Source organism: Tamandua tetradactyla, chromosome 16 (assembly GCF_023851605.1).
Source record: "Tamandua tetradactyla isolate mTamTet1 chromosome 16, mTamTet1.pri, whole genome shotgun sequence".
NCBI classification, from domain to species: Eukaryota; Metazoa; Chordata; class Mammalia; order Pilosa; family Myrmecophagidae; genus Tamandua; species Tamandua tetradactyla.
In genome coordinates this window covers 48,378,605-48,450,693 of record NC_135342.1, presented here as the reverse complement: position 1 = coordinate 48,450,693, position 72,089 = coordinate 48,378,605, and positions in this window count along the sequence as shown.

Sequence of the window (72,089 nt, the reverse complement as noted above, 5' to 3'; positions counted from 1 at the left end):
AAGCAAGAGTAATTAATAACTCAGTGTTTGCTTTGGGACTTAGTGTGGAAGACTCAGACACTCGAGTTATTTCTTTTTCATAAGAAGACTTGCCAAATACTGAGGATCTGGTTTCTAAGGTTGCCTATGAGCCAGGAGTCTTGGTGTGAAGCAGATGAAGACTTGGGTACAGAGAGTAGGTCAGACATTTCCAGGGTGGACACACACTGGGAGGGTTGCCCAGTTCCCAGCGACTCCCTCCATGGCTAGACTGGCGCTGCCCAGGCTCCCTTCCAGCTCCCTCTTTTTGGTGCCCCCCTCTCTGCCTCATTGATTGCTTGAAGAGTGATTGCCTCACCCACGCTAAGCCAATTATTCTCCACCTACTCCAGTCCAAGGTTGGCCAGGGACCTTCAGTCAGGCCAATCAAGGCCCTTCCCAGAGGGGTTTCTAACTGTAACTAGAGGGAGAAACTGTTGCTCTTTCTGGTCACAAAGCTGCAGGGATGTGAAACCAGGAACAGCCAGCAACCGTGATCCCAGGTGAATGAATGTAGAGATAAGAGGAAGTGATGGATGTAGAAAGAAAAAAAGAAAATGTCCATGTCCTGGTACCACCTCCACTCCCTTCCTTCCCACAGCCTAAATTCTCCTTTTTTTTTTTTTTGCCTAAATTAGCTCAGCAGAGCTTTTATCAACCAAAAGCACCCTGGCAGATATACTTTTTAATTTAAACAATTTATTATAAAATAAACACATACATTTGGTTTAAAGATTCCAACACTCCAGGAGAGTTTAAAAATAAAAAGTAAATAAAAAGTCGTCTCCTTCCCTCTCCCCCAGTCCCCCCACCCCCACTTTACCCCTACTCCCTCGTTTCATTCCCTAGAGGTAACCAGCAACCACTTGTTACACGTATTATCCTTCTTACTGTCATTCGACTGACTTCTGGCAAGCATTTTTGAAAAGCAGCAGAAAATCCTCTGTAATTTTGATTTATCTGATTGTAATATATATTACTCTTGTAGATTTTCAAACAATGGGCTATTCAACCATTTATTTCAGTCAGCTTTGTCTGCATTAGTAAATGTTTTGACATTAGCCATTTATTTCAGAGATGAATGATTCATTTGGGTATTTCTCAACAACATAAAATAATACTCTGGATGTGGGTATTACTGACTTCTTGGCAGGGACGAAGTTATTCATTTTTGCATTCTTTATACGGCTCCGTGTGCTTAGCACAGAGTAGCGTTCAGTACGTGTCGGAATGGAAGAAGAATTTGGTGAAAAGAGGCCTGGCACAAAAAAAAAACCAAAAAACAAAAAACGTGGGCTTGGCATGTTATCTTCTTTAGTCATTGCTGTAACTGAGCAGCTCTGGTTCTTGTCCTTTCTCAAGCTGGTTCTTCGGCTTTTTGTTTCATTATTTGGCTGCCCCAGGTCTTTCAACAAATTAATTTTTTTAGGTTAGCCAGTGTTGGTTTCTATTGCTTGCAGCTCAACAACCCTAAGAAATCAGTGCATCAAAATTGGGGTGAAGGAACAGGGCAGGAAATAAAAGTCATATTTGACCCACCTGATTACAAATGAGGAAAACGATGGCACAGACTAGTTAAGTACTTTGCTTCAGGCCACATAGCTAGGGAGTAGCCAAACAGGAATTAATTCAGGTCTGGCCAAGTACAAAAGTTTGGCCCCCTCCATCATTCTGCAGCCAGGTGCCAAGACTCTGGCATGGGACCAAATTATTTCCAGAGGCCAAAGAAAGCATGACTGAACTTGCATGTTCTCACCAAGAAGTTGGTCTGCATGGGTTTTGCAGAAGATGGCCTCTTCCAGAAGTTTATAAGTTTTAGCCTTGGTGAATTTTCTAGATCCTTGTTGATGCAAAGTCATATCTACGACACCAAAGAAAAAATGTTTAGAAGAGACAAACCTTGAAAAAACCCCAAACATTATTCTCCCATTCGTCTTTCATATCTCTAAAATTTCATCTATGTCCCATTCTTTTTCTGTTGTCTTTGTCACACAGGAAAGAAAAAGATGGAACTACCTTCTATGTTGAAGTTTGATCATTTGTTCATTTGGGGTAGGGTTCTTTATCTTACCCAATTTCGCTTAAGCAGGAGCACTAGAACTAGATTTCCTGGTTTTGAATCCCAGCTCTGCAGTGTCTTGTACGTTACTTACCTTCTCTGTGCCTCTGTTTCTTCATCTATAAAATGGGCATAATAATAAGATCTCCTTCCTCCTTAGATTCTTATAAAGACTAAGAAGTTTTCAGACATAGAGCACATAGAATAGGATCTGGCACATAGGACGTGCTTTTAGCGTTTACTATTAATATTACTTTTTAATGTTTATTTTAAAAAGAAGTGCTCATTGGGGACCTGAGAAAATGAGATGAGTTTTGATTTCTGCAAGTATGTGTGTGCATGAATTTTGCAGTTCTGAGCGGCGGGTCAGAGTCTGTGATTAAGGCATAGGTCTGGAAGTAACAAATGACTGGTAGCAATAGGAGTACAAATAGAATCCTGCTTCGTGGATATTCTAATTATTCTTTCCTTTTTGACATGATTCCGTGTTTAGCTGCATAGCATTAAGCAATACTTATGCAGTTCGGGAAAGGGCAATTTAAAAGGATCAGACCCAATGATCTTAAAGCCGTGATGTATGGTTCAGTGAAAGTCTAAGTAGGTCAAATACCTCTAACAGAATTAGCTGAAATTATGCAAGCTATTATATTGGATATTACCGTTTGAACATTTTGTATAAACTGCTATAATACACATTCGTCTTTATGGGAGGGATCGAGACTTAAAACTGATTCTGGCGAATTAAGGATTGTATTTTCCAGGAATTAACTACCACCATTTGACTGCAGCTGTAAAAATTTTATTAGGCAATACATCTGACCTCAAATTGGAAATTTGTGTTGGAACCAGTTTAGGAAATAATTATTGCTCTGTTGTTAATTTTATATTTGCCTAATAAAACACAGCAGGGACAACAGGGTTGGGTGACTGTAACAAAAGAAAGCTTTTGGACATGCTTTAAATGAGTGTCTTCAACCTAGCTGGGGCACCGACAAGGAATTTGTATATCTCTGATGAACACTGTCGCTGCTGCCATTGTGGAATTAATAGTTCATGGTTATCAGACTGTGAAAGAGAAACGTGCGGATGTTTTTGTATCCTTCTCACCAGCCGGTAAGAGTGTCATCAGTATGCATCTCCTAAGCCATTTGCTTTGGTAAAGTTTAACTTACGCACTTACAATCTCACAGGAACACACACCTACACACACACAGATCCCAGCATTCTTGGGCCCACCCACTCGTTCCTGTTTGTACTGATTGCTTTGGAATGATTTTCAGCAGAGAAAGATCAACTTCTCTTGGAAGCAAAAATCATTCGCTTTTTGTTGGTGGCGTCATTGTCATCGTTGAGAGGGAGCTCATTGTTTCGTAATGGCGTGGCTAGATGTTAGGCTTCCTTCTTTTCTTTTCCAGCATGAAGATATAATCGGAGGCTCTACACCGAGTCAGTAGTAACTCACTACTAGCTGCTGTGGGGCAGGCCCTGGTAACCAAATCTGCCACCCAAACCACCTTTTGGATGGTGTAGCAAATAATACACATCCACAATGTGAGAATATCCTCTGACGATCCTCTTAGTTTTATCAGCCAGGATATGGCCGGTTTGGTGACACTATGTCTTTAATACTCTTTAAACTCCTGTTCATTGTTATTTTTACTAGAGAGTGGACCAGACCGGGTTCCAAGCCTGGAAGGCAACCCCAGGGAGCTAGGGGTTAATGATACTGAATTGCTTGTCCTGCATTTGCTTTACGGTTGTATTCAATTCAGGGTAAGTACTGTGGTTTTTCATTTGTGATAGGAAGTGAATGTCCACTTTAAAAATAAGGTTTTAACATAAAATAAGTGAACTGATTTAAAGAAAAAAAATGCTGGGTGAATAATTATGTAAGTACTATTTGTGCAGGTCACTGTGACCCACAGAGCTCTGGGACAGGTGGCATGCTCCGAAAAGTTCCTGAAAGGACCAGTTACAGTGCCTTGGGCAGGGCGGAGGGTGCCAAGGTGGGTTGGTGGCATGGGGACTGCCCGCCGCTGGAAGCCGTTAGCCCCTAGGGCTGAATGGTGAGTTAGGGAAAGCTTTCCCACAGCCAGTGGGAGCTGGAGCTTCAGAGGAGGGGCCTGCCAGTAGGGAGCAAGGAAGGAGAGGGAAATAAACACCCCGATCTCTCTCCCCACCCCACACCCCCACCTCCAGCCTCCGGCCGGTGCCTCCATCAGCCCCACCAGCCCAGAATCCCCAGTGGAGGGAGTCTGGGTGACACGGTCCTCAGAGGTCAGCCTCCTGAGACGCACGGCGGGACAAAGGAGGCTGGAGTAGACCAGGGATGGGGGCTGGCAGATGGAAAGATCCAGAACCATGGTGCTTAAGTGACTGAAGTTTGGGAGCTTCTTCTGAGGCATATACATATAGAAGGCAGAAATGAAGATTTGGAAAATATCCGTATTTGTCATGGATATTCTCTCTTTACGCATTTATTTATTTCATTAGTGGACAGAGAAGACGACTTCTCTTCTGAAGTCCTTCCATCTCTATAGTATAAAGCCAAATGACAAGTTCTTAGCAGAGGAAGGCTTACTTTAAAACACTGCCATGGGCATCCCAGCTCACCCAGAGGCTCTGGAAAGCCGAGCAGCGGTGCTGGAGCCCAGCAGGTGGGGGTTGCAGCCCCAGCTTCGTCAAGTATAGCTGCCATATTGGCCAAGTCACTTAATGTTCCTGTACCTTATTCTGCTCATCTGTGAAATGCCCCCTCATCACCTCTCCACTATTCTTCACCTCACCATTTCTTTTCTCCGCATTCCCTTATCTGTTCTCTTTCTCTTTCTCTCTCTCCTTGACTTCCACCTGACTGAAGATGGCCACAAGCCCACCCCACCATATTGCACAACCTTTCCATGCCGGCACCACCCTAACTACCTCAACCTCTTGTCCATATTCCCAGGAGAGGACTGAGTGACCTCCTCGCCTCAGTTTAGTCAGGGCTCTTGGCAACACGTGGTGCTACAGAACTGTTGAGAGACCTGCTGCCTTGAGGTCAGCACCATGTGATCCAATTAGCTGTGGCTGGATAGGGAGGCTTACATGGTCTGTGTCCACTCATTTGGGCTCTCCACCTTAAGGCTCAAATCCCCAAAGGCTCCAGGATGCCACACAAGTGTAAGCTGTTGGAGAAATCCAGGAGAGGTGGTTGGTAGTTTGAATAAAAAACCAGCCCCTCAAGCTGACAACACAGTGTCCTAGAAAAACCACCCCTCTAATCCAATCCAATCCAACCCAAGTGTGATGACCTAAGAGCCACTTGCTTGATTGACATTCCCAGCCAGAGCCACTTGTTCCGGACCTACACTTTTCATTTCATTTGGGACCCCAAAGAAATAAATAATTCAATTAGGCATTTTTCTGCTCTACCTAAGGAGAGAACTAAGTGATAGAAATCTTTCCATCAAGTTGTCAGTTTTATCTTAAGGGCTCAGGGACAGAAAATCGCGGCAAATAACAATTTGTGATGTAGAGAAGGTATAAAGCGCAACCCTTCAGTCAGAATGTTAATTCTTAGAATTTTGTATTTATCTTGATAGTTATGCTTCCTTCATTTTATTAAAATTTGAGGATTTCTCAGATCAAAAGTACACTAATATGCCAAGGAAAAATCCTCCACCAAAATAATAGCATATTGAAATTTATTTCCCAGGAGAGAAAATAAATTTCCATGGAACGAAAGAAAGGACTAATAGAGACTATTTTCTGAAAGGCCATGATTTTTTTTTTCCTGCAAAGAATGTGCTTTCAGGCAAATACATTTGCAGGCCTCTTGAGGTATGTGATGTTTGCAGCTGTAAGACAATAGTCATTAAAAAATTAAACAATTAAAAAAGGAAAAAGTTTGTCATCAATTTTAATTTTACGTTATGTGAATTAATATTTCTTTTTATAATGCAATATTCTGCAATTTATCATGCAGCCACAGTCCTTGCTTCTGCAGTGTAGATAATTAGTTTACATTACTCTACAGAAATGAATTGTCACCCATGATCTCCAGTGCCTGCTAACAAATCACTTCTGTTGGGGATTCATTGAGCTCCCACTCAGGCCTTAGCTATAACATTATATGGCATTGCCCTTAAAAGTTAAATATCAGGCTAATTTAAACATCGACCACAACAACAAAAAAAACCCACCTAGATTCCTAGTCTAAGAAGACTAGAAAGCAAAGCTATCCTCGTGACAAATCGACATTGTTCTCTTAATTCACAGAAAGAATTTATGTTCTCAAGTGTAGTCTCCATTACCAATATTTCTTGGCCGTTCTCTCCCCCACCCCCAACCTCACCCCATTAAACAAACCAGGAAGGAGAGTGAAGAGAGGCTTGGGCTTTCTGCAGGCTCTTAATGATATGAAATTACTCATGAGTCTTTGTGCACTTTCTCCTCTGAAACGTGATCTCCCCGTAAACTACTCTGAAAAATTGACCTCCAGATCTAATTCAGAATTCCAGTATTTGTCATCATGAGTGTGAGAACCGTATTAAGGATCAATTTCATCATTGGGGGCAAAATTGAATTATTTGAACCTGTCTCGGTGGGGTCGGCACTGTAGGGCTGCTCTGCCACACTGCAGTCCTAAAGGGAAGCCCAGACGACACCATCCTGGGCACACTGGGGACAGGGCAGGAACCAACAGAGATGCTGCCTTCAAAAGTATCTTCTCTGGGGTTTTTGGAAAGAAGTAAATAATCTCTGAGAATCGGATTCACTGTCATCCAGAGATTCTTGATAATATGGTAGGACTCCAGATTTAGGAAACGCCAGGAAAAATCTGCCCTGACTGCAGGGTTCCAGATGCAACCAGATTTGACCAGGGCAATAAGCATTTATTGAGTGACCCCCTCCCCCATGGTGACAGATTCTTGGATGGAACTATTGAGAAGTTCAAAGCTAGCCTTTGCATTTAAGGGATTTACAGGCTATTGAGAGAGAAGATGACATAGGACAAGATAAAATGAAATATAAGGGCATATACTTATTATTGAATGGTTTAGTGCTTCCCAAAATTCTGGTGACACTCAAGTGATTTTAGGTGGTACATGGGCATGGCATTCATTAATGAATTAATGAAAAACTAAATTCTTTCCAGTCCCTTCTCAACCACTCTCATAATGACAAGAGGAAGTTTCAGTTCAGCACTAATATGCCTTTAATGCCTGGCTGTCTCTTGCCAGGATCCATTTTAACAAACAAAAGGCAGGTTGCAGGGCACAGACTGAGGCATAAACTTAGCTAGAATTTAATAATACAATTCTACTGTGTGTTTTTATTTACATTCTGTTTATGCCCAGTGACACTGGTTTTCAATTCACAATTCTGGTATAAAGTTTCCTTTGAAAATAAGCTATTTAAATAAAAGTAGTGAGTCTAGTTAAAGAAACATGTTAAGTCACTAGTAGCTTGATGATAGGTGGTTATAACAAATAAAATGTGAGGATGATCTGTGCATGACTCAAGTTCTGGAAACTCAGGATTACTAGAATGAACCATTCAACCCAGAGGGCAGGTGACCATCAGGGACAGATGGGGAAGTTCTTTCCAGACAAGATGACAGTTAAAGGAGATGACGAATTTAGCCTGGGAGAGAAGGAAGGAGCCCTAGACAACACGGCACCCTTTAACCTGGTGGCTTGTGGTAGGAAAGGCAGAATCCTGGGCAATAAGTCTGAAGTCACATGGACAGCCCAACTGAGACACTTAGTACCCCCCACATAACACGCACTCACTCCTCCACCTGTCTTTCCCCATCCCCCACAGGTAAAAGTGAGGCCTATAATATTTACAGCATCCTTTTAGCTAGAGCTTGGAGAAGAGAACACACGTCTTTCTGAGTTCCGTCAAGAACCCTGAGATGCATCTGAGAGGCTACCACAGTAGCCAGGATATAAACTGTTTTGATTGGCCAACTTGAGTCACATGCCCACCCTCCAGGTCTGGGAGATGTGGTCATGTCGTCAGTGTGTGTGTGTGTGTGTGTGTGTGTGTGCACATTCTTGAAGAAGCTGGCCTAAAAGTAACAGACATCTGCCCAAAATGAGTAAGATTTCAAGAGACAGGGACAGAAAGAAAAGTCAACAAAGTCTTCTTTCAATGCTTGCCCTTGTCTTCTCTCACAGCACGGGTTCCACTCCCTACCTTCCTCTCAGAGCCTCTTGCACCCCAAGGCCCCTGGAAGTCTTCCCACTAGACCTGCACCTACAGCATTTTAGGTTTATCCAAACAGCCAGGAACTACCTGTTGGTGGTAGTTTGTCCTGGTGGGACTTCCTGGAGTCATCAGCAGTTGTCCTGCCATGTGATTGAGTCTGTTTCAAGTCCCAAAATATAAGGCTGATGTTATGTATCTAAAATAGGGAGAATTGTTTTCCAACGAGGGCAAATCTTGCTAAATAGAAGGTTCTTAGGTTCTGCTGAAACACCTTGATAGCTACTGATGGGCGAGCACTTTGACCTCAATGTGAGGGTGGGAGTTGGTGAGAACTGAATTCACCCATTTCTGGGCCAACATGGAGGAGAGAGCAAATGGCTGGATACTAGCTCTGTGGAGTGACTCAGCCATAGGGATTTGAAGGCATGAAGGATCCGTGGAATAAGGAAGGAATAAGGAAGGCTATTAAGAAAGTGATTATACTGCCACCATTCCTCCTTTCCTGTCACCCCACACCTTCAGCAAAGATCTACTCTACTGGGTACAGAAAGGCTGGAAACCACAGTGGGGAAGAATGCCACCCCTGGGTTGGGGTAGTGTGGGGCACAAGGATGATAGGCACCATGCCAGGCAGTGGAGTGATCTGTGGAAATGTGTGCTTGGTGCCAGGGGCAATGGTGAAGAGTCAGCCCGTGGGAGGGACATGTTCTTTGCAGAGGGTGTGACCTATATGAGGGATACAATCATCTAATCTTATGCTTCAAGGGTGGGGAGCCCCAAGCCAGCATCCACCTGGCTTTCTAGAAAGAGATGAAGGTTAGCACAAAGGTCAAGTTTCAACTGTCCTCAGACAAGGAATTGGGTTTTCAAGCACTCAAAGTCTACAGCTCACCTAACAAACAACCAAGAGATGGCAAGGTTCAAGCAATTGTGGACCTGGAAATTACACACCCTAATTGCATTCTGGATACAGGACACCTTAGCATATACTCTTGGCAATGGTTTTCAGCTCACATGCACAAGATATGTGTGTATTATCCCAGCATTGCTTATTGGTACTACAAACCTTTTTGTGCTGTAATGTGTAAAGCTGTGAAGAAAAACTAAATGGGTTTTCCCTGAAATGCAAAGTGGCCTGATTTTAGTGTTTGGAGGTATGAACCCTAAATCACATCTTTAGCATCTTAGAGGGCCTTTGAGAGATATGGCAGAAGGAAAAAACTTTTTTGTTGCTGTTTTACCAGTTTTCCTGTTCAATAGAAGAAAGCCCTATATGATCAAGAAAGATGTGGTCATAGGCTTGTTCCAAGGAGAGAAGAGTAGGGGAATAGCTCTTTTCCTATGTGTTCTCTGAGCTCGTAAACTCACCTCCTTGGGGAATCAGCTCAAATACCACCTGCTCAGGGAGATCTGTCTGGCCATCCTTCTGAAACACTCCAACTCACTTCCCTGGGCTTGATTTCCCCATAGGATTTATCACTGTCTATATTCCATGTATTTCACCGATTCATCTTATTGTATTGTCTGGCTTCCCCATTAAAGCGTCTGCTCTATGCCATGAGAACAGGGTTTCTGTCTGTTTTGTTTACTTCTGTACCCCTGCCTCTAGAACAGTGCCTGACTCCCTCTAGGTGACCCATAAATATTTGTTATTGAAAGATTTTCATCATCACAACCTGGGGGACCAAAGACTCAACTGGAAAGTCCAGGTATTAACTAGACAGGTGACCCCTGGGTCCTTCCAAAAAAGATCAGGAATACCCAGAGATCCAGGCAGGGACAAAGTGTCATCACTAGGGTTTGATTCCCTGCAGCTCATCATCCCATTAACCCCTGAAACTTCAATTCCTGATGTCAACTCTCCCATCACAAATTCTGCCTTTTGGAGACTCCATTTGCACTTTGGGCGCTGCCACAGTGGTTGGTTCTGGGTGAGGTCAATTCCTTCTTATGACAAGAGCCCGAGGTCAGTTATGCCTACTCAGCATATCCCATAGTTTAAAAATGTGATGAGTCACATAGACATTTGGGGATTTGCTTGGGGCACCCACCACCGGACTTTGTGCTGGGAAAGAAGTCTGATCGCCCAGCTCCCTCATTGCAGTCCATTGGTAGGGTGGAATGTGGGAGCTGCCAGGCATCAGGATGCACCCGTTGGAAAGTGTTTCTCTCTCACCCAGCTGTTAAAAGGCTAATCTCTTTGCCTCACATGAGTTAAAAGTGCAAAGTTGAATCCAAAAAGGGCTCAATTCCATCTCATTTCCTCCTCTCTTTGATCTCTTCATTTCCTATTTCACTTCCTCTGACAATTTCCTCCTTCCATTCCCAGAACAAACAACTCTCACTGTGGCACTTGGCCATTTTCAATCATTTTCCCAGACGTTGATCTTCGCATTTGGCCGCCATTCACAATTGCTACCAATGGCCGTTCCAATAAGTATCAGGCACGGGCTGTAAAAGGCAGGGTCGGGGGCACCTCACTTTGTACCCTGTGGATCCTCATGCCTGGAAACTTGGGTGTAGCCAGAGATATCAGACTATGAGGTCCTGGGGTCCCCCAAAAGGGAGGTAGCACAATTAGTAAGCACAAAGCAGGGCGTTTCTGTGAAAAAAAGCAGATTTCCACCCATGGATCCCTCAGAGCTGCTGAAGTCATGGTTTCAACAATTTGTTTTTCTTTCCTTACTGAGCTCATAGGTGAGATCCAACTATTCCATGCTAAAATAAAAAAAAAAGAAATCAAGAAACAAAATGTTCTAGAAACTTCTCTGTTCTATTTTGATGTCTATGCCTCAATGTGAAACAGTTATCAAACTAATCGTATTAGTAGAACTGGCAAGATTAAAAGAGCCATAAACACACACTCAGTGTTTCAACATCCATTAAAATGTATACCAAGCCTCCCAGAATATTTAATAGGTTTATATGATGACTGAATGTGAATTCATTCATCTCAGTCAAGTTGGGTTATTAAGATACACACGCTAAGTGATTTGTCCTGTGTTTACTCTATGCTGGGAAAATGGTATCTGATTTTGAAAAAAAAAAGCAGAGCTGTTCTTTGTTGGAAGAAATGGTCTTCAGGACCCCAGCCCACCCCGGTTTCCATGCTAGCTCTATCACAAGCAAACTGCTTAATCCCTCTGGGACTCAGTTGTCCATTTGAGAAATTAACAGGGTGGCCTAAATGATCCCTAACGTTTCTTCCAGCCCTGAGCTCTTTAAATGTGGCAGGTGGTTAATAGGTGGGCTTTGCATCAGGCTGCCAGGGTTCAAATCCAAGCACTACCGCTAAGTAGATGTGTAATAATGATTGAGCCTCAGTTTCCCCATCTGTAGAAAGTTACAAGGTGAAAGAGAGGTAATCAGTGCAAATCATTGCTCCTAGTGAGTGCTTTATAAATGTTGGCTTATTTTGCAACTGTCGTGCAGAGCTAATATAACATGCACATGGGCATTTTGGTGCATAGACTTCATTCTGGAAGCTAAGACTATCCAAATTGACCAATTTATTGACTACATCCCATATACACACACCCTCCAAGTTACTTAAGATACACTATTTAACTTAATCCTCACCACAATTTTACAAAGGACATCCAGCCAGAATTTGCAGATGAGAAAACTGAGACCCAGAGAGATTAGCTAACTTGCCCCCAGAGAGATTAGCTAACTTGCCCAAAGTGACAGCCATTAAGAGGCAGGGACAGAAATTAAACTCAGCTCCAACTGGTGCTACCCGCGGCTCCTCTCCCACTCAATCTATTTACCTACCACTCTGGTTAATTTCTAGCATATTCAGCATCTCTTGGATTCCAAGGACAGCTGCAAAATGTTCAGCCTCTGGTTTTTAGCATCTCCACTTTGGGAAGATACAAAGAGTTGGACAATTTTCTGATTGTTGCTGGTTTCTCTGGAGTTCAGGGCAAGGAAATCCAAGTAGGGCCTTCAGTACCCGTTTTCTCTCCTTTCTGATTAAAGCTTAGGCAACCAAAGGCAGCTTTTGGCTCATCATCATTGTTATTTTTTAATATGTTAATACGTGAGACTCAGACTCAACAGCATCATCTCTCTAGATGCAATGCATATCCCGGCCAAATTGAGCCAAAAGGAAACCCAATATTGTGCCTGTGTCTAAATCAGGGTTTCCCAATCTCAGCACTATTGACCTTTGAGATTGGATAATTCTTTTTGTAGGTGGTTGTTCTAAACATCTTGTAGAATGTTGAACAGCATCCCTGGTATCTACCCACTCAATGCCCAGTAGCACCCAGGTGTGACAAGGAAAAAAATCTCTAGATATTGCCAAATGTCTCCTGCAGGGCAAAATCACCCTGGTTGAGAACCACTGTGCTAGCTGAAAGATGAAAGACTTGAACACTCAAGTGTTCTTTTCATTCAGCATTGCCTACCTCCACGCATGGTTTTCAGAGTTATTTTAGCCCTAATAAGTAAATTGTTTTATCTGGCAACATCCAAGCAGGCGAGACATTTGCCACGTTGAGAGGCTTTTGGTCTGTAGACAAATTTACCCAGATGGAAATAAATGTTTTTGTCTTAGTGGCTAGCATGAGTGTTTTCTTTGGGACAGTTAAGGCAGCCATTTTCAAAATGGTTTCTTCAACTCTCAATGGGGCCAGTGCCCTCTGCTGGAACATTTGTTGGCATTTGCTCAGAGTAGATTGGGGCAAATGGTTCAAAAACAAATTTAAAAATCCAGTTAGTAGGAATCTTTTGCAATGGCTTCCTTTGTACTTAGTAATTGTTTCCACAAACTTTCTGATCACTCAGCAGTGCCTGTATGTATGCATGTGTGTATCTGTGTATACGTGTGTCTATGTATACATATATATATCGAAATGTTCTTTTCATTCTTCCATTCATCCCTTCTTCTATCTATACATCCATCCAGTCATTTGTTGATAATTGTAATAATTTAGTCAACAAAACCTTACTAACATTTGCTGAAAGTTTACCATGGTTTAGGCTCTTTGTCTTATACAGCACCCCCTTATCCTTCTCATTAGCCCTATGACACAGGTCCTATTGTTACTGCTTATTATTCATCAACAAGGAAACTGACACTTGAAGAGGTTAAGTGAGCTGACCAAGATCACACATCTCCTAATGATGGAGAAAGGTTTCAGAGCCATAGCCCATGCAGCTAATCCTAGGCTATAGGCTGCATTCACATATTCATCTTTTCTTTCCTTCAATCGCAAACTTTCCTACTTAAATGTGACTCATTATTGATCTAAAGAGGCAGTGTACAGATGTCTGGTGTCATTCTGAATTCATTCCCATTTCTTTAAAGCACATTTTAAACCTAATTAGCATTTCTGAAACATAAGGAAGATAAGCTGCTATTCTCCAAATGTGGACTCTGCCTCTAGGGGCCAAATCCAAGGAGAAGCCTAGATCCTTAGACGTTCACACGCTCCTGCACCTCCCTAAAAATATTAAATATGAATAACATCCATGTGCATCAGAACATGTCAGCATATATCCAGGACATTGTAATTTATGGCCTCTCTTATTACTTGAAAAGCCTGGGATTCTTGTAGAATATGGCTTTGTGGGTCAAACATTCCCTTTCTTATCCATCAGGCTTTTGATCTCACGTTGGTCTTGGACGTTGGCACGCCTGGCCCTCAACCGCGTGCCGGGAGGCCCCCTTCCATTTTAAGAACTGCTGGGCATGCTGGACGCTCCATCCCCGTCCGGGTAAGCAGAGGAGGTATTGAGTTCCCCTGGTCCTCACTGCCCCTTTGTCTATTATTATTTTATAGTTTTGTTCTGCATTCCTTCCACTCAACCTCCAGTCCATAGAAGCCTGTTTCTTTATTAGTTACATATGTCTGCACCCTTTTACCTCAGCAGGGAAAGACAAAATATTCTGGAGGGGCTGGAGGCCTAGGATGGGCAGCTAATCCATCCCCACCTTGAACTAATCGGCGGGCTCATGCGCTATTGTGCAGGGCTGTGCTTCGAGCAGCTGAGCGGTGGGGTTTCAATTTGTAGGAGCATAAACAGATACTAAAGTTGGGAGAACAGCTCGGTCATTTGTTAGCAGAGTTCAGATCAAATTATCACAGCAGTCCCTGCTGACAGCCCTAACAATTACCTCCTTTTTTCTTGATCTTTAAATGTTTTCTGTTTCACTTAAGCCTCAGTAAATAGTTTACTTCTCGTGGGCTTCATTTATTGACAAGGAAAGGCTTGATTTATTTAATTTTGTTGCGTTGCCGCCTTCCCAGAAAGGAGTCGTTAATGTTTTGCTGAAATCTCGCCCCAGATGATAAGTTTATCATGGTTGGCTCAGGAAGCGGTTTAATGATGTGACTATAAATTATCTGACTTTTTAATGAGTTTAGATGCCCAAATTCGAAAGCTGCCGTTTCAAGCTTTAAACCAGAAACCAGCATTTGTTGCTTGAAGAGTTTGAAATCCAGGGTCAGGAACTGGTATAAGGAGAAATCACTCAGGCTTTTGGGGGATCTGAATCCATAATTGGATTATTCAAAACTCAGGCATTTGATTATCCGTTTGAAGAAAACGGAGTATGTTGTGTCCGTTGTGTTTGTCCCATCTCAGCTTGGATTCATCGATGTTCTGCGTGAGTTCACCGGAATCAACTCCAACATTTGTTTTCACTCTTTTCCCCCTTCCCCCAGTTTCAACCCTTGACTTTCACTCTTCCATGGTTACATTTGTCTGCTTCTTACAGTCCTACTGGGACGGATTTATCATCATTTGCTAACATATCTGTCTCAAAATCTCAGCTTTGATCAGCTTGTATTTTATAACTTACATCTGTTCTACATTTAACCTTTTGTAATGCTGTTTTTCAGAAATATTACCTGATCTAACAAAAGAATTGTACCAGAGCAAGTGCTCCAGAAGTGTAGATTAAAAAAAAAAAAAAAAGAGATCAAAATAACCAAAACCACCGAACATACCTGCCTACTTGATTATATTTTTATTACTCTTCCAGAGTCTCCTTTTCATTAAATATATAAATCCATCATTTCCCTCACCTCGTGACAGGACCTCTGCTGATCCAGGCCTTGTGTACTTGCCTCCTGCCCTTGAACCATCATCCTGGGCCTTTCTTTTCCTGGAATTCAGGTCAGAATTGGCGAGCGTGTCAGTCCACAAGAGGTGAGCAGAGCTGCCCCTGGCTGGAGCTGGAACCAGCCTTCCTGTCCTGCTGCCTGTCCTGGGGGGGAGGGGAAATGGGGGGACCAGAGGGCCAGGTTGGCCTCAGTGGATGACCACTGCAGCTCCGGAGCCTTCCCTTTTCCAGCACGTCCTGGCTTCCAAGAGGTACTTCATGTATTAATTTATAATAGTTCATTTATTTTTAATAATGAGTTAGGAAATTTTCAAGACATCTGAAAAGGTATTAAACTCATACGCAGTCAAATACCCACCACTCAGCTTAAGAAATAAAATATTATAAATCCAGTCGAAGGCCACCGTGTACTTCTTCCAAATTCCATTTCTCCACCTCTTTCCCAGAGACAAGAGTCACCCTGAACTGGGTGCTGCCCTTTCCCAGGTATTTCGTTATACTTCAGCTACTCATCTGTTTTCCCTACATAAAGTTATTTATAGTCTTCTACCACTTGCTTTCTTCGTCCATTTGATAGGTATAGTGCTAAGCAGTCTTTTACATTGCCATAGAACATTCCGTTTTATGATGAACATTTATATTATTTTTCGAATTTTGCTATCATGAGCAATGCTTTATGAAAATTCTAGAACACATTTCCTGGGACACATGTGTGAGAGTTTCTCTAGTGTACGTAACTGAAAGTGGAATGGCTGACGCACAGGGCTCTTATTTCTCTATTTTACTATTGTCAAACTCTTCCCCCAAGTGATTGTCCAGTTTTTTGTGGTTGTGGTTGTGGTTGTGGTTTTGTATGCTGATGGCGGGGTCACCTTTCATTCTTTTTCCTTGTGAGTATCCAGTTATTGCACACCATTTGTTGAATATTTTGTTTGTTTGGGTTTTTTGGTTGTTGTTCATTTTTGTTTTTGTTTTTGTTTGGGAAGCGCATGTGCCCGGAATCGAACCCAGGTATCCCGAATGGCAGGCGAGAATTCTACCACTGAACTTCCCTCGCATCCCTATTGTCCAATTTTATACGCTTGCCAGTGCTTGGCATTTTCAATCTGATGGCAACATAATGATGCATCATAGCAGTTTTAATTTGCATTTCTTTTATTACTGATGAAGTTAAAATGAAATAATGCAAGGTAATATTGCTTATCACAGCCTTGCACATAGTAAGTACTCCATTAATGTTAATTGTTATTGTTATTTCATACAACAACCCTATAAGATAGATAAAAGAGTGGTTCTTGCCATGTAACAGATGAAAGGATAGGATATGGAAACATTCTAGCTATGCTGGTTCAAAAGTGTTGTATACCCCAGGAAAAAACATGTCCTTTAATCCTGATTCAATATTGTAAGGTGGAAAACTTTGATTAGATTGTTTCCATGGAGAATGGTCCAATCAACTTTGGGTGTGGCTGTTTGATTAGATTACCTCCATGGAGATGTGTCGCGCCCAAATTATGGGTGTGGCCTTTTGATTAGATGGAGATGTGACTCTGCCCATTCAAAGTGGATCTTGATTAGTTTACTGGAGTCCTTTAAAAAGGGAAATATTTTGGAAGAAATGTTTCAGAGCCAACAGAGGCACAGACATTTAGAGATGCTTGGAGTGCCAACAAAGAGAGCAGACATCTAGACACGGACATTTGGAGATGCAGAACCCAGCAGACATCACCATGTGCCTTCCCATGAGATGTTAAGCAAGTCAGAACCTAGAGTTGTGTCCCAGAAGAGCTAAGTGAAAACCCACAGACACTTAGAGAGGAAACCACTGGCATCAGAAACTGGAAGCAATGGAACTACCAATGAAGGCCAGCCTTGTGCCTTCCCAGATTGGCCTTTCTTTATTTTTAAAACTTTATTGTGAAATATAGCATATATACAAAGAAAAGAAAGAATAACAATAATTTTCAGAATACACTCCAACAAGTATTTACTGAACAGATTTCAAAATTCAACATGGGTTACCATTCAACTATTTCAGCCTTTTCTTTCTAGCTGCTCCAAAACACTGGAGGCTAGAAGAGATATCAACATAGTCATTCAGCAGTCATGCGCATTTATTAAATCTTATTTTCTCTGTTATAACTCCTTCTTCTCCTTTTTTCAAAAAATATTTTATTGAGATATCTTCACGCATCATTTGTCCATCCAAAGTATGCAACCAATGGCTTACAAAGTACTCATCATCATGATCATTTTTAGAACATTTGTATCACCCCAGAAATGAAATAAAAAGATGAAAGAAAAACATATACATCCCATATCCCCTTACTCCTCCCTCTCATTGGCCACTAATATTTCTATCTATCCAATTTTTTAACCCCTTATCTTCCCTTATTATTTATTTACTTTTTTTTTATCCTTTTTTTTTTTTAACTCAACTGTCCATACCCTGGATAAAGGGAGTATCAGCTGCAAGGTTTTCACAATTATATGATCACACTGTAAAATCTATATAGCTGTACAATCATCTTCAAGATTCAAGGCTATTGGAATACAGTGCAACAGTTTCAAGTACTTCCTTCTATCTAGTCCAACACACCATAAACTAATAAAAAATATCTATATGCTGCACAAGAATAGCCTACAGGACAACCTCTTGACTCTGTTTGAAATCTCTCAGCCTCTAAGCCTTTATTTTGACTCATTTCTCTCTTCTCCTTTTTGGTCAAGAAGGCTTTCTCTAGCCCATGATGCCAGGTCCCAACTCATCCCCTGGAGTCATTTCCCCCAGATCAGCCTTTCTCGGGTCAACGTATCTTTCTCTGAATGCCTTAGTTTGGACATTTTATGGCTTTAGAACTGCAAACGTATATAACTTTATAAATTCTCTTTTTAAAAGCCATTCCATTTCTGCCTATATTGCATTCTGGCAGCATTTAACAAATCAAAACCCTAGCTCTTAGGACGCTGGATCTGGAGTAGCATAAGCAGTGGAGATGCTGGTGATGGGCAGCAGCCTGATTCATAGCTGACTTCTTGGCATCATCGCTACCCAGAAAACTGGCAGCTGGGTTGGGGTTGCCCTCTTGAAATTGGCTTCCTACTTTTCCTAATTGCTTTTAGACCTGCTCTGGACCTATTCCAATGCAGAAAGTGGAAGTCAAGATTTGGGCTCCTACTGGAGAGACGTAGCAGGTTGAATAATAGCCTTACTCCCCGCAGGAAAAAAAAAAAAAAAAAAAAAAAGACATAACTACTCAATACCTGAAAATGTAAGCTCATTTGTGAAAATGTTCTTTACTGATGTTATTAATGTTCTTTACTGATATTCTTAACTGACGAATTTAAGAGTATTGAGACGACATCATACTGAATTTGGAGTGAGCCCTAAATCCAATGACAAGTGTCCTTATAAGAAGAGGGGAAGTCACAGAAATAAGACCACGTGAGTGGAGGTAGAGATTGGAACTATGCATCCCCAAGCTAAGGAACCTCAAGGGTTGCCAGCAGCCAGCAGAAGCTAGGAAAGCGGTATGGTATAGATTTTCTCTACTAGCATGTTGGTTTGGGACTTTTGATCCCCAGAACTGTGAGAGAATTTCTATTGTTCCAAGACAACAAATTCGTGGTAATTTGTTATAGTTCTTCTCAGAAACTAACATGGGAGAGGAGCTCTGATCTGGGGAACTATGATCTCAATGCCTCCCTGGGGTGAAAGAAGTTCCATCCAGGCAGCCAGGACCCCATAGGACCAACTGGAGACAAACCTTTGGACTTCCTGCTCCACCTCCAGCTTCCTCCTACAAAGCCCATCTAGGAGACCATGGAGATAATGGCCTTCTTGACAAACCTTGAAAGGCTAGAATTGAGTCCCTCTTCATGCCACCAAGCTTGAAGAGAAAATTCTAGGGGGCAAATATGAGTCATCCTAATGACTGATGCTAATGGTGCTGATGATAAAGACAGCGATGATGATGATGGCAAGGAGGAAGAGAAAGAGGAGAAAAGATGCCAGAAACCATTTATTTTCCTCCTTCTATCTGCCAAGCACTATGTGGGTATCTTACACCCATTCCCTGTTGTACTCAGAACTCATGATAATGCTGTTAAGGAGAGAATGTTATCTCCATTTTGCAGATGAGCAACAGAGGCTCCAAGAGGCTAAATAAGTTTTCGAAGGTTGCACCACTACAGATGTGAGAGTCAGATGTTGAACCCAGGGCAACAAAATCTGAGAGGAATGAAGGGAGTCTGAGGTTCATTCATAAATCGTGGGGCCCACACCCACAATCTCTCATTGGCACCAGGGACAACATACTCTTAAGCTAGGAGACCAATTACCCCTGTCCTAAGTAGATCCCTGTGTTCAAGCCCTGCCAGAGGTTGAGTTGAGTGACTCAGTCTATGTCACAGCATATGCTTTTATAGGCTCTCACCCCAAGCCATGGTCTAGGTCCATAAATTAATGCAGACTCTCTATGGAGTCTCTACAAATTAAAAACATCTCATCAACAAAAGTTCTTAATACTCAAAGTTTACATTTTGGGGTGGAGGTGGTGCATAGCCCGGGACTGAACCCAGGTCTCCTGCATGGAAGGCGAGCATTCTACCACCATACCACCAGGGCACCCCCAAAGCTTACACTTTTATAAAGAGCTTTCTCAGTCATCTGATTGTCACCATTCAGATGTGAGCAAGAAAGAGATCTTTTACCTCCATTTTACAGACGAGGAAACTGAGGGTCAAAGTTCCCATAGTAGTTGTAGAATTGAACCTAAACCCAAGTCTTCAGACTCTCAATGCAATGTTCTTTCTTGTGACACCTTGGTGAATGGCCATGTTCTCAAAGGTGATTCATCCAACTGCTTAGTTGATTACAAACTCCACTTACATCTCTAGTATTTTCCACAAGCGTTGCAATCTCTTCTTTCTCCCATATCTACCAATACCCTGGAAAAAGGAAAACCTGGTTTGGAGAAGATAGGGAACAAGATATTCTATTTTTACTTAAGTATTTTGGTGTACCAAATTCTCTCTTTTCCTTAAATTACCAGTGTAATTCTCTTCTGCACAGTCATCTGGAGATGGCAAAACAGTCCCAGTTGGCTTCAAACACTCTGGGCCCCCAGGATGCATAAAAGCTCCATGCCTGGACCCCCAATCTCCTCCAAGGCTGCCCTCCAGTTACGCTCCGAGAGGCAGGCGCTGGCTTCAGCTGTGTGTCCCTGCACTTCGGATTGAAGAAAGGAAGTGAACTGCTAGCGCTTTGAACCGTGGCTCAGAGGCTGAGAGCGAAGCTTACACCTTTTTTCCTTTTCATTTCCAGGACGCCTGGGAAAGGCTAAGGCTACCAAACATACCTCCCTCGGTAGTGGAGAAATACCTTTGTTTGGTTTGGTTTTGTAGTGCCAAATCCTCCCCTTTGAAAAATGCAGGAGCCCATTAAAGATTAAGACTACAAACAAGCTTAAAACAATCTCGACGGCACGCACAAAGTTCGCAGGTGTAGGCAGGTCAAAGTGATATCTTGTTCTCCTAAATATTTCAACAGATAAACAAACTTTTGATTGTGCTATCTGTTCAAAAAAAAAAAGAAGTCTTTGAACTTTCCGCCAGTGCCGCCCACTTGGACTTTCTCAAGCCGGCAGAGGGCCAGCGGGCCGCAGATAAGGGGACTGAGTGGTCCCGGCTGGCTCAGGGCCTTTCATCTCCCCTCGCTGTGTACACGGGCCGTTTGCTTAGCTTGGCTCTGCTATTCTGAGGACCTTTTTAAAATCCTCCCATTTATTAGGATCTCACACCCAATCTGTAAATAAGCCAGGAGAAATTTTAGACTTCAGCAGCTGCCCAAGAGCAATTCCATTTTAGGCCGACTAGCTTCTCTCATTCTCTCTCTCTCCCTTTCTGGAATCTCCTCTTCCCTCTTCTACCCTCCTCTCCACACCCCCCCCCCCTTTTTTTTTACTCTCTCCTTCCCTCTCCTGCCCCCTTGCCTTTCCTTCAGCCGCTTGCAGATAACAAAAATAAAATAGATGGGCTGTTTTCGGCATAGAAGTCTTAAGTTCATTTATCAGGAAATAGGACAGCCTGGTGGTTAAGAACTAGACCAGCTGGGTTCGAATTCTTGTTGTGCGGGTCCTGGCTTTGTGACCTAAGGCAGTTTATATGCGGTCTCTGGGCCTCGCTTTTCTTGCCAGTAAAATAAGGATGAGAAGAGTATCTGCCTCACGGAGGTTATGAGGATTGAATGAGTTCATGTAGGGAAGGCACATAGGGCAGTGCTGGGCACGTAGCTCATGCCAAGGCTTGACCAGTACTGTCTCGCAGATCCATTAGTATGAAGAGGCGGGAAGCTCTGAGGGCTGTTTTTCTAGACTTGATACTGGCATCCGAGGGCGCAGCACCCCACTGTGTGGCCTAGCACACACCCCTCCAGGAAAAGGGGTGGGCCCGTGATAGTCCAGATTCCCCACATCTGTGCCTGGTACCCTTCATTCCCTCCAGGAGGAAGGGCAGATGCAGGGGATGCTGCACCCCCACAACCCCCGGAGGTCTGCAGTGCTGCCCAACCCTGCCTCTCCCTCCACACTCTCATCCCCCGGCATTCAAAGGATGGCAGTGCCCATCTGGTGGCAATATTTCAAACGTGGGAGATGCTGTGATTAAGCTGATCTAAGTGAGCCCTGTTGAGCAGGCTCTCAGTTTGGAGCTCTTGGTTGTCAGAGGCAAATCACTGGGAGTGAACCAGCTGCCTCTGGGCCCTGCCACATCCCTGTTGAGAGAGCACCCTAACCCACCCAGGTACTTCTGGACTACTCAGGTGGGATGGCAAGAAGGAAGTTCCCTGACAGCCCCAGCATCAGTGCTGATGGTGCTGTTTCTCTTACTTGGTGGGTTGAGGGGCTCAGCCCCATGTGATTAGAAGAAAGCCCTGTGTTCCTTTCTGAGAGAGCTGGAGCCAGTAGAGATGCCCAACCCCGGCTGCCAGCAGGCATGTTCTCCAGACTCCTGAGAGCCTTTTCTGCAGTGGAATAGCCGCCCTGGAGCATAGAAACTTAATTTGAAAGTAGAACCCTCACAGGTTGCACACAAAGAGTTTCAGTTTCATTTTTCTTTCTAAATGCTCAAGGGGAGCTGGTTTTTTGAAGTCACCTATAACAAGATGAGAATTCTTTTAGAATGAAAGTAATTCATCAGCTCAGTGTATCAGAATCAAAAGGGTGTCTTCAATGAGAGCCTCATTGCTACACTAGACTCACCCACAACATCCAAATGCTCCAGAGGCCTCCAAATGGGTTTTCTGAGCCCAACCTGGAACATGATTTGAGTGGACCGCATATATCACTGAGGAATTCCCTTACTTTTGGCTAAGGTTTGTGGTAGAGACTGCACATGGTCCATACAAAATACATTCTCTCTTTTGACTTGCTGCCCTCCACCCTAACAGCAACAGCCACCAATCCCCAGCCGACACGTGTCCCTGCATGCTCCCAGCTTATATAAGCCTGTGCACTTCCTCAATAAAGCAGATGCCTTCCACTCACCCCTGAGGGTTGTCTCCTGAGTCGTTTCTTCGTGACTGTGTGCTGTGTGCTGTGTGCTTGACTCAGTACGGCCGCTTACCCCCAGCCATCAGCTACCCAACATTGACTCAGCTAAATTATATCACCCAGTGATTGAATCATGCCCCCACAGAAGGCATGCTCAGGTCCCAACCCCTGGTCCTGTGGGAGTGAACCTATATGTACAAAGGACCTTTGAAGATGTTATTAGTTAAGGTTTGCCCAAAGCAATGAGGGTCATCCTTAATCCATCATGGCTGAAGTCCAGAAAGAGAAGCCTTGGGGAGCAATGAGAAGATGGAAGTCAATGGAACCCAAAAGAGAAAGAAGCCACACCATGTGCATTGCCATGAGACAGAAAAGTCAAGGTCCAAGGACCACCAGCACCCCACCATGGAATGCCACAATTTTGGGGATAAAACATCACCTGTTGACATCACAATTTGGTCTACCCTGGGCCTCAAAACCATGAGCTAATAAATTCCTATTGTTAAGCCAAGCTATTGTATGGTTGTTATTTTAGTAGCCAAGAAATAAAAACTCCCAGCCTCCCTTGCAGTTGATCATGGCCATGTGACTAAATTTTTGCCAATAAAGTGTGAGCCAAGTGATGCACACCACTTGCAGTTCTGGGATTTAAGATGTTGGGTCTGTCCCCTACATGCTCTCTTGTCCCTTCCTGGGGGATGGGATCCAGATTAGCCAAGCCCAGCAGACAGTGACAATGCCCCTCCATCGGGCCAGCAAATTACACTCCCAAATCTTGTCCAGAGCTGGCCAAATCTAGCCATGCCCACTGGTTTACATTCTCTCTGTGGCTGCTTTTGCATTACAATAGTAGAGTTGAGTAGTTGCATCAAAAGACCTTATGACTGCACAGCCAAAAATGTTTATCTGCCCTTTACAGAGAAAGTTTACTGAACCCTAGGGAATGACAAAGCAAGATGAAAGGAACCTGGGTCCCTGAATGATCACATGGAGCAGAGCTGGACTGAACACTCAGGAATATTATGAGATATATATATTTTTAATATTCTTTTCTGTTCACTAAAAATTTTCATTTTCAAGCTCTTTGTTACAAAGCATTGCTCCAATAAAGCCCTGGTAATCTTCTCCAGAAATTGCCCCATAGAGAAAGTAAGTACTGGCTACTGTCCTCACTTTTGTCTTAGTTTCCTGTCTGCTATGACAAGCATCACAGAAGGGGCTGGCTGAAATAACAGGCATTCATTGTCTCAGTTTTGGAGGCTGGAAGGCTTGCTTCCTCCCAGAATCTGTAGCATACTGGCTGGCTGGCAATGTCTGCGTTCCTTGGCCGTCCTGCCCACATGACAAAGTTCTCTCTTTTTTCTTCTGGCTTCTGTTGACTTCCAGCTTTTCTCCCTTCATGTAGCTTTCTCGTCATAAAACCTCCAGTAATAGGATTAAGGGCCAGCCTCATTCAGTTGGGCCATGCCTTAACTAAAAAATAACATATTCTAAAGATCTTATTCATAATAGGTTCACACCCACAGGAATGGATTATGGCAAAAAGAAAACATGCTTTGTTTTGTTTTTTTCCCTCTTCACTATATAATTCAGCCCAGCGTCCCTTCTCTAAGGCCCCAAAGTCCATTTGCCACTGTTTCTGGAAATCATATGTGGAGACCGTAGAGAGGAGTCTGGTACATAATAAGCACTCCATAAAAATTTGTTGAATGAATGAATGAGCAGATCAAGAGAGTCAAAGAAGAAAGTCAAGAAAGAAAGACCAGGGTGCATTTTCAAATGTAGAACAGCAGCTATGACATGAGTTTAGGTGTAGTGAAACCATGCTCTGAGGTCTACTAGCTGTGTACTCTTTAGCAGGTTACTTAACATCTCTAAGTCTTAGTTTCTTCACCTGTAAAAAGGGGGTGAAAATACTTACCATACACTGTTGTGATCAGGATTAGAGATAACAAAAGTAGAAGACCTAATGTAGTCTCTCAGTAAATGGTCTCCCATATTTACTGTTGCTGATGTGGTTGGTTTCCTGCCATCTGGCATGATGGGGAGTGAAAGAAGCAGATCTCTCTGATTCCTTCCGCATTTAAGGCCCACTAAATGGAAGATAAACTTATAAGGGTTTATCTTCCTCAGGTCACCAGACTGTCCCCCAAATTAATTGGTACCTTTGGGCCCCAAATTATGTGCAGGACAGTTCAGCTTGATTATGGGGCAGCCATATTAACTTGGGGTGAAAAGGGTGGGGCAGCAGCAACAGTTTTGGTTCCCACTTAAGAATGTGATTGGCTCTGAGCACCATGAATGCAGTCCGAAATGCTATGATTCCTAGAACTGTTGGGTTCCTAGTTTGCCTCACCAATTGGAGAAGATTACTAGGTGTCGTAACAGCCAGTTCAAAGTGAGCTGTATGTAAATGCTGAGAAGAGAGGGCATTGGGGAGCAGGCAGAGGGAAGGTTTGTTAAACTCTGCGTACTTGGTGCAATGCAATAATCCTGCCACTGGTTGCCCTTTATTGAATACTTCCTAGGTGCCAAGCACTGTGGCAGTTACCCTGTATTTTTAGCCTCTTTATAAAGGTAAGAATGAAAGTATAGATGAAGTGCTCACCTTGACAGATAAAGCAGTTATCTGACCCCAAGAAGTTAAGTAACTCTATTTGGAGCATGCAGCTAGTAAACAGTGGAGCCAAGAATCAAACCCAAAGCCTTGTCTAAACATGGAGTCTGCTGAGGGCCCACACTTTTCTATGGACTGAAGCCACACATTGTAGGCAATGGTGGATATACTCATAATAAAATTCCTCATTGGTTGTCTACATTTAAAAATTGGGAATTTTCATGTTGATTCTAGAGTTGGGATTTTACGGCAAATCAGAAGATCTGGTAACATAGCATATGAATTCTCCCCCCTACCCCCGCCAGAAGTAATTGCCGGGAGCCAGGAGGAAACTGTCCCCATTAGGAAGGGCAAGAAAGTTCCAGTTGTTCACAGGCCCCACCATTCCCTATTGTCCATTCTCTGCCAGCATCACTCTCTGTGGATCCGAGTCCTAGCCTCTTTGATGACCCCATCTTCAAGGGTCAGCTGAAGGAAACAATAAAAATATCACTTTGCTCTTTAGAACCCTCTGAGGCCAGAAGTAGTGGTGGTTGGGGGACAAAGGAGGCACTGGACAATGGGGGTAAGCGATATCATCTGTTTCAACAGGCAGATCCTCTTCCTTGAGAGGGCGCCATCTTCCCCTGCCACCCAGGACTCAAGATTCTCTGACAGCAGCTTGTTATCCTACTTTTCTCTTCCAGGAGCCCTCAGTGGCTCCTATAGAAACCATTTTATTTATTTCACTGTATCTCCAAAGAGTCTAGACTCATTACAGACCTTGGTAAATGCTTTCCTCCCCCCAGCTCTATGGAGAGATCAGCCAACTTGATCAATAGAACCAAACTTTAATTTTCTTATCTAGCTCCAGCTATATGATGGGGGGAGATGGAGAGAATAAAGGGTGGGGTGGTGGGGGGAACAATCTTAAAATAGTCTAGTTATGATTTCCCTTTGCCTTAAGGAGTAAACGATGTTGCTTCAATTTTGGCTTGAGTTAAACTTGATGCAAAAATCACTATAAATGGGTCAGGCAGCCAAGAAAGCCAACAGTTGGCTACATTTGTGCTAACTCTAGTCTTTTTGTTTTGGCCAGAGGAAAAAAAAAATTCTAATTTCTATCAGTCTAAATTGAGTTGGGGAGCATTATCAGCTGGAAGGACCCTTCTGATTTGACAGGCCCCACTGTATGATGATTAATTACTTCTCAGCTTCATTGGACTTTTCTAATTTCCTTTCGCCACTGGCTGGAGGCACCGCGCGATAAGTACTGCTCTTATTATTTTGTGCAAAGGAAAATGTCTATTACGCTCTGTCGTACAAGCGAGCAGAATAAAAAGACAGCTGATCAGGAAGCTTGCAAGCTCCTCTATCTTTATTTGGTCTCCCCTGGCCTCCCTTCCTTGCTTGTTCTAAGACAGAGGTGGCCACACACGGTTTCCTGTCAAAATAAGAAGATAAAATCATAAGCTCTAGCAGAGTACTTGACATTTTGAAATTTGTATAATGATTTCATGGGATTTAATCCTCCGCTTCGCCACAAATCCTCCTCCAAATGCAAATGCAACTAAAATATTATTCTGAAAACTGCACGGCCATTCTTCATCAGCCCGTTTATTTGGTCGTAAATTAAATTTGGGACATTACCTTATTATGTATAATATCAAAATGAGAACAATAAAAATGATAATTATTAGCATAATTATTATTATTATTATTAAAGAACCATAATTGAATTTAGAAAGAGAATGTTCTTTTCTAACTGAATCCAGCACCTAAATAGCCACGTGTAGGTTTACAGGAGCCTCTCATATTAGCACATGGGGGCTTCCGTGGCGGACAGGCAGGCTGGCTTCTCGCGACGGTCACAGACTTTGCAGTAATGGACAATTGGGACTCTACAGAAGTTCTGTTTGTTTTCCTGGAGAGGAGAGATATGAAAATACAGAAAGGATCCCACTTCTGCAGCCCCTTCTGCCTGCTAATCCTCCGGCCTGGGCTGATATGGAGTGTTGGTTCAGGTACTCTCAGGGATGTGTTTACTGAGGCTTACACGGGAAAAGCCCCATCGAGCAAGACACGGCTGCATTTCTCCCTGGCTCCTGCTGCTGAGGAGACTGTTGATTTTGCAGGGAGTCTTACTTCAAGGCAAGAGTCGGGGAGAGAAAGAGGAGCAGGCTGGGGGCTGGGCTGGGAGCCCAAAGCCTTGGGGTCTGGTCACAGCTCTGAAAGGGCTTCGGAATTCTAGGCTGCTGCCTTTCCCCTTTTGTTTGTCTTGGGGGGGGGGGGGTGGAGGCGGGTGAGGAGTAGCTTAGGCATTATTGGTGGAGAACAGAAAGCCATTTAGGTTCTCTTTTTAATATAACATTAGCTAACGTTTCATGAGCACATACCACACACCAGGCCTCATGCTAAGCATGTTACGTCTAGCCCTTGCAGCCCACCTGATCTTGGTGCCTTATGAACCCATCTTACAGACAAGATAATTTGGGCATCGAAGTTGATCGACCTTTTCTCCCAAGAAGATATGCAAATGGACAATGAGCACATGCAAAGATATGCCACACCATTAGCTGTCAGGGAGATGCAAATCAAAACCACAGCGAGATATCATTTCACATCCGCTAGAATGGCTGCTATTTTCAAAACAAAAACAGAAAATAATGAATGTTGGAGACGACGTGGAGCTGCAGGGACACTCGTTGACCAATGGTTGGGATGCAAAATGGTGCAGCTGCTGTGGACAACAGTTTGCTGGTTCCTCAGGAAGTATACAACTACTGTGTGACCCAGCACTCCCACTACTTTTGGGGGGTATATAGGAATATACCCAAAATAAATGAAAGCAGGGACTTGAATGCCCATTTGTACACTGGTGCTCACGGCGCATTCTTCACAATTGCCAAAAAGCGGCATTATCCATTTAATAATATTCCATAGAATGGAATAGTATTCACCCTTAAAAAGGAATTAAGTCCTGATAACATGCTGCCTAATGGATTCACCTTGAAGACATCAATGTTGAATGAAATAAGCCAGGCACAAAAGGACAAATTTTATATGATCTCACTGATATGAAATAATTATCTCACTGATATGAAATAATTAGAGTAAGCAAATTCATCGAGTTAGAAACTAGAATACAGGTTACCAGGGAGATAGTGTTTGGGGAGTTAATGGGAAGTTGACACTTAATTGCTTCATGGAATTAACCATGAACCTGACCGGCATGGAAGCATTTTGATATTGAATGGTGCTGATGGTAGCTCACCATTGTGAGTGTAAGGTACACCACTGAATTGTATATTTGAAAGTGGTTAAAATGAGAAATTGTGGGTTGTACGTATGTTTCCAGAGCAAAAATTTAGAAAAAAAACAGTACTGTACAACACAGGGAACCCAAATGTAAACGTCACTTGTAGCAAAGGCGCACACTAAAGCGATGTGTTAATTAATAGAGAAAATTGAGTGTGTGAGGTAGGTTTATGGGAACTCTGTATTCTCTACATGATTTTTCTGGAAATCTACAATTTTCCTAATAAAAAAATTAATTAAAAAAAAAATGTGTTGACTAGGATTGTGTGGTAGTAAATGACTGAGGCAACCTTTGACCCCAGAACTCTCATTCCTTCAACCTCTCAGCTCTGCTGCTCCTCTTTCTACAGCAGTTCTTTCCTCACATGCAAAATCCCTAATGGTAATGTTTGTCATAAAGAACACTGGCTGGGAGAACAGGGTTTATTTTCTCATTCATATACTCCATTTGTTCTCCTCTCATTTATTTCTCTACTTAATCCACAAATATTTATTGAGCATCTGCTATGTTCCAGGTGCTGGACTAGGCTCTAAGGATCCCCATGTAAAATCCCCAGTATCCTTGCTGTTAAGGAGCTCAGACTGGCATCAACAAATGAATGACTAAAATGTCAAAACAAGGACAACTGCAATATCCAAGCAGAAGAGAGTCATTTTGCCTGAGGGAATGGGGAGGTCTGGAAGAGTGGCTGACCTTTGACCTGAGCCTTGTAGGCCATTCCAGGCAGAAAGAGCAGTCTGGCCAAGGCCTAAAGAAGTAAGTCTCATGAAGCCAGCTCATGGAGTGCTGAGGTAACTGAGAAGACAGAGTCATAGGAAACCGGCTATTGACTCAAATCTCTGAAATTGACTGTGACCTCTAGCATGTCCTTTCCCATCTCTGGGCCTCAGTTTCCCCATCTATACAATGCAGTCTAACTCAGAGTCTAATCTTAGCTGAGATCAGAGATTGAAATCCAGTAATCCACTGGCTGAATCTTGTCCATGGATGTGTTTCATTTCATCTGCATGCTACTTTCTGCAATATGAAGAATATATGAGTCCCATCAAAATCCAGATTTCTAGTTTCTTTAGAAAAGTAACCTTTGACAGAGGTGCCTGGTGCTGAGAAGCAGATGCATTGCTCAGATGGACTGAGTTTTCACATCACCGCAGCCTCCATCATACCCTATGTGCTGGTTTGAAATTGCTATGTACTCCAGAAAAATCATGTTCTTCTAATTCAATCTTGTGGGGGGCACACAAATTGTTGGGTGTGCCCTTTTGATTAGTTATTTCCATAGAAATGTGACCCTGCCCTTTCAGTGTGGGTCTTAATCAGCTTACTGAAGTCCTTTAAGAGGGAAACATTTGGAGAAAGATGTTTGGAGATGCAGAAAGAAAATATCCCAGGAGCCACCAGAAGCCGAGAAAGCCATTTGAAACCAGAAGCCAGGAGAGAAGAGAAAGACATCACTATATGTCTTTCCAGCTGACAGAGAAACCCCAGATGTGATTGGCCTTTCTTGAGTGAAAGTATCCTCTTATTGATGTCTTAATTTGAACATTTTCATGGCCTTAGAACTGTAAATTTGTAACCAAATAAATCCCCTTTGTAAATGCCAATCCATTTCTGGTATATTGCGTTCAGGCACCATTAGCAAACTGAAACAACCTATCACATGCCAACACCAAGACCAACTGAAAATAGTCATTTAGCTTCATGTTTGTATTGTTGATCAGCGTTTTTCTTAGACTAAGGGAAATACACTTCTATAACTAGGACACTAACAAAAGTGGGAAAACAAAATTCAGACCCAGAGGGGAACCCATTTTAAGAAACATTGGAGACGATATATTTCCAAGTTGAATTAAAGAATTGTTTGTATGTATTTTGTATACGAACATAAATGTGGCTGTGTTGAAAGAATTTGACTTCATTTACTTAATACTCTTGCTGGCATCTGAGTTTGTCCTGTGAACTCTGAATCCTTCTTCACTCTGGCTCCTGCATAAGCCTGTTATGAGCCATGGAGACAGGCACCAACGTGACACCGGGGGCCAGTGTGAGAAACCCATCACCATGTCCAGCTCTGGAGATAGGACTTTGGCACAAACCCTTTCTGCCTTTCTCTGAGAGCTGTGCTAGTCCCCCTGGACTGCTCATTGGCTCTTCTGGAAGTCCATCATTCATCAGTACTTGACCCTCTAGCCCACAGTAGTTCAGGAAGAAGGATCTTGAGAAGAGTTCAGGTAATTGCAGCTTCAATCTGCCAATCAGGAACACTTCCCCTCTGTGATAGAGTCATCATATTCCCTGGATCCACACCCTTTACCACCCCAACCCCCTTGACTCTAGGCTTTGGTCAATGAGATGTTAGCAAACAAGAGGCAAGCACAGGCTTGAACATTGCCTGTACATCTCCATGTCCACTCCCACACCTCTGCCTCCTCCTTGAGAGCACACCCAGGCCAGCCTCTTGGAAGATGAGACTCATGGGCTAGACAACCCCAGTTGTCCAAACCAAGACCAGCATAGACCACCACAGCCAGCTGACCCTCAAACAAGAGTGAGCCCAGCCAAGATCAACAGAGCCCCCTAGCCAACCCACACCTGACCAAAGCCTCATGAGTGAGCCCAGCCAAGACCCGAACTGCCCAGGGACCTGCAGACTCAAGAGCTAAATAATGCTTATTGATTAATAATTGCATTTTGACATGGCTCACAACACAGATTTATTGTGGCAACAGACAACTGACATGTCCTCCCTCCCATGTGCATATTCTCCACAATAAGCACAATTACTCTCCCGCATGTCAGCAGCCCCCACCTCTTGTCCCCAGGCTTTCTACTACAAGAAAGAAGTGGTTTAGGGCCCAAAATATTTGGTAACGTTCAGACAGGGCTCTGAGTTTTGATTCTGCTAATTCCCAATTCTGTGAACTTGGGCAAGTACACACTTGTGACAGCCACAGTTTCCTCATCTGGATAATGGTGATAATAACAATTCAAACTCTACTGCTTCATAGCATTGGTATTAGGATTAAATGAAAAAAAAAAACAGGTAGAATGTTTAGCACAGTGTCTGCCTCATAGCAAATGTTCAGTAAATACCAACTAGTATCACTCTCATCCCTTCCCCTTTCTTCCTTCTATTAATTTCCTTCTTCCACGCAGCTCTTCCCATGTGCACAATGCTCTGTGATGCCAGAACACATACTTGCAGAATTTCCCTCTGGCAAGAAACATAGACAGCACTTAGTTATCAGGAACCTGGGATCCCCCACTGCCTTTCTCGTTTCCAATATGTCACTGGTGATTCCCCATAGGCACACTCAGGCATGGTAGACTTTCCTTTGTTCTTAGAAAACATAATCAATGATGCATTATAGAAAACACAATTTGTCCTCCAGAGAGGCTGATGGTGCAGGAAGATGAGATTCCTTGTACAGTGCGACTACCAAAGTGTGTGCTAAGCGGATATTTCTAAATAGACCCTCCCCCGCCCCAAAATAAATAGATAGATAGATGGTGATGATTGACAGACACACAATAGATAGAGATAGAACAATCTAAAACAAATTTGATAAATTCTGAGCAAAAAAGACTTCTTTATTGTAGGACTTCTGAGAGACTTTATAGAGAATGGGTGTTATTTCTCTCCAGCAGTGAGGAAGAGAATATTGCACTTTCCAAAGCAATTTGACTATAAAACACCCCCATTTTTGGAGCTATGTTTTCTGAGACTATGAAACATCCTCTCAGGAAATGAGGATTTGGTCACTGCCTTGACAGTAGGGCTGAAACTGGGCACAAAGCAGCCCATAGGCAGGGACCCCTCTGCTCATGGAGGGAAGGGTAGGGCGGAACCGCTGCTTCTTCTCTTACTGTCCTCAGCCCTTTTGTCTGGGTCCATCCTTGCTTCCCTGTTTGCTTTGCCACCATTCAGAGTGAGAAGTCTGACAAGAATTGGTCATCCTTTTTTTTTTTTTTTCTATTCTTGAAATGAATTGTGCAGTGAGATGGGAACAAGTCAACATTCCTCCCTCATAGTATAAATTCACAAAAAAACAGACGTACCTTCTTTGTGCTGGAATAAAGTGGGGGTGCTAGAAGCATTATTAATTCTCCATCACCTTAGTGAGCTGAAGTTTAAATGGAATTCTGTCCGGGTTACCAACGTGTTGTTGTTTTTTCAAACAGGCACACAGGATGCCGTTATATTTCATCATGGGACAATTGTTCCCTGAGCAAAGTGTTCTATTTTCCTTTAGGTAATCCCTTACCAGATTGTGGATTTTCCATGTTCAACATCAACCACTACAACCAAAAAGCAACGAACTGTGTTATTGACAATGTTTTAATTACAATACATAAAAGATACAAGGCAGCAAAGACTAGGAAATGATCTGCCTCTAGAGGCATTTGTATGTTTAAGAAGACTCTCAGTGGTGGAGGTTTCGGCGTGAAGCATATATATTTTCTGCTAATGCTAAAAATTCTGGTAGCACATATGGGATTGCTTTAAAAGAAATAATGACATTAATAGAAACGATTGTTCCTGGCAGCATGATAAATGAAATTAGAAGCTCACAGAATTGTGGACTTGCAACAGTGTTAATGTGAAATATAATCGTTGAATTGCTTTGTTCTTTTTTCCAATAAAAGGTGGAAGCTATTGAGTGTTGTTATTAGACGAGCTAAGCTGGGCTTCTGTACAGCATAGTTTTGTGTGTCTGAACCAACAGAAGCTTTTGAAGTCCCACGATTCCTTCTGCTTGCTAATTCTTCCATTTGTTTGATTTTTGGTACAAAGAAAATGAAAGAATATGATGAGATTATGGCATTTTAAGTCAATATTTATTAAAAAATCAATCTAGATGAAAATCTGCCCATCCCTCTAATTAGATGAGGCAACTTGAGGTTGATTTTTAATTGCAAAAGTAATTACACGGAGCAGATAGCCAGTGACATTTGATTATCTAGGTGATTGATTAAAAAGCCGAGCTCACCGAGCAGATTGTCAGCCAGGGAATCCAGACAAAAGAGCAAATTAAAAAAGTTGTCCTGTTAGTAATCACAAAATTCAAGGATGAAATTACAGAGCCAAACACCTCCATTGCCCCCTCCTCCTCATCACTCACTCCACACGCATTCACTCCAACGCCTGATAAAGAAATGGATTAGTGTGAAATTAATTGAAGGGGGGCGGTGGAGAAGGGAACTGAATTTGCGGCTGAGAATAGGGCTTTTAACAAGTTGAAACAATTTTCTCCTGTTTTATAATGCAACTTTTTTTTTGGCAAGAGAGTTGTTTTCATAAAGGATCTTTTCAGAATGTTTGATGATATTAATTTATCTATTAAGAGAGGAGGAGGGGGGAAACCACACTTTCTAGCAGAATAGGGTATTAAGATGTCTTGCTTGTTATTCATTTCATTATAACATGAAAGCCTGGGGACCAGGCTGTACATTTGGCAAGAGAATCCTTGGATTTGTAAACAGCCCTAACTGACATATTGGGCAGAATAATGAAGTCCGCCCTCCCCCACCCCTGGTCACTCAGAGGAACCCCGGTGGGGTCCACTTGGGACTATGGTGGATAAAGGTAGAAAGGGTGGGTATAGGAGCAATCCCCAAGAGGACATTGGGGCTGGCTCACAGCAATAATTCCAGGTCGCTCAGAGTCCCAGAAAAGCAAAGGGGAAACTGAGGCAGGGCCACCCAGTGCTGCTCAGGTGGTGTTAAGAGTTGCATGCTGCCTCCCTGGGGTTTTGCCCCTCAGTGCTGGTAAGGATGTAATGAAGCGGTGGGGAGAGAACATCTAAATCACTCTTAACACTCACTCCTCTGCTTCGTCAGCAGAGGCCGCCCCGGCGGAGTAAGCCAGGTGGGACGTGTTCCTTACAACCCTCCAGGACAGTTGATAGCAACTATTTCCAGGCTCTGGAGCCCATATATGCCACCAAAAGTTGCATATTTAGTAGAAAAATGCTTGGATTTCTGTCCTCTGACATAGTTCATACATTCTTCTTGTATTCATTATTTTACTCTTAAAAAAATAAAAATCCACTTATTTCTCTGAGACATATTTTTGGTAAGGCAGTTGGATATCATGATTAAGAATTCAGGGTGTTGGCAAACAATTTATCATTATCCAGTGCAACTTAAGATATGCACACCCTGTGCTCCGGAAGTTCTTCGCCTCGGTATGCACCTAGTACGTGGGAGGCATACCTCAGTATGCGTTGTACGTGGGAGGCAACCACATCCATAGCGATATGGCTTTTATAATTGCCCCAAATTAGAAACAAACCAGATACTCAGCACCCGAAGAATGGGTAAATAAACTGAAGCATATCCACTCAATGGAATATTATACATGCCACAATGCGGGTATGTATCAGTCACAATATTAAGCCAGAGCATCAAGACAATCACTAATATTTGCTAAATGATTCTATTCCTATAAAACTCAAACCAAGGAAAGCACAATTGTATTATTAAGAATCTGTAGGTGGGGCCACGGTGGCTCAGCAGGCAAGAATGCTTGCCTGCCATGCCAGAGGACCCAGGTTCGATTCCCGGTGCCTGCCCATGTAAAAAAAAAAAAGAATCTGTAGGTGGTACAGGAAGAGATAATGAGGGAGAAAGTGCAATAGACCTCCAGGTGCTTGCAATGTCTTCTTTCTCAACATAAGTGATGAGTTTTGTTGTTGTTGTTTTTGTTCATCTGTATAACTATGGGTTGGTTTGTTGTTTCTGGATGTAGGTGATAGCTCCCATGTTTATAGAAGGCTCTGGGTCTGGGCTTGATAGCTAGCTGTACCAAGCTTCCCAGCTGTCTGACCTTGAACGAGTTACTCACCTCTCCTTGCCCTTTTCTGGAAAACAGCACACACTTCCCAAGAATATTGAGAAACGTGTGTGAGTCAACATACACACACAATAGTTGAGAACTCGATCTGACACATGGTTAGGATCCAGAAAATGTTGGCCACTATTATCATCACCACCACTGAGTGCCAGGTGTTCTGCTAAATTTGAGCTCTAAAGAGATGAATAAAATGCAGGCCTTGCCTTATAGAAGCACACGCCAATGCATACAGATTTGTACATTTTAAATGGATTCACGGGATGCATGTCAAATTCGTGCCAGTTGGGGGAAGGAAAAGTGAACTGCAGATGTGGTGCTTCAACCTTATCTATAACGTTTTACATATTTCTTTTCTTAAAGCAAAGAGTGCTTCCATTTTACTCATTGTAATTTATATCTTTTGTTTAAGAAAATACGTGTAGCAAATATGCCAAAAAGTTAGCAAACATAAATCCTTGTTCATGGAAGCATGAATATTTATCATCTTTATCTATGTCATTTTCTTTTTTAAAATTTTTGGAAAAAAAAATTACTTAATTTCATGCAAAACACCCTCATAAGGACACATGCTGAGTTCTGAGGAGGCCAGAAAAAGATTTATTTGCCTGGGACAAGCAGAGGAGGTGATATTTAAGTGGAATTTGGACAGATAAGTAGAGTTCACCAGGTAGACAAAGAATTCTGGGAAAGAACATAGCACTTTTAGTAGACTCCAGACACTTGGTGTTACTGGACATCCATTGGGGCCTCAGTTTGCCCATCTATAAAATGAACCACTATTCAGCTTTCACATAGTAGGTTCTAGAAAACGTGAAGACTCCATAGAGCGAAAGCAGTCAAAAACCCAGGCTTTTGACCCAACCTGCCCAAGTTCAAGTCCACCTCTATTACTGTCAGCCATGTGACTTGGCCTAAGATGGTCAGCCTCCCTGTGCTTCTCTTGCCTCCTGTGTAAAAGCAATGATAACTGTATTTATCTCTTAGGACTGTCTTGAGAATGAGTTAATATCTTCAAAATATGCAGACCAGGACCTGGAACCTACCGAGAGCTCAAAAAAAATGTCAACTGCTATTACCGTGGGAGAACTTGTTTATTTCTCTTCGGATACCTGTGACATCCTTCTGCGTTCGTTACCTGCTCTTTTGAGAAGTGGAAGCCTTTGTGTCTTATCCATCTGCAACTGTTTTGCACGACTAAGGGTTCTGCTGCATTTGCGAGGAAAATCCCCTCAACTCATCTCAGTTGAGTCACCCAATTGGTGTTTTTCAGGTTTGTCAAATAGTCCCTCTCCACAGCTGCTTTCCCCTCTTTAGTAGCTATTTTTTCTGGGATTTCATTCATTCTGATGTGTCTAAGTTTTCTCTGTTTATCTTTACTATCAACCAAATTCTCTAAAGGCCACAAGTAAAGCTCCCCCAAATCCATACTCATTAAATTGCCCTCTCAAAGGGCAGGGAAATAGTCCATGAGACAACAAGATGCTATGGCTGTTGCCTTTTCCTTAAGCAGGGCTCTTGAGCAAAGCTTCTCCTTCTATTAAGCACTATCAGGGAAATGTTCCTGTCAAGAGCTGTGTGTCCTTAGGTAAGAGGAATACCTGGTGGGCTGAAGTCTCTGAGGGGTGCCCAGTAGGCAAGTGGAGGAGCCCCTTTTCCTGAACCCCACATTGCAGTGAGATGTCAGAGAGCTGGGCAGCGGCTCAGCCTGGCCCTATGCTGTCATCATTGGTAGGAGACAGGGCAAGACCTGATCCCCCTCATGATGGAGTTGACGAAACCCAGGCCCAGAGAAGGCAGAGCTAGGGGGACAGTCCAAGCCACCTGTGGCCCACCCCATTACTATTTATACCGTATCCATTAGTTCAGCTCACCACTCCTATCTCTAGCCATGATAAATCGATGTCAAGACTGTCCTCAATTTTCATGCCTCCCTAAAGCACGTCTTATGCAATATGACCATGGTTCCTCCCACCAGGATGTGAAGCCTATTTCCCCGTCCTCGAATCTGAGCTGACTTTGGGACAAGCTTTGGCCATTAGAATGTGCCAGAAGTCATGTTGCCAGCTCCAAGCCTAAGCTTCTGTAGCCACACGAGTGAGGCCACCCTGAATACGGCAGCAGCCAGCTGACCTCCCTAAATAAAAGTGAGCACATCCAAGAGCTGCAAAATCATCCTGAAGGTGATGTGGCATCTGACCACAGATGCACGGGTGAGGCCAGCCCAGCCCAGATGAATTGCCCAGCCAACCGTGGACCATGAGCTAAATGAATGCATTTCAGTGTTAAGTCCCTGGGCTGGTATTTGTTTGTCATGCAGCACGTTACAGTAGATAGCTTCATCAATTTAGAGTTGCTCAGCATCCATCCCCCTTCCTATTAATAATAACATCCCTCATTCATTGAGCAATTTACCCTGGCCAGACACTCTTCCAAGCCCTTCCCAAACATTAGCCCCTTTAACTATTTATTTCCACTTTTCAGGTCAGGAACCAGTGGCAAGAAGAATATGTGACTTGGCCAAGTTTGCATGGGGTGTTTGTGACAAAAGCCAAGATCAGAACATCACCTGGCCCTGGCACCCATGGTCTTTGGTGGTGGTTTCATGGTGGTTTTCTGGTTTTCCTTATGGGAATTTGGGAAATGACTTCTCCCTCATAGTTTCGGCAGGAGACAAATTACCAAGTCTCGTATCCCAGTATGGCCTCTTCCTAGGGAAGCTCAGGGGCTCAGTCTTTTCTCTAACTGTCCCCCGGATGTGACCTAAGGTCCCCAAGTTATCTTCTCCCCTTTAATGGCAAGAAGGCTTAGAAGGTGATCTCATAAGGACAGTGGCTGAGGCAGCAGTGACCCCAGCAGCCAGGTCCAAACCAGGCTGTTCTTCGAAATTTCTAGGTTCCAACTTTCTCCTTCAAAGACCTCCAGAGTTTCCCTGGTAAAAATACGGGATCCTTCCTGCTAAATGGTTGTGTGTGTGTGTGTGTGTGTGTGTGTGTGTGTGTGAAATGCAAGTACCTCTCATCCTACAAGGCAGCTGTATGCTCAGGGCCTTCAGATTCAGTCCAGAATCTAAATCTTGCAGAAAACATCTTTGACGCTTTATGTTCTGACATAAATGCATATGAATTTTGGACTCGCTTCCAATCATGTCTGGTGTATCTTATAAAGACATTCCTAGCTGTGTGACTTTAGACAAGTGGATCAGTTTCTCGAGTCTCCCTTTGCCTCTTGTCTGTTAGTATAGTATATTGGAATTCCTAGGATTCAATAAAAGCAGCTATTCCGTACCTAGCTAAGTAAGTTCCAGCGATTTTTTTTCAAACCATTAACTCATATAGTCCTTGCACCAGCTCCATAGGATTGTAGATGCTATTATTAGACTCCTGCTGATCATCTGCCCTGTCTCTTTGCAGACCCGGTGTCTCCCACACCAGCCCTGTTCACCAGCTCTGCTCTGTACCACCACAAACGAAACTTCCCAGCTTCCCTTGCCTCCCCTAGATAATGGCTACTGCCAGATGGCCTGATTCTTGGGATCAGGAAATGCCATCTCCCACTTTGTCCTTTAGCCCTAGGGATGCTAGCAACTTTCTTTTTTCTTCTTTTGCTAACCTCTGTATTTTCTCATTGCCCTTTTTTGGTCCATTAGCTCTTCCCGGCCTTATAACTGATTCCCCATTTTCCATACTGAATCCTAACTGGTGCAGCCCTATTTTATAGAGAAGGAAACTCAGGCACAGAGAAGTGATTTGTCCAAATTCTCATGTCTGGTAGTGTACCAGGGCTGGGATTCAGACCCAGATAGTCTGGGTCCAGATACCTTATATTTGTCACCAAGCTTGCTCAGTCCGGTGATGACAGAGGAAGCATTGTCCAGTTAATAGTGGGACCTCATGGTTTGTTTATGGTGTGGTAACAGCATAGCCCAAGCTGACCCCACTCAGAGATCAGCCACTTGCTGAGCAGTGACAGAAGGCCCTGAGTTCCCTCACAGATCTGAAGTCCTTTATGTGCAGCCATTCTTGGTCAAATGCATCTTCATTTAGCCACGCAGTGGAATACTATGCAGTCATACAAAAGGATGGTGCAGGTCTATATGTACTACCTAAAGCAAGGGTCAGAACATGGTGCCTAGTATAACCCTATAGCGATAGTGTATAAAGACTCTATAAATAGACATGGGGATTGGTATAATTTTTTTAAGGAAAAAATCCCACATAAGAATCAGCAGTCATCACCTGGAAAAAGTGGCCTGGACAGTGAAGGGATAGAAGGTTTCACTTTTTAATTTGTACTTTTCTTTGCTATTTGAGTTTTTACTTATGCGTGTATTTCTTTTACTAATTTATTATAATATTTCAAAAGGCATTATTCTGAGAGGCTATGATCTAATTGTACATGATGCCTCTCGGATCTGAATGGATGGTCATTATGTTATTCTATGCATGTGTTAAATTTCATAAAGAACATGTGTGTATATATATATATGTTCTAGTTTGCTAGCTACTGGAATGCAGTATACCAGAAACAGAATGGCTTTTAAAAAGGGGAATTTAACAAGTTGCGAGTTTACAGTTTTAAGGTCGAGAAAATGTCCCAATTAAAGCACGTCTATAGAAATGTCCAATCAAAGGCATCCAGGGAAAGATACCTTGATTCAAGAAGGCCGATGAAGTTCAGGGTTTCTCTCTCAGCTGGAAAGGCACATGGCGAACACGATGTCGTCTGCTATCTTTCTCTCCTGGCTACGGGTTTCATGAAGCTCCCTGAGAGGCGTTTTCCTTCTCCATTTCCGAAAATCTCTGGCTCGTGGACTCTCTGCTTCATGGTGCTGCAGCATTCTGTGCTCTCTCCGAATCTCTTTCATTCTCCAAAATGTTTCCTCTTTTATAGGACTCCAGAAACTTCTCAAGACCCACCCAAATGGTAGAGACACATCGTCATCTAATCCAGTTTAACAACCACTCTTGATTAAATCACATCTCCAAGGAGATTATCTAATTACAGTTTCAAAGATACAATACAAAGTAAGGATGAGAAGAAATGGCTGCCTTTACAAAATGGGAATAGGATTAAAACACGGCTTTTCTAGGGTATATACATCATTTCAAACCAGCACAATATACTTTTAAAATAAGGCAGCCCTCCTTTACTCTACTAATAAGGATTTAACGAGCCCTTGCCCTGAGCTGAGCCACAGCCAGGAATCAGGACAGCTGGAAACCACAGTCCTTGGCCACACGTGCCTTTGCACATGCCCATTGGTGGGACAAGGGGCAGGTTGTGACTCACTCATACCCCTGATAAGCTAGGTGGGACAGGGCTTTACAATGTCAGGGCTTATTACCTAAATCACTTCTTATTTCATGTGTCATTTCATTGTTTATACTCCATCTAATGTCTAAAAGGATTTGAGATGGTTTGCAAAGATTTTAAAAATAATAATAGTTTTCCCATTTTCTATAATGCTAACACACTATCCAACCCTTAAAACAACAATGGTCATTTCAGGGCGTTGAAAGAACCCAGCCAGGTGGTCCTCACTCGGGGTTTCTCACCGAAAGCTAAGGCTGGGAGCCTCTGAATCTCTGCACCCACATGATCTGGTGCTGAGATGAGAAGACTCCAACAGGTGCGGCTGGAACAGCTGGGGCTTCCCCAGGCGTCTCTATCGCTAAGTGTTCTCTCCAGCACGGTGGCCTCAGGGTAGCAGGAGCCTCATATGGGGGCTCCTGGCTCCAAAGACAGATGGCCAGTCAGATGCTTTTATCACCTGTTTTCCCTGAATGTTTCTTTTAAAAGCGATCATATAGTAAAATTGACTTTGTTTTAGTGTACAGTCCTATGAAATGTAATACACGCACAGAGTAATGTAACCGCCATTCATTTAGAATACAAAACACATCCATCACATACACACCCAAATCTCCTGCTATCCCTTCACAGTCACACCCTCCCCCCACTGGTAACCCTGGCATCCACTGATGTATTCTCTATCACTGCAGCTTCATCCTTTGGGGGAATATTATAAATACAATCATACAATACATGAACTTTTTAGAATGGCTTCTTTTGCTTCTTACACTCAGGATAATGCCTTTGCAATTCATCTGGGTCTATACATGTATTACAAGTTCACTCCTTTATTTTTGTTGAGTAGATTTCCATTGTTGGATGGACCATGGCTTGTTTATCCGTTCACCCATTGAAGGATGTTTGGATCATTTCCAGTTTCCAGCAATTATGAACAGAACCGCTGTAAACAATCACATACACATTTTTGTGTGAATGTTAATTTTCATTTCTCTAAGATAAATATCCAGAAATGGGATTGCTGGGTCATGGAGTAAGTGCATGTTTAACTTTATAAAAAGCTGCCAAACTGCTTTCCAGGGTGTCTGTAGCATTTTGCATTCTCAACAGCAATGTGTGTGTTTCGGTTGTTCATGTCCCTTGTCAGCACTTGGTATTGTCAGTATATATATATTTTTAAATTTAGCCATTAAATAGGAATTCGGAGATATCTCATCATGATTTTAGTTTACATTCCCTTAATAACTAATAATGTTGAGCACCTTTTCATGTCTTATCTGCCATCCTCGTGCCCTCTTTGGTAAAGTGTCTGTTCAAGACTTTTACTCACTGTTTAATAGGGTTAGACACCTTCTTATGGTTTAGTTTTGAGAATTCTTTATATATTCTAGATACAAGTCTTTTGTCAGATGTGTTAATTTATTAATGTTTTGTCCCAGTCTGTAGGCTGTCTTTTTATTCTCTTAGCAGCGTCTTTAGCAGAGCAAAAGTTTAAGATTTTGATAAACTCTAATTTCCTAGTTATTGCCTTTAACAAATCGTGCTTTTGGTGTCAACACTTAAAAGTTATTTGCCTAATCCAGATCTCAAAGATTTTCTCCTAAAACTGTTGTGGTTTTGTATTTTACGTTTAGATCTATGACCCATTTTGAGTTATTTTTTAATAAGGTATGAGGTTTAGGTCAAGGTTCATTTTTGTGCACATGGATTTTCAGTTGTTCTAATACCAATTATTAAAAAGACTAGACTCTCTACTGAAATGCCTTTGTACCTTTGTTAAAAACCAACTGGCCATATTTGTGTATGTCTATTTCTGGACTTTCTACTCTGCTCCCTTGATTTATGTGTCATCCCTGCTGCTCATGCAAAACTATATTGACTACTGTAGCTTTAGTGTAATTCTTAAAATCAAGTAGCTTGATTTTGTCAGTAATATTCTTTATTTGAAAATTGCTTTAGCTGTTCCAGTTTCATGACTTTCCATTTAAATTTTAGAATCAGCTTGTCTATGTCAACAACAACAAAAAATCCTGCTGAGATTAGTTGTGTTAAATTTCAAGATTAGTATTGTGAGAATTTACATTTTTCCTATGTTGAATCTTCCAGTTCTTGAAGATGGTATGCCCCTATATTTATTTAGGTCTTTTATTATTTTCTTCGCCAGGGTTTTGTAGTTTTCAGCATATAAAAGCTGCACCTGATTGAATTTATGTCTAAATATTTCATTTTGACTGGTGAGCTATTGTAAATGGTATTTTTTTATTTCAGTTTCTAGTCGCCCTTTGTTAGTTATCTAAATGCAATTGGTTTTTCTGTTGACCTTGCTAAACTCACTTATTAGTTCTAGGAGATTTTTGTAAATTCTTTGAGTTTTTTTTATGTAAAACATCATGTAACCTGAGAACAGGGACAGCGTTATTTCTTTTTTTCCAAAATGCATGTCTTTTGTCTCTTTTTTCTTGCCTTCTCACACTGTTGAGGACCTGCATTATGATATTGAGTAGGATTGCCAGAATGTGTGTGCTGCTTTGTTCTCCATCTTAGGAAGAAAGACTTCAGTCTTTTACCATTAAAAATTATAGGTAATTTAATTAATTTGGGAGATTATAGACGCCCTGTATGAGGTTGAGAAGGTATCTTTCTATTCCTAGTTTATTGAAGGTCTTTTCCATGAATGTATGTTGACTTTTGTCCAATGATTTCTCTGCCTCGGATGATATGAGATTTTTCTCCTATTAACTATAATATGATGAATTACACTGGAGACTTTTCCAATAATGAAAAAGTCTTGCATTCTTAAAATAAACTCCACCTGGTTATGGTGTATTATTCTTGTGATATATTCCTGGATTCTGTTTATGAATATTTAGTTGAGGGTTTTTATGTCTTCATTCATAAGGAATATTGGAGTGCAGCATCCTTTTCTTCTACCCTTTTCCCGGTTTCGCTATCAGGGTAATGATGGTGTCAACCGTGAATACAAAAATGTAACCTTCTAATTTTTTTGGAAGAGATTATACCTTCTTTAGATATTTGGCAGAATTTTGCCAGTGAAACAGTTTGGTCCTGTAAATTACTTTTTTGGAAGGTTTTTAATTATGAATTTGATTTTTTTTAAAGAGTCATAGGTGACTCTTTGTAGGACTATTTCAGGTGAGGTTTGGTTGTTCATGGTTTGCAAGGCCCTGGCTCATTTCTATCTAAGTTGTTAAATGTATGTGCATAGAATTATTCATAGTATTCTCTTATTTTCCATTTAATGTGTATGAGGTCTATAGGGATATTCCCTTTTTCATTCCTGGTATTGGTAATTTGTGTTTTCTATCTTTTTATCCTTGTCAGTCTTGGAAGAGGCTTAATTTGTTTTAATCTTTCCAAAGAAACAGCTTTTGGTTTTGCTGATTTTCTCTATTATTTTTGTTTTCTGTTTCACTGACTTCTGTTCTTTTTACTTCCTTTTTTTTGCTTGCTTTTGTTTTATTTTGCTCTTTTTTCCTAGTCTTTTGACATAGAAGCTTAGAATCTTGATTTTAGATCTTAATTTTTTCAAGTATAAGGCTTTAATGCTATGTTTCCTTCTAAGCACCACTTTCTCTGAATCCTATAAATTTTGATATATTGTGATTTCATTTGTATTCAATTCAAAATGTTTTCTAATTTCCCATGAGTCATCTTCTTTGACTTGTGTATTATTTAGAACAGTGTTGTTTGCTTTCCAAGTATTTAAAGATTTTCCTGTTAATATTTTTGTTATTGATTTCTAGTTTAATTCCATTATAGTTTGAGAACACATTTTGTATAATTATATATTTTTAGAGTGCTAAGGTTTGTATTGTGACCCAACATAAGCAATGTGCATTCTGCTATTGCTGAGTGGACTGATCTATAAGCATCCAGTTGGCTGTTGGTGCTCTGTTCCTTATCCTTGATGTTTTTCTGTCGATTGGCTTGACTATGGAGAGAGGGATGTTGAAGTTTCCAACTATAATTGTGGGTTTACCTTTCTCTCCTTTTAGCACTAATAATTTTTGCTTCATGAATTCTGATGCTCCAGTATTTGATACATACACATTTAAGATCATTATTTCTACTTGGCAACATAAACTTTTTATCATTATGTAATGTTTGTCTTTATTTCTGCTAATTTTCTTTGCTCTGAAGTATATTTTTCTGATATTAAGAAAGCCATATTTCACCACTTCAATTGGAATATAGAAACCGCATCACCATATAGTTCCTTTTACCATGTTTCTTTATGTTAATAATTGTTTTATTATTACAGACCATGAAAACCCAGAGAATATAATTTTTGCTTTCAAACATCAAAAATATTTTAAAGAACTCCAGAGGAGATGCATAGTCTATTATATTTATCCTGATATTTACAATATCTGTTACTCTTCCTTCATTTCTAATGTTCCAAAGTTCTTTCTAGTAAGATTTCCCTTCCATATGAGAAACTTCCCTTCCAATGTCATTCTTGAAGGATAGTTTTGTTGGTTATAGAATTCTGGGTTGGTACCTATTTTCTTTCAACAATTTTAAAATATCAATCCACTTTTTTCTAGACTTCATGGTTCCTGATGAGAGATTTGCAGGTATCCAAATTGATTTTCTATAGGTAATGTATCATTTTAATCTGGTTCTTTCAAGATTTTTCCTTTGATCTTGTTTTTAACAGTTTGACTGTAATTTCTTTGGCTTTATCCTGTTTAAGGGTCACTGATCTTCTTGAATCTGTAGATTTTTGTCTTTCATCCTCACTGACTCTTCTGTCCTCTTCATTCTGCTATTGAGCCTTTCCAGTGAATTTTTCATGTCAGTTATTCTATTTTTCAATTCCTACATCTCCATTTGGTTTTTCTTTATATATACAAGAAGATAAATATATGGCTGAGCATTTCCAGCTTCCCATTTGTTTCAAGGGTGGTTATAATTACTTTTAAGAGTATTTTTATAATAGCTGCTTTGTCAGATAATTCCAACATTGGTGTTATCTTGACATTGACACTTACTGATTTTCTTTACCCACAAAAGTTAAGATTTTCCTGGTTCTTCATATGCCAAGTAATTTCGGATAATATAATGAATATATTGAATACTATGTGATGAAACACTTCTGTAAATCCTATGGATGATGCTAATATTTTTGTTTTAGCAGGCGTTTGACTTCATTTGGTTCAGGTTAAAAGTTCCAACTAGGCTTCTGCAGGCAATGATTCCCCTGCCAGTTCAATTTTTATAGGCTTTGTGGTTGCTATTTGGGTCTGGCCTGCATGTGCCCCACCCAGTGGTCCTTCTGGCATTTGGGTAGTACTTCATGTGTCGGTTCAATTGATCCAAGGTTTTGGTAGGCTAATTGATATCAGATTCACATGTGCAACTCAGAGAACTCAGAGATGATCCCAGGAATTCATAAGTACCATTAAGGAGTTGTTTTCCTAACTTCTTCCTTCCCTACTCCTTATCTCTTCAGTACTTTCAAGGCTACTGGGGATCCCCTTTTCAGTTCTCTCCTCGTGAAACTGGGTCTTTAGTTACCCCGATTTCTGTCATGTATTTCCACAGCTGCCCATATCTGGGGCCCAGTGGTGGGAGGACCAGAGGGGAATTAAAACTCATCTCCAGTTCAGTTATGCAAGCTCTGGTCCTTTTCTCCAGTTTGCCTCTTACTACTACTCTCAGAGTCCCCACTCTACTTTCAGAAAGCAGCTACCATTTAGAGCTGCTCCGTGAATTGTGTATATCTATGCATACAATCAGTATGAGAAACAAGGTGAAGAGTGCTTACTCCGTCTTACCAGGAACTGGAAACAATCTCTATCACCTTTGATGACCTAGCCTTGGAAGTCACATGGTGTCCCTTCTGTCATCCTCTGTTAGTCAAGGCAGCTACAAAGGCCCACCTGAAAGAAAAAGTAGGCCTAGAAACTTTGTTGTAGCCAATTTTGGAAAATACAATCTCCCACCAATAGTAATAAAGAAGAAAGAAATTGGATCAAAAAGGAAACGAGAAGCTGAGGATACAGCTACTCTATACTAGGTCCTGGACACCTGCCACCCATGCTCCCAGAGCAGACCAAAGTGGGAAGTATGGTTCTTTCAACAGTGCTTCTCAAATGCATCTAGCAGTGAGCCCCTGGAGAGCCTGGGAGCTAAGCCTGATTAGCTTTTGTTTTTCAAGGAATAAAGACACTATGGGAAGATGAGAAGATGTTTATCTGATTTTGTAACACCTCTAAGAGGTAGAACTTCATGTGCTTCATGCATATCTGCAACCCTCCCTCAGGGTACCTGTATCCTGGTAGGAGAGATTTCGTAAGTTTCACAGTGTCCACACAGTAGGACTCATTTGATCCCTCAGAATTGATTCACTTTTCCCTGGTCTTGAAATTTAAGAGAAGCTTCCTCCATGGACCCTACCAAACAGGTACTATGACCAAATGGTCAAAGACTTAAAACAAAACAAAACCAAGAAGCACAGGACTCCTACAGTTCCCATGATGCTGCATTTCAGACCTTTGTCTCAGAGTAGCAGGACAAAGCAGGACAGACCACCCTGAGTTTGAGTCCCATCTAAGATAGTTCCTCTTTCCAAATTCCAGGTTTCCTCAAGTCTCAAACAGGGCTAAAAATAGCATCTACCTCATAAACCTATTGTGAGGCTCAAATAAGCCAGCCTGAGCCTGAGAAGCAAGGTACCTGGGACTCAGCAAGCCCCTCCTTGAGTGCCAGTTATCACTAACACTACAAGAGTCAGCCTGAGGCCAGAATGTAACCTGAAACCGGTTCTCACCCGGAGGTAAACTCACCTCCTGATGCCTACGTTTCATCATCTGTAAAATGGGGCTAATAATGTAATCTGTCTCTTAGGGTTATTATAAAGGATTAAATGAGCTCATCCAGTAGAGTGCTTACAATAGTACTTGAAGGAAGCTTATATAAGCCTGAGCTAGTACTATTGCAAGTCTGTGAATTGTGAAACTGAGTATGTACATTCTGAGGTTAAATAGCATTGCAAAGGCGTACAGAAAGTCACAAACTAAACATGTACATGTTCCTGGAGTGTCAACTTGACTTGAAGATTTAGGAGGAAAACCTTGTGTAATGGACCAACATGTCCCCACTACCTTGTTCTCTAACAGTCTGCAGATTGATACCAGAGGATCCCAAGAATTCCATCCCTTCTCCCAAAAGTGATGTCTGGAGTCCAGGGTAAAGGGACAGGGTCTCCTGGATGACAGGGAGAGCCTTGGGCCCCAAGGGAAGGTGCATGTGCTGTGCAGTCAGGGCTGGCACCTCTCTCCATCCGGCTGCTTCCGCACGGCCGTTTTCCACATTCTCCTTCATTAAACAAGAAATTCAGATGTTGGTAATTAGACCGCTGTCCCCAGCTGCCAAGTCACATTCGGTTCCAAAAAGCCCTGTTGTATACTGCTACTGGTGCGTTTGTTAACAATGTCCCCACAACAGGTCTGCAATTAGAGCCCATCTGTCGGGTTTCTCAGAGTGCATTGCCAATAGGCGCTGGTGAACTGGGAGCCCTCGGTGTTGTGAATGCCTGACCAGAAACCCTGCAGCCGAGGCCATTTGTCCCTGAGAGGGCATTTGGGGTTGGGAGCCCCTGGGTACCCATCACAAAGGGCACTGCAGTGGATATGAAGGAAGGTGGGCGAGACCAGGTGATGACAGGGACTGCACATTCAGGCCTCCCCCATCGAAAGCAGCCTTTCCTTTCCCAGCTGCTCCTCCTCTGTCTGGCCACATCCCGTGAGTCTGTCTGCTGCTACTAGTACACAGTAGTCATTGCCTAGCCAGTACTACTTGGTTGAAATCAGGTGTCCTTGCTTCTCTCGGGTGGGGTCAGCCCCCTGTTTGCCTTAGTAGGAGATGCTTTGCAGCCTAAGTCTGCTCCCTCTCCAAATCCCACCTTGCAGAGGGGTCAAAGGTGAACAAGCCTTTTTTTCCTGGAGGGAGGTGGGGGTGAAAATCAGGAGTATAGATAGATGCGAAGTACAGCATATCTGAAATACAACAGATTGCAAAATACATTTTCCAAAAAGGAAGCTGTGTTTATGTGCGCCAGGAAAGAGTTACTGGGCAGTGACACAGTGCCAGGGACCTTGCCCGGCACGATAGGGGACAAGAGATTAGGAAGGGAACAAGAGATTAGGAAGACACCGCCTTCTCTCTCTACCTTAGGAAGCTTAAACTGAGACATGGTTTTCAACCTTAGGTGCCCCTTAGCACCTCTTGAGGAGCTTTAACAATTACTAAGTCAGGAGCCCAACCTCAGACCAATTAAATCAGAATCCCTAGGGACACATGGTACATCCTGGGTTTCCGGACTTTTGAAAGTTCCTACCTGTAGAGATTCTGATATCAATGTCAAGAACCACTTGTCTAATAGGAGGGTGAAGAAAAGACACACCCTGGTAGTAATAATGATCATCATGCATATTTTCTCTTTATTAAACACCCAGCACTGTGCTAAGCCTTTCAAAAGCATCATCTCTCTTAAGCTGCCAAGTAATCCTTTGAGGACTATCGCCACTTCTCTGTTCTTAAATTTCTTTAGTGTCTTGATCGATGGCACAAAGGAAGTGACAGAAACAGGACTTGAACCCGGGACACTTCAACACCAGAGGTGGAGCCCTCATAGAAGCCCCCAGAGAAGAGGCTGGCAGCATGTTGGAGGTTTTGGGAAGGGAAATCAAGAAAAGCTGCTTGAAGGAAGCAGCATTTGTGGGTTATGGGGGGCTCTGTCTAGGGGGAGTAGGAAGGGCAGAAACTCCAGGCAGAAAGACTAGCATGACCAAGATGAGGGAAGTTTGAGGCCTCAGAGAAATGGCTCCCACTGGAGACTGGGTTTGCACAGGAGTGGAGCCAGCAGTGAGGCTGGAAAAATTGGTTCAGGAACATGAAATGCCAGAGGAAGGGCATGAATTTCGTTCTGTAGTCAATAAAGAGTCATCAAAGGGGGACTACTCCTAAGTGTGCTTTAAGAGAATTCATCAGGCAGAAGCATGCAGAAGGGAGGGACTACGATGCTCCATTCAAAAGACACTTAACATGCAGCTACTACCCAAGTACAGTCCTAGGCTCTGGGGATCCCATGTGAACTAGGCAAGCCTCCAGTTCAGGTCCATCACAGCAGAAGCGAAAAGGGCACTCATAATCTAAATAAAGCCACCAAGGCCATGAAGTTTTGAATCTGACTTGGTGAGAGACTGATGATGCTACTCAAAGAATGTCTCATGCCGAAGAGATGCTTTGGAGGAGCATCTTTGGAGTAGGCTTTGGACACCCTGTGTCTGAGCTGCCACAATGCTCTTCACAGTTGAGAAGTAACATGCAATTTCTATTCTGAAGCCTTCCTTCCATTAGCTGAGGCTGTTCTGTTGGTTCTAACCCCAGAAGAACAGACATTCATCTCTATCCATTTGGGGATGTCCAGCAACAGAAGGAAAAATACGGGGCAAGATGAAGGATCATCAACCTACTGCTGGAGTCCTAGAACTGACTTGGGGCCAAGGAAGAGAGAAAACAAGAGACTTGAGGGCAAGACGCAAAGACTGCCTACTTTCCGGAGCAGTGCTGCCCAAGAGAACTTTCTGCATTGATGAAAATATTCTGTACCTGCCTGGCCCAATATACTAGCTACTGACCACATGTGGCTGTTGAGTACTTGAATGTGACTAGTGCACCTGGCGAACTAAACCTATTTTATTTTGATTAATTAAAAAATGAATTTGAATAACTAGTATTGTACAGTTCAGTGTCAGATTGAAGCTATTATGTACCCCAGAAAAGCCATGTTTTAATCCTGACCCAAACTTGTGGGGGCAGCTGTTTCTTTTAATCCTGATGCAATACTGTAGGCTGGCAACTTTTGATTAAATTATCTTCACAGAGATGTGGCACACCTATTTGTGGATATGGCCTTTCGATTAGATGGAGATGTGACTCCATCAATTCAGGGTGGGTCTTGATTAGTTTACTAGAGTCCTTTAAAAGAGGAAACATTTTTGGAGAGCTCAGAGCATTGCTGACACAGATGCTGACACTTGGAGACCAGAGACACAGTTGTTTGGAGATGCTTAGAGTCCAGCAGACATTGCCATGAGATATTAAGCAAGTCAGAACCTGGAGAGAGCCAAGGGAATCCAAGAGATGAAAGCAAGCCATGGAGAAGCAAATTGAGGAATCCCCAGAGGAACAGAGGCTGAAAGCAACAAAACCCAAGAACAAGGGACAAGCAGATGCCAGTCACTTTCCAGCTGACAGAGGTATTCCAGACCCAGTGGCCTTTCCTGAGTGAAGGTAACTTCTGTTGGTGCCTTAGCTTGGACACTTTCACTTCCTTAGAACTGTAAACTTGCAACTTACTAAATTCCCTTTATAAAAGTCATTCCATTTCTGGTATATTGCATTTCAGCAGCTTTCAAACTAAGAAAAGTCTCATTATAGAAGGTGGTAGAAAGAAAAAGAAGATGAAAAAGTCAGAGAAATAAAGGGAAATATGACAGAGCCACTGTCCTGGGATCCAGGAGTGGCATTAGTCTTGACAAGAAGAGATAGGTAACAGAACTCAAGAGGGATAAACTACTGAGAGGTTGCTGGATGAAAGTTATGTATGATCTTGAGAAGACAGGATCTAACAGAGCAGAGGGGCCACTTAGCACCTGTGGACCTTGGTGATATTACTTAATCTCCCTCACCGATCTTCAACTTCTTCATCTGTAAAATGGGGGAATAATGATTGAACATTCTTATAAGACAGCTAATAATCAATGACAATTAAATGACAATGTATGTTCAGAGCCTGACTCCTTGTAAGTACTCAATAATGTGAGCTGCAAGGAGTCTATGCTAGTTTGAAACTTTTATGTACCTCAGAAAAGCTGTGTTCTTTATCCTAATCCAATCTTGCGGGGGCAGACCTATTCTTTGGGTGGGATCTTTTTTATTATGTTGTTTCCATGGAGATGCAACCCACCCAACTGTGGGTGGGACCTTTTGATTAGGTGGTTTCCATGGAGGTGTGTCTATGTCCATTCAAGGTGGGTCTTAATCCACTTACTGGAGTCCTTTAAGAGGGAACCATTTTGGAAAAAGCTTCAGATCTGACACAGACAGAGATTTTGGAAATAAAGAAAGAAAATGCCCCCATGGAAGCTGTTTGAAACCAGAAGCAAAAGGTCCACCAGATGCCAGCCACACATCTTCCCAGCTGGCGGAGGTGTTCTGGATGTCATCGGCCTTTCTTGAGTCAAGGTATCTTTCCCTGGATGCTTTAGTTTAGACATTTCTATGGCCATGGAACTGTAAACTTTTAACTTAATAAATCTCCTTTATAAAAGCCAACCCATTTCTGGTATATTATTGCATTCTGGCAGCATTAGCAAACTAAAACAGAGTCTTGCTTCAAAGAAGCAAAGGAAAGGCTAAATAGCAATAGAGCAGAAGCTTAGTGAAGTTTCTGAATGGACAGATTGTTGAAAGAGATCACCCATCATTTTGGTTGAGTATCAAATAAAGCATTTGCCTTGTGTTTAGAGGTGAAGCTATTAAAGAAAATGCATACAGTCATACTCTTGAAAACATGCAAAAGCAAAATTTACTGAGTAAACACCAAATTCCTATCTCCTACCTCCTACCCACTCCCAGGCATATTTCATATATTCCTGGGAAGGGTAAATCTCAGCACCTTTGAGAAGGTTGCCATGTGTCTGTATGTGCAGGCCACAGTAAGACACAGCCAACTGGAGCTGCCCCTTCCAGCAGAACCCAGCATAGACAGCTACAGATCAAGCTGTACCAGAGGCTTCTGCTGCAATGCTGGGGTGATTTCCAAGGCCCCCCCTGACCCCAGAACTTAAGTCCACCTTGGCAAGAAGGGAAGAAAGGAAGAGACCCTGCATTTGCCTGGATTATTTATCCAAAAGAAACTAAGGCTGGGGGCACGGGGTGAGAGGGAAGAATCTAAATTTGGTTTATTTCTGTTAACTAAATCAGATTTTCTGCTCTTGGGTAAGATACTGGCAGGAGAGAAATAAAGGTCTGTTTTCATCTTTCTGAGTTTGAGGCCTATAAAGGACATACCCACCACCTTGGCAGCTGTGCTCGCTAGAGAGATGTGAGGGGGTACACCCACGTCATGTGATTTTGGACCACAAACATTTATGAAACACTCTCCAGGTACTGGTACTTCAGCAATAGGAAGGATGGGGAGATGCAGTTTGAACCAAAATGGTCCATAATCAAGGGCTCAGGGAATTGAGTAGCTTATGAACCAGGTCAGATTTGGGGGTGGGGAGCACTGCCAGAGAAGGGCAGCTCAAGTGCTCTGGGATTAGGGAATACTGAGAGGGAGAGAGACTGTGTCTCACCCTTGGGAAGGCAGGAGGACTTCCTGGAGGTGGTACCATTTGAATTGGGCTGCAGAGAAATTTGAAGAAATTGTTGGGTTTTATTTTTCCCCTGAAACACCAATGACTGAGGGTTCTAATGGTTAACAGACAAAAGTTCACATGTAATCCTGAGTCTTCTAGCTCAGTTAGGAGGGACAGGCCATTGTAGCAGTGTGGGCTTCAATATAGATTCATGTTAAGAACATGGGCTCCACAATCTTAGAGAAACCTGGGTTCAACTCCCAGCTCTGCCGTGTGACTTGAGCAAGTCACTTAGCCTCTCTGAGCCCTGCCAGTCTCTGTCTGTAAAACAGGAATAATAATGCCTAGCTTGTGAGATTCTGAGACAAATGAAAGACACCTACAGCAAGAGCATGCAGACCACTGCCTGCTGCACGCAGGACATTCTCCATGAGCAGAAGTTAGTAGCTGAGAGTTACAAGTGGGTGCCCTGGGTTGGATCCTAATGCTGCAAAGTCTTCTGCCACCTTTCACATGTCGCTCTGTCCTCCAACAGCCTGCTCCTCTGGAGCTGCTAAAACCTTGGTACTTCCCAGGTCACTCTACACTGATCACCTGCTATCAACTTGCCAAGATCCATGGCACAGGCTTAGCCAAACTAATAGGTGGTGGCTTCAGGACTCTGGGAGGGGGAAGGGGAGAGTCACTCTTCATTTAGGGGCAGAGAAGATAAAGAATCTGTCCTTTAGTACGGATCGGGGCTGATAGTGGGGATTTTGAGGAGACTGCCTCCACAAGATAAAGAACAGACTTTGGGATACAGTCATTTCAAGGTCTTTTCTCTAAGTGGGGGAGGGGAAACGCACGGAAAAAGGAACAGCATGTGCAAAGACTCTGAGACAGGAGGCAGCCTAGCACATAGGTGAAGCAGAAAGAAAGCCAGTAAGGCTGAAGAATGCTAAGCTAGGGAAAGAGAGCAGGAGAACCTGACAGCAAAGAACAAGAGCAGACGTGCTGAACGTGCATACTACTTAGCCTGTACGAGCCTATTCAGGCCTCACAAACCACACCGCAAGGTCACTGCTGTTCTCATCCTTCCATGTTACAGATGATGCCACAGAGACTGAGGTTCACGTGACCTGCCCAAGGTCACACAGCTGGTCAGTGCCAGAGCTGGGACTTAAAGCCTGCCTGCCTGGCTCCCATGGCAGCCCCTTCTAATCACTCTGCTCTAGTGCCCCAGACGCAAGGCATTGATTAAAGGTACTGGACGTTATCCTAAAAACAATGGACACCAAGTGGGAGAAGGACCCAGCCTCATTGGCAGCTTTTTGAAAGCCCCACCCACCCCCACCCCGCCCCGGGTCTTGGTGGAGAAAAGTCTTGAGGATGAAACTGAAATCAGGAAGGCCACCAAAGAGGCTTGCAGCTGTTCAGCCCTGGGCTGGGCTGGGCTGGAGGTGGGGAGAAGTAGACAGTTTCAGGGACACTAGGTATCCTTGCTTTGGGGCTTATTCAAGGAATGAAAAGATTAGCTGTAACTGGGTCAGCATGGGAGAGGGGAGTAGTCAACTCACCACTGAGCCTCGCAATGCCTCTGGGACCTTGCTCTGACTTCCCATGGCCTCTCTTGTCAGGACAAGGGCTTAGAGTCCCACCCGCCCTGGAGCTAGGGGTGGCAAGACCAGCAGATCCCAAGGGTCTAGCATTCAGATCGATTCCTCAAGAACGAGCAAACAAGGAGACAGCCCTCCCAGGGGCAGGAATCCTTCTCCAGACCCGAAGAACCCTCAAAGGCCACCCCCTCCTACCCTCCGGGCTGAAGCTTTATCCTAAATCACCGGGAAGTCCGGAGGTTCTGAGCTGTGTTCAGACACAATTGCTTCCACCCACCCCACCCCCAATGCTGCCTGCTCGCCTTGGCGAAGGAAATCAAAGCCTGTTTGAAAGGATCAGCTCACAAAGTCAGGCAGTTTACCCACTGTCAGGGGCTGCTTTGAACCAAATCCCCACCTCCAGGTTGCATTTACCACCAGCAGGCACACAGCCTCAGCTCCCTGCAGCTGGCAAAGGCCTTGCCTCCCAGAGCTGCAGCCTCTGCCCCTTCAGAAAAACCTAGGAAATCAGGCACATCTGCAGGGCCAGGCCAGGCTGGACTGTGCTCAGCAGGCACACACACACACACACACACACACACACGCACGCACGCGTGCACTCACACGCACGTTGTTAAGTTTCCACAGTGTTTCCAAATTCAAGAACTGGAGAGAAGGGGGCTGGCGCGGGGGGTGAGGTAAGGGGATTCCTAACTGCCTGAAGCACCTCGAGGTCTCTGCTATTTGCATTCTGCCTCACCCGGTTTCCTGCAGCCACTGAGAGTTAATCTCCAAGCCAAGATGAGTTTATTCGATTAGCTCCACTCCCTATAGACTCCCCCCTCCGGAAGCTCTCTGCCACATCCAGTACAAGCCTTACCCTTTTACCAGCCAGAAGAAGATTCAATAGAATAATCTTTCCCCCACTTTCCTTTCATATGATTGGAAAATAAATTGAAAATGAATTTCAGTCATTGCTTGTGTTTTAAATACGAGATAAAGGGCAGCCCCCCCACCCCCACCCCGCGCCAGCTAGTTCAATAGATGGAGGGAAGAAGGGGGGGTCCTTCTTCTTTGTTATGAGGCACACAAATACACTGTTGGGGAACAGGAGACTTTTGAGCAAATGTGACAGGTCAGCAACAATATCTGTAAAACTAGGTTATTAAATTTTGACAGTTTTAACTAATGATTATTATTTTGTTTGTCTCTGTAAAACTACAGCATATGGTCACCAAAACTTGAATGTTTTAAGTATCCCCTCCGGCATCCTACTTCAAAATGTATCTTAAATCGCTGGTACTACCACTTGGTTGCATGTTAAAAATCACCTGGGAAGTTTTAATAACTCTGATGCCTGGATCTTATGCCTGGAAATTCTGCTTGAGTTGTTTAGTGTGTGGAGATTTTTTTTTTTTTTCTAAAGCTTCCCAGGCATTTCCAAAGTTGAAGAATATTGTCATCCACTCTTGTCTGCTAATAGCAGTATCAGGACAACCCAAACATGCCACAGCCTCATCAGCGGCCCCGTTAAGCGGGATGCTCTTTTCTCTTAAGCTTCACCTAAGAAACTTAAATTCAGTGCACTGGTCCTTTCCAGCCTTTTTCTCTCCAGTGGGGCATGTGCTTGCCAAGACTAGGAGTTCGGTGGGAGTGCCCTGGGCAGACGGTGACTGGAGTGTTTGCAAGGCAGCACACACAGATGTGGTTATACAGGACCTGTGTCCAGCATTTGTCATCACTGTCACCGAAAATGATTCCCTGGGTCAAAACAAATGACTTTAAAGCTTGACCCTGAAGATCCGACTTGCCTATTTGCTTATTCTGGTTCAAAAGCTGATGTCAAACGCTGCCCTATTAGTGGTTCCTTCTCACGTTGAGGTTGCTCAGGTTGGTAACAAGGATGATGGGAGAAGGAGCTGCATTTTGATGCCGGACGAGATAGAAGGATGGCGAGGGGGCTGAGCGCGATGGTGTTGACAAGGGAGACGGAAGTGGGAGGAGAGGAGCAGGCAGGGATGCTACCTTCCCAGCTGCACTTGTCCAGAAATCAGTGATCGCCACCGACTCGTTACAGCAGTAGCATTCGGGGTACAGGGGTCTTCCCGGGCCCACGTAGGAGACTCCTGCTTCCCCCCCCACAATGGAACTCACGGTTTACACAGCTCTTGCCCTCCGCATTCTAAACTGCACTGAGAGCTAATTAAAGTGGACGCTAACACTTCTTTTAATTATTCATTACAGCTCCAGTACACAGAGACTCCCTTTCTAAAATTATAATAATTGTCAAATAATGATTCCCCAGCCCCTCTCACTTCCTCAGAAGCCAAGCAAGCACATGCTAGCTTGCGCCCTAATTATATTAGGCCCACGTTACTAGTGGTCAAAGGAAACGTGGGGATCAAACTCAGCAATTCTCAAGGAAGAATCCTATTTTAAAATTAGATTGTTAAAACCCCTCGGACAAAAGGCACGCCTGGATAAATGTTAAACGATCGAGTGTGTCCACCATCATAAGATTATGTTGTTGTGTACAATAGATGCTTGCCCCGCCACAAACCCTCAGCTAAGTCACATTAGAGCCAAAGTCAGGATTTTAATACTAATAATAATAAATATAATTTTGAAACACAATCATTTAAAAATGTGTGATTTCTGTCCCACACAAAGAGGATTAAAACTTCCAAAACCGAATGTCCTTGATTCCTTTACGAGCCAAATCCTGACAAACAGATTTCAATTTATTTGAGGTGATTTTTCTAAATGTCCTTGAAGCTTTTTATCTTGAGCTTCTCAGGCACTTTTTAAATATATGTATGTTCAGGCTTTGCCATGTTGAGACCTAAAAAAGGCATTCTGTCCTCAATTTACACTTCAGCAATTCAGAATTCTGAACACTTCTGCCTTCTCTTTAGGATATTTTATGGTAAGTTAGATGTCATCCATTTGGAATTTATGCTATTTCACCTTTGGAATGTGGGGTTCCTTTTGTTTGAGTGGTTTAAGATAATCCCCTCTTCTGTACATTTCCAGTGTTTTAAAGACAACCCTAGTTTAAAATCCAACACAACACAGAACCCAGAAGTCACAAAATTTTAAAAATCATCTTATCAGGCAAGTCCTGCCATTAAATCTTGAAGTTAACAGGACACAAAACAGCAGGATTTTTTGTTGGATTCTCTGATTAACAGCCTTTCCTTTTGTCTTTCATCATGGGAGGGTGGGTGGGACTTGACGCTGAATGTTATGCCTGGGTGATGTAAATCTCTTATTTTCAGGCCTTCCTTATGGGTGTTGCACCATTCGATAGTTTACCCTGCACATAGTAGGCGCTCAATAATTGCTCCTGGAATTTATAGATTGGCCATTTGTTTTCCATCCCCTCAACTTATAGAGGAAGAATGTATGGGGTTCCGCTCCCCGCCCCCCAGACCCCTGCCTTCAGTCCTGGCTCCTAGAATCTCAGCTGCTCTGAAAAGGCAAACCCAAGCCCACCCTCCCACTGGGCATCACAGACGCACCCCCTCCCGCCACATCCCTGCTATCCCCCTTTCTCCTGACAAAGTACAGAATATCAATAGCATTTTAAGCTTAGAAAGTTCAAGGGTCAATCTGCAAGGTGGTTAAGGCAAACTCCCCAGAGACCTGGAGCCCCACCCCAGCCCTCAATAGCCAGGCTGGGGTCCTTGGGGTGCTTGACAGTGACTGACGGCATCTCCAAGTAAATAGAGGCATCCCCGGGAGAAAGCGCCGGTGTTCCGCATGCTAATTAAACCAACCAATTATGATAATTAACTGGCACAAATGTTTAAATGGCTGTGAATCAGAGTGAAGAGAGTTACCCCACGGCTTCCACACCTTTATTCTGGTTAAAGGTAGGATTTCCAAACAAGATCAGGCTAGGATTTTTTTTTATCATATTCAAAATGTAGATAGTTTTGAAGCTCTTGGAAAGGATTTGCCAATCTGACTTCATCCTTAGACTCTTAAAGACCAGAAATATTAGAGAGAGAGAATAAAAGAAGAAACTGTAAGCCAAAAGTTTAAGCACCCACTAAACTGACAGGATGTTGTGGGATGTTACTTTTCCCGTCACTTCAGCTACAGTAATTAGACAAATTCAGCCTCACTGAAGGTCACCTTGACTTTTAGGAACGAAGCAAGGCTTGAATGATATGCTAATTAGGACACATCTCTTTGAAAACTGTCTATGGCCGAATAGATATATATATTTTTAAGCAAGCCATGGTTAAAATAGTTTGCATCAAGTTCTTGCTTTTTCTTTTTTACCTAAGGAGACTTGGTCGCTCAAGTTGATCCCTTGTTGTTGAAATTCAATCGAGGGCATTAAAGTGTAAACCAGTTGGAAAAACAAAGAGCTTTAGGGAAATTAGTTGCTTCAACAACAACAAACAAGCACTCGGTAATCTTCTTAGCAAAATTAATGAAGAGAAAACCACCCCCTCAACTTGGGAGGAGAAAGACCCTAGCTCCCAAAGCCCAGTCCTGGGAGGTTTAGAGAGAAGGTGTGAATGAAGAAAGCGGGATTAAGTTGGACTTCAATGAGATCACAAAGAAATTTGGGGGATCTGAGAGCACAGCGCACCCATTTTCAGATGGAAGAGTATTTTCGAGGACCAGTGGGTCCTAATCCTTTATGCAAATCTCCTTAGATTGAAGTTTGCTTAAGTGTTTTATTTCTTTGCATACAATTAACACGTGAAGCTCTGAAATGCTAAACTACTTCAAAGAACATTTGGCCCTCTGAAAACATCCCGAGTTATCAAGCGTGCTGCATTTGACCATCTTCCAACATTTTCAGATAGTTTAAGAAGAAATCTCCCTTTTCTGATAGAGTTTTGGGGCTTTGCAACCGCTCCAAAAACAGAAACAAATGAACCATTAAAAACCGTCCAGCAACAATAGACAAACAAAAAACAGCCATCTTTCTTTTTATCTTCCTTTCATGGAGTTTAAGGTTGATACACACATCTCATATTTCTTTCTTCCAATTTATCATGTTCCCTGAACAATGAACAGAATTTCTTGTTTAACTTTTTATTTGGAAATAATTTCAAATGTACAAACTAATTTCAAAAGTTACAAAAATAAAAACAGTGCAAAGGATGCCCTGTCCCCTTTCTCTAGATATGCCTACAGTTAACATTTTACCCCACTTGCTTTATCATTTGTGCCTGTCACACAACACACACACATATAGATGCAGCTTGTTTCTCTAAACCCCTCGAGGGTAAGTTACCTACTCAAGTGACAAACCCCTGGATACTTCACAAGGGACTTCCGGAGAACGGGAAATATTCTCTTACCTAGTCACAGTACACTCATCAACTGCACTAAAGTTAATCTTGACACAATCAGTTGTATCTAAGCTGTGATTTGTGCTTTCATTGTCAGTTGACCCAATAATATCCTTTTATAGCATTTCCTACCCTATAGTATAGGATTCAGTCTAGGATCACATCTTGCATTTGATTGTCATGCCTCTTTGAGCTTGAGCAATGTTTTGAAAGTTATTTAGGTGATAAGCAGTTGAATATTTTTAGTAAAAAAAAAATACATATATTACATTCAATAAATTACTGCAGTGTTTAATTTAGACACCCAAAATTCAAGTTTTTGCCAACTTTTGTAATTGGTGTATATGGACTCCAAGAGTCAGGGAGCATGATAATAACAAGGATAACAATAGAAACAGCAACAATAATAACCTTTTATTGAGCACTTCCTGTGTGCCAAGCACCATGCTCGTGACTCACATGCATAATCCAGGAATCCAAGGCTGTCTCTTGCTCTACGTGTGCAGAGGTGGACAGGCTTTGAGAAATGTGCAGGGCCTCTTTCTCCCCCCTTTTGGGAATCTCAGCACTGGAAGCCCAGCCCTGTGATTCTGGCAGCCAGGAGTCCTGAGCCTGTTGGGCCTGGAGGTGGTGTGTGAGGCATGAAGGAGGCCCAGCACCCCAGGTCTTTATCTCCACCTTCATGGGTGAATCCCACCCTACTCCGGCAAGCAGCGTATCCAGGCACACATGGGCTTCCCGTGGCCAAGTGCAGGCAGGAGAGTTATCCACACACGTGCCTGCCAGACTGTGCCCAGCCCTCTCCCAGCTGCACTAATTGGCTGTGCATCCCCAGGGAAGTGACTTAACCCCTCTGTGCTTTTCCTGCTTAGGCCCCACCAGAAATATAGGAAGCTTGTGGAGGGTTTTCAAAAGTTTAAGTACCTTGATTTAAAATGGTTGCAGTGATTTCTTGCATCGACCAATAGGGTGATGTGCCTGAAAAGGCTTTGGAAATTGTACCTAGTTATGGTAGGGAAGGAAAAAGTGTAGGATTAAAATTCAGACCCTAGCTAACTGTGTCCTACATGGTTAGGACCATGTTAAAATGCCAAATGTTATTTCTCTGAGCTTCAGTTTCTTTATCTGTACACTGGGGACAATATTATTTACTCATCAAAATAAACATATTGGGGAGAGTCTAGGCCAGAACTTTCCAATAGACGTTTCCATGATGATGGAAATGTTTTATATTTGCATTGCCCAGTATGGCAAGTACTAGCCACATGTGGCTACTGAATGCTTGAAATGTGGCTCATGTGATCAAGGAACTGAGCTTTTGGTTATATTTCTTTATAATTAATCAAAAATTACACAGCCACACATGGCCAGTGGCTACCATATCAGACTGCGTAGATTTAGGTTCAATTCTACCACAAACTCGGGTGCCCCAAGCAAGCACTTCTCAATCAGCCCCAGGAACTGAGAAGGTTTGCAAACCTCTGAGGGTCTCAGTTAAATTATGGTGTCTCCAAACCCACTGACTTAACACCTCTTCTCCGTTCTCCCATTTGCTCTCGTACTGGGGGAGTTAGGAGCACACAGGTGCCTGCCCTTGGACGGACGCACAGCCAATTAGCGGAGCAGAGAATTTCCCCAGTGGCCGCATTCATTGATTCATTCCTCAAACATTTTCTGAACCCCTACTGTGTGAGGGAAGTGTAGAGCTGGTGTGAGCCTGAGGACTGAGGGAGCTCACCAGCTGGAGCAGAAAAGGAGCGGCAAAGTGTGTTCCAGGCTAAAACCCCAAGGGTAAAGACCACGAGGCAGGGTCAGACCAGACAGGTACAGGGATCACTGACAAGTCCAGTGTGGCGGAGGGTGAGGGTGAGGACATGAAAGGGCTAAGGGGCTCGAAGGGCATGTCACCCTGCACCTCTGCTCAGGGCTAAGGCGGTAAGTGATCGTCACCCCCAGCTGGGGAGCACTGGGCCAGGGAAAGACTAAACAGGCTATGCGGAGTCCTGGTGGCGCTTAAGACAACTTTGCGGAAGGAAGGAAAGGAGGCAAGGTGCAGAGGTGTTTATAGCCATGCTTATAACTGGAAAGAGCTGCTTTGGCACTCCACTCTAGATTAGGAAGTCACCCATTCATTCATTCATTCCACACATTTTTTGGAGCATGTTCTATGTACTAGGCAGTGGTACTGGATACAGGAGTGAAAAAAAAAGAAAAAAGACAGAGTCATAGTGATAAGGGCTAGGGAGAAAAATAAAGCAGGACGGGGGTAGGAGGTGACACAAATATGGGGTGGCGAGGCTATTTCACTTAGTAAAGTCCAGGAAGGCCTTCCTACTGCAGTGATGTTTGAGAAGAGACCTGAAGGAAGGAAGTGATGGTGTGAACGAAGCGGATGTGTGGAGGAGAAACAGCCCAGGCAGAGGGAATAGTGAGTGCTGGGGCTCACTGGTCCTGGGGCAGTAGCATGCCATCCGGGCAGGGCCAACTGAGCCCACCATGGCTGGAGTACAGTGGGAGGAGAGTGATGGGAGAGGAAATGATAGCAGTGGCCAGGGGACAGATAGTGGGGCCTCAGAGGTCACAGCAAGGGTGCTGGCTTTTTCTCTGAGAGGGATGAGGAGCCTCTACAGAGCTCTGAGCCTAGGAATATATATTTTTAAAGCATAAAGAAGCTGCTGTGATGTACAGGCAGGTAGAGGCTGGGGTGGCTGGTTAGAACCAGGCAAGGAATGATGGAGTCGTGGATCAAAGGAGCAGCAGTGAGGGCAGCTGTGTTTTGCAGGGAGGAATGCCATGACTTATCGGTGGATGAGATGTGGGGTGTGAAAGAAAAAGAAAGCCTCAAGATTCTAAAAAGCCTGAGCGACTGGAAGGACAGACTTGTCATTTATAAAGACAGAGAAGGTACCCGGGACAGTTTTGGTGAAAAGAGGAGATGAGTTCATCCCCGGACACTGTGAAACCCTAATGGACATCAAAGTGAGCAAAGAGGTGAGTCTTTCTCCCGGACTCTGATGCGCGGAGTATTTTAAAGATGACTATTCCGTGTCCCATCCTCACACACCTTTCCACTTCCTCTAAGACGCATTTCTTATAAGGAATTTTTTCCTGTTTTCCTGCTGCATGTTTAAAGACATGGCGAGGTCAAGGGAGTGGGTTATAATTTGTGAGTCTCAGGTGCTGGGGCGCACACAAGAGTCCTTGGCCCTGACGTGTGGAAAGAGACCCAGCTGTGTAGAAATTTCTCCACGTGAGACATCATAGGGTAAAATTTATCTCACGTAATAGGTTTAGCAGGAGGCAAAAAGGGTGACAGTGGCCTGAGATGATCTTTTGTCACTGAGGCATGTGAGCGAGTGAAAAATTCCTCCTCAGTGGGCAAGGGGGCCAGGGTTGGGGGGCCAGGAGGGGTGGGGGTGGGGCCTCCTGGTACTTGTTTCAGGTGTGCCATTTTAGGGGTGTGTTTGTGTGTGTGTGCTGATGTGTGCGTGCATGCTGCAAGAACTCTGCTGTGGGCTTCGTGCCCTCAGATGTGGACGGGTGGCTTTTCCTGGGTTTGGCTGGAAGTGACCCTGCCCACATTGTCCTTGGGGAGGCCACCTGCCTTAACAGCTTGTAGGAGTTTCAACCCCTCCTGCCCCGGCCGCAGTAATTCCTTTTGTGCTCCCAGACCCCTGTGCTGGGCAAGAGGTAACTTTCCAATTCTCCTGCCCTCATCCTGTCCTTCAACTACAGAGCGGTTGACAGCCAGCTCTGAGCCCTGGTTCCCCACTTCTTAATTATGTGACCTTAGGCGAGTGTTGAGCTTCTCTGAGCCTGGGTTTCCTCATGAGTAAAATGGGGATGATGGAATGGGCCTATGTCATAGGGTTTGAGGCAAGAACAATATGGGATGCCACAGAGCCACTGCGAGTCCGCGTGGGGCATCTGTGGAAAAGGCGTCCCTTCCCCCTGGGACGAGTCCCTGCACCAGGGCCAGGGCTTGGCGAGCAGAATGTGGACTAGATTTCAGCCCCAAGTGGGCATCTTTGGCAGGGTATGGTTTGCCCAAACCATTTGCACAGGCTACAGCAGGCAGACATGGTATGTTCTTTACAAATAGCAGCCTGTCTTACTAAGTGCTGTCAATGCAACCTGGCCTCACATGATGATGGCAGCCAGCTTGGCAGGGTGGCCACCTTTACCCACCTTTACCCCCAGGAAGTTTCTTCTCTGAATTCAAACAAGGTAACCCAAAAGGGGGTGACCCTGTGCATCACCAGAGAGCCCCACCAAGCCCCCTCCTCACCTCACCGCTTCTGCCATGGGTGGGGGGAGGATGGCAATTACCGCTGAAACCTCCAAGTACCTGGGAGCAGCTGGTGGTATTTCTGAACTTGCAAAGAAGGGAAACTAATTTTCCCAGTTCCAGAAAATGGCTTGAGGCCTCCTAAATGCCCCCTCCAGACAGGCAGCTGGAGCAGGCTGGGGAGAAAGCTGCACTGCGTGGGCTTCCCAAGGACCATATGGGCAGCACGGCCCGGCCGTGGCTACACCCGCCTTGCTTGTCATCCCCAATCATACTTGCTCTAATCCGTGTTTTAATTTACTCTGCTGGTGCAACACCAGCGCTGCCAGGGCAGTCCTTGGGGCCCCCTCATTCCTGCTGCCGATGACAAGGCGTATGCAAAAGGCACAATTATTCACCCACCAAGGTGACAGTGGAGGCCCCTGCCTGGGAATAGGTTTCCAGCTTCCAGCATTTTCATGTCAGGCGCCAAAGCACTTTGCAGTTTGCAAACAACTCTATGGAGACCATTTTTCTTTCTTCCTTTCTACCTTCCTTCCTTCCTCCCTCCCTCCCTCCCTTTCTCTCTCCCTCCCTCTCTCCACCCTCTCTTCCCGCTCCCCATCTCTCTCCATCTCTCTCTTTCTTTCTTTTTTCCAGAGAAGCATTTTGATCGTAGGAAGTGGTGAGACCTCAGGCGGTGGCAGGGCTCGTTTGCCTTTGGTCCTGAAGGCCTGGGTGGAGAAGGCACGCGTGGACTCCTCCGATGCTGCTGGATGATTGGATTTTTTTAATCAAATAAGATTCACCTCTCCCTTCTCTGTCTCCTCCTCTTCCTCCTCCCACAGGCCTAACCCCGGCCTGTTTGGCCTCAGACAAAGGGAAATATGTCAAGCCCGACCTATTACTTCGTACACTTTTGACTTTCCTTGTGTTCCCCTGAGGCCCGCGTCCCACAGCACCAGGACCAAACAGCCGGAGGGCAGCGCTCAGCCCCGGGCCCGGGGTGCGTGTCATCCCCCGCGGTCCCAGCAACGCCAGCGACACCTATCACTTCTTATGGCCTAAAATGATTTTCTTTCTGCGAGTGCCGTTTTGAGAAAGAGAGAGGGAAGGAGAGAGAGAAAAAGAGAGCTAGAGGAAAGAAGAATAGAAAACCAATTTTCTTTCCCTTTTCAGGGTGTCATTTGCAATTTAAAGCTAACCTGGGGAGTGTGGGAACAATGGCGCTGCCCATAAAACGGTCCTGGCTGGCCCACACGCTGAATGGAGGTGATGTCGAGCTATTTAGCTCTTTGTCCTTCCATAATATCTACTTAATGCAGTTCAATAGCAGCGGATTGTTAGCAGCCTTAAGGATTCTATTAAGTTCTCCCCAAGCCCTGCTGTTCTCCTCCAGCTGTTGAGGTCCTGGAACTTTCCTCAGGAAAACACCTCTGGAAAATGGATCTTTTCCAGCCTAGGAAAGAACCCCACTTGATTTCAGTCCTGTCACTGCAGTGTCCGGCTCAAAGCCCTGGCCTGTGGCGAAGTGGAGCTGTCTTTAAGTCCCCAGCAGGCCCCCAGAGCTTTGATTTTGTGAGTCTGAGATGTATAAAATGCCTCCACACCTCGCATTCAACATCATCTCCTATGCTCCCAAAGTCTTTTCTAAAAGCATTTTTAGACTCTTTCAATCCTTTTCCATTCTGCCTTTGTGAGAATAAATGATCCATTTTGTCCTTAAGATTTTGTTCTGCATTATGTTGAGATATAATCAGACAAGAGTTGAATTTCAGACAGGTTGACCCAATTGTACCATTTTAGATGTCTAATTAAGTGTTTCAGAAGTTTGATCTTGCCACTTTCTTTTTTTATATTTTGAAGACGGTAGTCTAACTTCATTTTTAGGAAGGAAATACTTGCATGGGCCCTCAAAAAAAAATGTGCTTTGGGTCAATTGATACAAGGGCTTCTCCCTGCAAAAAAAAATTTGCCTGATATTGGCTCAACATTATTCTAACCCACAGAGTCAGCTGGTGAGTCCCCGGACCAACACATTTAAAACACTCGAAGCCTGCCAAATCGGATTTTGCTGGACCAAATAGAACCAGGCACTGGGTTTACCTCCCCTGGGCCTAGCAAAACGCTGGGCACATGCGGCTGCAGCAGGGGCAGGAGAAGCCTGCAATGACCAGTTAACTGGTCAACTAGTTCTAGAAGAATCCGGTTAGGAATCAAAGTCTTTTTCCCCTTGCTTCAAATGCCAACTGCCTGTAGGACTAAGCCTGGTCCAGCAGACACTTCCGGACCCCTTTCTTGCCTGTGGCAGAAAGGGGGCTTGCAGGCAGAGCAGCCCTGCACGGCGTGGCATCCTTGAGCTGGCCATTTCATCCTTCCAGGCAGCTGGTCCAGAACGGGCAGGGGTGGGGGGAGCCGCACAGGCGAGCTGAGAAGGGAAGGGGCCGCTCCAGGATTTCACACAGTTGGCTTGAAGAGGCCAGCACTAAGCTGCCTTTTCAACCACGGGAAACCCTGTCCATCTGGCCACCCTAAAACTCTGTTAGCTTGTTCCCCTCGCCCAGGGCTGATTGGGCCTCCTGAAGCAGAAGTAACGACATCAATGGTGTAAACCCCGGCCACTTGAGGGTATTACATTTCATTTCATGCTTGACTTAATCAAAACTGGGGAAATGAAATGTACACCTTTTTGATGTTCTTTTCCCTGCTGTTTAAAGAGAAGAATCTTAACCCATTTGATCTTCACATGCACCCGGTAAATGACCAAATATGCCGAGCTGTCAAAAGCAGAAGGCGGCCAGTTGCCAGGGGTGCTGGGTCACTGAGAAAGCACTTAATGCAAGCAGACTTAAGTTCTGAGCTCAGGCACTTGGTTGCAAATGTAGCCTTTCCCCCAGCGAGGCTGCAGTTATCAACTTTTTAAAGGAAAAGGTACATCGGGAACATAAATATGTCATGCCCCTGAGTTGCGCTTGCAGATGGAGGGGGCCTGGGCTAGCCTCGGCTTGAAATTTTCTCTCTGGTATCACCTTGTCCTGGAAACCTTTCTGGCCTTCTGCCAGCACAGGCTAAGAGGGGGACTCTGGAGTCTGTAAGTCTTAAGGCAAATTACTTCACCTCTCCTGGGGTCTCAACCAACTCAGCTGTAAAATGGGGATGATTGCAGTTCTGACCTCATCAGTTGCTATGAGAACTGAATGATGCAATGTGTAAAAAGTGCTCAGCACGCCAGCCACATAAGAAGGTCTCTGTTGGTGCAAGCTATTTAATTAATACTATATTTATTATCAACCTATTAGAGCTCTCTATTCTTGTTAATATATGTATTCTTCTCCTCCTCTGATTCTTTGGAGGTAGATTCCATGACTTCTTTGACTGTATGCTGAGAATTTGACTGTATACTCAGTGCTGTATACCTACAGTGGATGCTCAATAAATGACTATGATATACATAAATGAATGGGTGCCGTTTTATATGGCAAGAGAACCCTGGGTTTCTTCTTGTCCCAGCTTGGCTGTTTATATACTAAGTGGCCCCGGGCAAGCCGCTGACCATCTCTCTGCCTCAGCCTACTTGTCTGTAACAGAGCAGGTGAGACTGAGGGTCTCAGAGATGGTAAAATTCCGTCTTTAATCAAAGACCCGGGGGTGTGTGGGCAGAGCAGCTAGAGTAAGGCCGGTGGCCTCCCCGCATCCCAGGCAGCAGGCAAGTGTTTAAAAATGACAGAAAGATGCCAAGGTGGGTTTGTCGGGCAGCTAGAGTTGGGGTTTAGGAGGACGTAGGCTCAGGTCTCTGCAAACACATCTCTCTCTGGGCCTCCCGCAGACAGATTCCCGTTTGTCCAGCAGGGCTGGGGAAGGGGCGCAGGACTGCCTATCCAGAGTTGGTGGGATGGTGGGGACAGTGGGCGGGAGGGACAGAGCTCTAAACTCAGAGCTGGTTGAAGTGGATATGATGATCCCTCTTAGCCGGGGGGTTACAGCAGCCTTATCCATAGAAACACCAGGAGAGGGTGCTTGTTGACCCCCCAGCCCTGGTCTTAAATCCTGCACTGTAAACTGGCTCAGCAGGGACTCCGGCTTCCCGGGGTTCGAGGAGCATTGCCTGCATGTGCCCTTACCCAACCAGCCTTGCCAGCTGCTGACTCCCTAGTGACCTTGGGCAAGTCACAAGGACTCTCTGGGCTGCAATGCTCTCATCTTTGAACCGAAGAAAACAATATCTGCCCTCTCCTAGGAGGATCAATGGAAATAAACCACCCACCGTGAGGGCAAGTGTTCTGCTCACCTGTGAGGGCTGCTTCTCTAGAGGGGCACATCATTTCAGCCTGGAAGTGAAAGATCAACCGAGGCCTCCCAGGCACCAGGCAATGGGGTTGCTTACAAGTGCAGAGGAGTTACTAAATCGTGTTATATCCGTTAGATGGAACACCATGCAACCAACAGAACGAAAGCAGCCTCTGTAGCAGCTGACATGGAAAGATGGCTGTGACATGATGTCAACAAAAAGAAGTAAAGAAATCATTCAGAGCATGATGCTGTGTGTCCATGCGTGTCTAGGCATATACGTGTGTGCATGTTTGTGCATGTGTGTGCGTGTGTTCACATGTTCAGCACAGTGTCCAAAAGCACAGGCTCTGGAAGTGGACTGATCTGTACTTCACCACTCAATAGTTTAAAGACGTAGGTCAAGTAACTTAACTCCACTCTTGCCTCCATATGCTTATCTGTGAGGTGGGGCTGATACTGAGGCCTATTAACCTCATCTGGTTGTTGTAAAAGTTAGATGACATGCTCATAGCAGATACCTCAGAACATGTAAGCTGTTATTAGTTGTCTCTAGAAGCATCAGAAAAGTCAGGCAGATATGTACCTAGATGACAACCAGGGCCCCTCTCATTTCTGTATTACATAACTGCAAAGCAAACCATCGAAAGAGGTGTGAGATTTTAAAGGAAGAGAAACAGCACAAGGTTGGGGAAGAGCTATATACTCTGGCACAAAAAATCTGTCCAAAGAGCTGTTGGGTAATTGTCAGTTTGCATAGTGCAGTTTCCCTTTGCCAATAACAGTGCAGTGTCAGTCTGCGTGCTGAAGAAACTCTGTAGCCAATGGAGCAAGCTCCTCCCAGTGCTGACTTAGGAGCCGGGCTGGGACTAGGGTGAGGCAAGTGAGGCATCGCATTCATACGACCCCAAAAGTGAGCACCTCCTTAAATTCTGCACCCTATGTACCTCGCTTGCCTCACTCTACTCTCAGCCCTGCTCAGGGGGGTGGGAATCTATAAACATTCACTTACTATGCTCTACATTTCTGCACTTTAATTATCTTGGCAATGAACAGGATAGGATATTAATAACGAATGCAATAATAATAACATTCGCTACTATTATCTATTTGGATTGCAGGTGTGGGGTTGCCTGCACTCCTTCTCGTACATGGTGCTCCTCAAAGTGCTCTGTGAAATGACACTTGCAGCCAACCCTGTTGGAGCCCTTGCTGTGTGCCCATCCTCGCGCTGGCACAGAGGTCAGCCCAGCCAATGCTCCCAGTGGGTCTTCCAGATGCGGCCTGTTATGGCCATTTTAAGGTGAGGAAACATGAAATCCAGAGACCTCAAGAGATTTGCTTGGGATTGCACAGCTTGCAAGTATAGAGGTGGGATTTGAGCCCTCTAGGAGATTCCAGAGCCTGCATTTTTAGCAGATAACCCACTCTGCCCTGCTCCGTCCACATTTGGCTCAAAAATCTCATCTTCAACCGACCTGCTTTGAGGTCCCCTGGCACTTTCTCTCTCTCTCTCTTTTGCAGAGCAGTATGTAACAGGCCTGGCTTGATATGCAAAGGAACCCAAATATCCCACCAAGAAAACTCCAGTCTGCTCCACCCCTGGGTTACACCAAAAAGGTTTTTTTTTCCTCCCTTTTGTTAAGAGGCCTCGTTTATGACTTGATGAAAACATTTGTAATAGATAATCAAATGCTGATATGTTGCAAGGGACAATGCCTTATTTGTTAATTACAGATTAACACGAGCAGGGACCCACAGTGCCAGAAAGGCAGAGGGTTTTGACACCTTTTCAGTGGCACAGGCTGAGTCTCAGGCAAGAAAGCCGGGAGCCCCTAAAGGGTCTCCTCCAGGATGGTGATCCACCCACGGCTCTTGTGTGACAAGATACATAGTTTCTTTTCAGCAACAGGCAGATTATTGGTTACTATAGTTTCCCTAATGCTCAAATACAGCTCAGGCCTAAGCTCAACAGAATAGGTTAAAAGGTGCCGAAGTTTGGCCCGGGAAACCACATGTTGAGAATCAGACACCAAACAAAGCAAAAAGCACATCTCTCTGGTCTTTGATGTCTTTTCTGAGGGATGTTGAGTGAGAAAAATACAACCGGTGCTCAGGCCTGGGGTTTGATGGGCCCCTGTGACAATGCCGGGCCGAGTGGGAGCTGAGCACAATGGCCCAGACTGTGACCCCGTCCCAGGCGGCCCTGAGCCCCCCCCCCCCCCCCTGCACACCACACCCCGCTGGAACCAGGGCTTTAGCTCCCGGTTTCTTAGAAGGCTTCTGCTGGCCTCCCCCAGCCCAGCTCCACCTCGGACCTTCCAAACCTGCTCCTTTTACCAGTTCCCTCCCCAGAGACGCGACTTTCTCACAAAAATGCCCTCGCTGCCACCCCCCCCCACACCACCACCACCAGCCCCTTTAAACGCAGCCACCTTTAGCTCGGTCTCCCTGCCTGCTCGGAAATTCTCCTCAATCTACATAAACATCTTTCCTCCATCTCTGAACAGGCGATGAGCTTTTACCCCCTCAAATAATTCATCTTTGCTCTAAAATATTGCTTTGCGTGTCCCTCGGTGGAGACGGTGTGACGTTTCTCCTAAACGGGATTAAATTAACCACTCTGCATGCTGGCAATGCGGGGGCTCTCCCGTTCTGCCGAAATCTGTTTATTTCGTTTTGCTTTTTATTTAAATTTAGGGAGCAAGATAAATGCACTCGCCCATTTGGAGATCTTCATCCATCACCGGCCGGCTGCGTCTGGGAAAATAAGTGTCGGGGGAGCGAGAAGCAGCCAGAGTCAAGCCCGCCGAGGGCTGGATGCTTTTTTGGGTGGTTGTTGCAGCATTGTGCTTCCCGTTGTCATTAGTTCTTTATAATGTTTCATGAAAAATATCTAATTGTAACAACTGTATTCCTCGAGTGAACATATTCCTTGTATTGAATCTCTCACAATGGCCATAGGATAACTGTCCTTGAATTTGAGCCTTTTGTGAGCTGTCAATAGGCTTACAATGTGCTGAATAAGCAGGCATATTAATGGGCAGATGCGGTAGCCAGCCATTCTTCAGCCTCAAATCTTCTTATGCAAATACCCCATGAATTCAGTTCAAAGCGCTGCCTTCAAAAATGAGCTGAGCCTCCCTCTCAGAAGGGACCCCGAGAGAAAGTGACATGAGAAAAGTTTAGACACTTGTTTTTATAACTGAACATGATCTTGTTATCATAATCTGATACTGGCCACTTGCACGGCCGGCTTGTAGGATT